The sequence below is a fragment of the Dermochelys coriacea genome, chromosome 1, assembly GCF_009764565.3.
Source record: "Dermochelys coriacea isolate rDerCor1 chromosome 1, rDerCor1.pri.v4, whole genome shotgun sequence".
Classification (NCBI taxonomy): domain Eukaryota; kingdom Metazoa; phylum Chordata; order Testudines; family Dermochelyidae; genus Dermochelys; species Dermochelys coriacea.
In genome coordinates, this window is record NC_050068.2 from 180,621,632 (window position 1) to 180,693,720 (window position 72,089).

The 72,089-nt window shown below is 39.0% G+C and overlaps 1 long non-coding RNA gene across 1 annotated transcript; it reads right to left on the minus strand.

Annotated features, from left to right (window-relative positions):
• Positions 1–22,372: 22,372 nt before the first annotated feature.
• On the minus strand, positions 22,373–36,028 carry LOC119849801. The gene is made up of 3 exons (XR_005290594.2): positions 35,986–36,028; positions 32,869–32,942; positions 22,373–22,422 (listed from the first exon to the last, which is right to left on the minus strand). It is a non-coding gene; the product is annotated as an uncharacterized LOC119849801 (long non-coding RNA).
• Positions 36,029–72,089: the final 36,061 nt, after the last annotated feature.

The following is a 72,089-nucleotide window of genomic DNA, read 5'->3' on the forward strand; positions in this document are numbered from 1 at the left end:
ATGTCATGTTCTGATAATCCAAAAACCTGAAACTGAACTGACATGTCCAAGCCATGTGAGAATACCATTTTTACATGATGTTGATGTACAACTGTATGTTCGCCTAGGTTTGTTTAAGATGGGAAACAGATTCATATTGTCAAATAGGATTTTAACTTTGAGTTAATTGTGAAACCTGAAATTAGATGAGCTTCATGCTCTTGTAAATTCCCTTAAAACCTTTTTACATAACTACAGTTTATTGCTGTGTGGTCATATTACAACTGTTTAAATAATAAGTGTAACCCTTCTGCCAGGTGGAGCCAGCAGCAACCAGGGCTGGGTTCAAAATCTTAGGGTTCCTTTCCATCAATACAACACAGAATCAGCTCGAGCCCTCACCCAGTAACCTGGGAAAATTACATACCACCCGTGGGTGCTTCTGAAAGGTAATACTTCCCCCTCAGAAGCACAGAGTTTGAGTGTAGAAAATGAATTTTTAATAAAAGGAGGAAAGTAACTCAGCATTAATTTAGGAAAACACCACAAACAAACAAAAACCATGAGCAAGACCCACCCCCAAGTAAGTTGGGAAGTGCCCTTTTCCCACCAGGTTCTTAAGTCCAGCAACTCAGAAGTCCCTTTAGCATGCCTATCCCTTTTTTGCACCCCACTCACAGTTGCTGTCCTTGATTATTGCAGCCCCAAAGTTCAAAGGCGCAGCTGCAGAGTTCATCTCCCGCCTTGGGTGGAGGTAAGGAGACCACTCATTTGTCAGCCAACTGTCAATCAGCTTATGCTGCCACATGCCTCTCTCTGCTGTGACCTTTGCACATCAGTCTCTTAGTGATTTTCAGCTCTTTGTAGGCTGGGCAAAAACACTGCCCCATCTCAAGTGTTTTTAGATCTCAGTGATTTTCAGCTCTGGGCAGAAACACAGTCCTGATTTTTAGCTCAAATTGAGCATTTAAAATAACAAAGAGGCTCCTAAGGAAGGCTATTTAGCTCTATTCTTTGAGCAGTGGGGAGGAACAGGTCAAACCAGTCTGGTGACTCCTAGGGAGGATCCACACATCTTCTGGGTGGGACATCTATCCCCATCTCTCTTACTTTCACAGGGCTCTGGCATTCAAGCCCCTGGCTTAACGAGGTCCTTTTCGCTGAAAGTGACCCGTCATTTGGGACAAATTAAGCACAGTTCTGCTTCCCTGTATTCCTACAATAATTACAACATTTTGGTAACAGCATTTCACTAACCCTGCATTCAGTACTAATGTGATTTGTTCCCAACATCAGCCAAAATTGATTACTTTGACATTGCTCTATGTGCTGAATATCTAAGCAGAGCAGGGACAAACTGTATTTACATAAACACACAAAGTCTCTCCCCCTCCCAGCTAGCTGTCAGGGGAGCATTCATTCAGACCCTGCTTACATAAGCACTGATTCACTGTAACTATGACCCTGGGATTGGTTCTTCATTCTGTTACACCAATATTTCTATAGTGAGATTCCACTGATTCCAGGTCCTTAAAGTGAAATCCATGTCAGTGCACTGGGCCTCTACAAGTGTAAGTCACTTAAACCTGAGAAAGTTTAAGTGGGATTTATTTGGTGTGCAGCCTTATGGGTCTTCTGCACAAGGGGTGAATGTCATCCTTAATTTGTTTAATTTCTGTAAGTCTTTAAGGGAAAGAGTTACTGTAACTTTATTAGTTCTACTCTCTAGTGAAATAGTTACAGCAAAGTTTGCCAGGACTCTTCTGCTCTGTAAAACTATGGTGGATTACATTACTAAAAGCCAGTATGTAACTGTAATGTATCTGCATTGCATCACTACTATTCCCTTTGTTTTGTATTTTTGAAACAACTATAAATTAAACATTAACAACTGAAATAATGCTGTATATAATCTTAATCAAATAGATTACAAACTTGAGTATTATGCCATTTGCAGAAATTCATTTTATACCAACATCTGGTAATTTGTGAAGGAAAAATCCTCCAAATAGTCTCAGTAATGATTGATGAGTTAAATTATATTGTATTTTGATACTGTGTTACTAAATCATAATTTATGGGATATAGTAGCTTACCCCAGCAATTTTACTGTCCTTCCAGTGGATGCTCCTTTGACCTTTCCTCAGATTTGCAAAACGTGTACACATTTTCAAACTTTCATTGTATCTCACTGTGCATATTTTATTCTGTTATAAATTGCTTTGCTTACATAAATCATGCTCCTTGAGTTGTATATTAGTCATTTCATACAAGACAAGAGCAATTTGATGGGTAATCTAATCCTATTTTGCAAGGATAAGAAAGGCAGGTATCTCTGAAATCTGCCTGACCTAATTTAATCTGCCTCATCTCAAATTTGACCTAATCAAACCTTCTTTATGCAACTAAGTATCAAATTGCAATGCTTAATCATTGTTCAGATAATGTAAATATTTGAAGCTGTTTTACGGGCTGATCTGGCAAACAGTGTACTTTTTATCCTTAAGATCACCACTCAACAAACCCTACTCACAAACGCGGAATAAGAATGTGGTTATTTCCTGTGCAATCCCTGACATTCTAACAAAGAATATTTTAAAGTTTTGTTTAAACACTTTTATTTAGTATCAGATTGCAACCCCCTTACTCACACTGGGGAGCTTTTACATGAGTAATCACACTGAAGCCAATGGGTCAGCGAGGCTGGTCAAAGTCTGGCCCTTCATAACTCTATATGAATTGGGTTGCCTGTGTAAAGCCATAGAGAAAATTATTTCTACTTATAGATGAGCTTCAACAGTCTAGTTTTCACTATCTTTAAAAATATTGAGCTATTTTTAATAGAAACTCCATCTTTTTCCATTAAAAATGGAAAACCTCCCCAATTTTCTTTATAAGAAAAATAGCATCTACAACAGGAAATACCCAGAAAATTTCAGAGCTGCTTCTGTGAGAATAGAATATTTTTGGAGAATGATGTTAAAAAGCTAATTTAAGTCTTTTTATGTCTTTTTTTTTAAAAATTACTGCTACTGGAGCTCTTCACCATATCAGGAGAGAGCCTGACAGTTTAGTGTTGGTGGGTGAAGGGGGAAAAAAAAAAACTACAAAATACCTATCTGCAGTGAATTATTTCATTTAAGGCTGACAATGATGAAATAGTAGGAGCCAGGCTACAATTTCTGCACCTTCATTTGTCTTTGTTGATAAAATGAGCACTGTCACAGGCTGAGAAGGTTGAACTCACAGCAAATTTAACGTGACTCTGTTTAGCTGCACATTGAACAAGTCTGCACGCAACCAAATGATAAATGCAGAAAGTACAGTGTCTTCTCTTCCTCCTGTTTAATAAAAAGCTTGTTATTTCCTAGCTTTTCTTGAAAAAAAGTCCTATATAAACCTCCTAAGAAAATCTTCCAAAAATACCATCTGTTACCTACGGTCAGATTATGGCATGTCCATACAGGAGTACTAGGTACCTCTTTATATGCCCCTTCACCAGAGCAGTTACTCTGCCTTCTGTACAGTTGGCGAGGAGTGGGCAGAGCAGTGGCTCCAACTCCTCAATGTACCATCCAGTGCAGTTGCACTGGAATGCTGGGGGGCTGTGTCCTGTGTCTGTGTAGAAGGCTGACACATGGTACACGCCATTCCGCGCAGTTGGAAAATGGGGAGATTGTCTCAGAGTCACAGTCTAAGTGGCCAAACCACAATTTAATGATGTGGAGCAGTAAAAGAAAAAAAAGGTAGATGATTTCCTCCAGTCAGTCCCGCCACTTTCCATATCCATAAATACGTAGTTAACACATGAGCAATATACTATTATAATCTATAATCTTATTATATCTTTGGAGTAATTGACCATCCAAATGCTCTAAATATGAAAAATGCTTTACAATCCCCAATTCTAGTCTAGTATAAAGGAAGTACACCTGTTCACACCCAATTTCCCCAGAACTCCAGGAGGCCTCAAAAACATTCAGTGAGTCAGCAGCGAAACCTCATTTTGAAAGTGTAACCAACTTGCCAACCCAACTCGCCCCCTCTCTGGCTAGCTGTGGCATTGCAGCACCCTTGTCTCCATGTCTCCCACTGTCCTTTGGCCTACTCCAGCTACAGGAGAGTCCTGGTCCCTCAGCCAGACCACTTTACAAAGTCCTTCCCCTTTCTGGGGATCCCAGAGTCCTTTATCAAAGTCCAACAGAAATGTGTACACAACCTTCAGCCATCTGGGCTCAGTTGGCAGCCACCTCATCATACATGTGCCTCTGCTGCTCTAAACTGCCTCTCCTGTCTAACCCTTGGCTTCAGTGGTAGGTCATAGGGGCTGGCATACAGTATTACCCTCTCTCCTTTCCTCACTCAGTGGTTCAGGCAGGTTAAAAATCCTCAGGACCCCTATTTCCTATCAAGTTCCATCTCATAGCTAGCTCACCCAGCTATTTATTGTGAAGGTGTATGTGGTGGGGCTTTCCCCCAGCCAGGCTTCATCTCTAATTAGGCCTGGTCCAACCTCCAGGTGCAAGCAGGCAGGTTAATTGGCTTTGCAGGCCTATACAAAACCTTCCATGACATACATGGGGTAAATACCTTATCACAGAAACCCAGACAGAACGCTCTGAAAATTATGGCTTCCTAATTCCCAAGATGACAGTATAGTGAAGAGATATGGGCAGGCTTTGGAAAGGCTGGACATTTTCAAGGAACTTGCAACCCAGATAGTAAAGAGAATGCCAGGCCACACTGCAAGGTGGCTGTCTTTAAAGGGGGCTATGAAAGGAGGGAGGAGGGATAGCTCAGTGGTTTGAGAGTTCCAGCCCAGGGTTGTGAGATCAATCCTTGAGGGGGCCATTTAGGGATCTGGGGCAAAACTTGGAGATTGGTCCTACTTGGAGCGGGGGGTTGGACTAGATGACCTCCTGAGGTCCCTCCCAACCCTGATATTCTATGATTCTATGAATGTGACCCCTGTAAAATAATTCATTCAGTTGATAAATCTGCTTACCATTGTTATCCATGGGTACAATTCAACCTGAGGGGGCATAATCACGTGACTCAAGGAGGCATTTCAGTTTACAAAAATTCTGTCTATAAGGGGATTACCATACTATATTTCAACTGAACCTTAGTATTTAAATGAGAGTCACAGAATGTACTTAACTAGGAGATATTTTTATCATCTGGGAGAGAGAATTAAGTCTTGTGTACATGGATTTTTTTTCAGTATAAGCTAAGGTGTGATTTGAAACCAATATAATTACACTAGTAGAACCCCTGTGTAGACACTTGTCCTGTGATGTGAGTGACTTTAAAAAAAACAAAACAAAAAAACCCAACATTGTTATTTGGGAGGCAGTTTAAAGTAAACCAAAGCAGCCACTTTTACACTGAAATAAGAGTGTCCACATAGGAGGTTATAGCAATATAAGTATATCTATCTATATCTTCCTACTTCGAGTCAGATTATAAATACACACCATAAAACCAGCCTCCCTTGTGGTATTTCAGAGGTTTCAGTTCTAGCCACAAGCAGAACCAGGAATGCTAAGGAGAATTAAAGTAAAAATAATGAGGGGAAAAGTTAGCCAATCCTTTTTTAATTATAGAAATGTATACAATTCTAATTATAGGCAATGTTGTTTAGTCAGTTCTTATTTTATCCAAAAGCAAGTCACATATCTCTAATCCATACAAAAAGCATAGGGATCACAGCCAAAAAGGGAGGTACAGAGAAGGTCTAAAACAGGGAAAGGTTCAACAAGCTATATCCAAACATTCAGATACTACACATGTAAGAATGAAAAGAAAAACAGGACTAACAGAGAACTTAAACTGAGACCACTAAGAAGAGTACAGATGCAAAGCTAGAAATATGGTACTTTTCAGATTCCTACATGGTTCCCCAAACTATAACATATATTATATATATAAAATCCATCTAATGTGAAGGAGACCAAAGTTTCTCCCCTTAAGAAATAATGAGAGATCCTTAATTTACCTTACAGTATCACTTGGTCTTTTCCTAATATCCCAGATAGCTCTCCTAGATGGGACTTCTGTTCCCTCACCTTTTGTTGCTTGAACTCTCCCTATTGTCCAACTTGCAGTCCTCGTAGCATAATCCACAGAAATCCAAAATTAGTATTTCATTCATGCTATGTTATTTCTGCCAGAGAGAAAGAGTTGATGATATACTTCCTCTGTGTTATAATTTGTCATTGCAGACTATAAAGCAAATACCCAAATTAATTAGTGCTGTTACAAAGTGTTCTACTTACATATTCAACTTCATATCACTGTTGACTCTAGTCTCCAGAATGTATCATCATATTTTTCTAGTGCATATGCACTCTATCCAGTAAATCTTTCCCACACTCTCCCAGGCAGTGGCTTCCAGGAGACAGAGCATGTATTAATTCAAGCATGCCAGGGTACGCTGTAGCAGCCACTGCATGGCTTATGGAAGTTACTTCAGCCATTAGGTAGGAACAGGCTCTGGGAACAACTATGGTTCCAATGCATTTCTCCACATCACTCATGCTTGGGTCTAGCTATTTGACACAGATGCAGGGGCAGAGGAACCATAGTGAACACATTTGCACAGAAAAATGTCACTATAAAAGAAGGGTCTCTGTCATCAGAATTGTATTATATACTGCATTGCAATATATAAAATAAACAAACAATGTCTCAGCTTCTGAGTTTCATTCTATTTAAGTTTATCATAGGTGGATTCCATTATGGATACATAAAGGTACAAGCAAGGAGATAAAATTAAAAAGGATGAGATGTACTGCCTTTTCCCCCTTTTATGCGTGTGTTTGGACTTCCCTTTCCTTGCCACATTCTTTTGTTAGACTGTGTGGTCTTTATCTTCAGAAGTCTCAGTGTCTCTCACACATAATCAAATCAGCATTGACATTTCATAAAATACAGGAGAGGGAGAGGAATTATTTAAGCTCAGCACCAATGTGGACACAAGAACAAATGGGTATAAACTGGCTACCAGGAAGTTTAGACTTGAAATTAGACAAAGATTTCTGACCATCAGAGGAGTGAAGTTTTGGAATAGCCTTCCAAGGGAAGCAGTGGGGGCAAAAGATCTGGCTTTAAGATTCTACTCGATAAGTTTATGGAGGAGATGGTATGATGGGATAATGTGATTTTGGTAATTAATTGATCTTTAAATATTCAGGGTAAATAGGCCTAATCCCCTGAGATGGGATATTAGATGGATGGGATCTGAGTTACCCAGGAAAGAATTTTCTGTAGTATCTGGCTGGTGAATCTTGCCCATATGCTCAGGGTTTAGCTGATCGCCATATTTGGGGTTGGGAAGGAATTTTCCTCCAGGGCAGATTGGAAGAGGCACTGGAGGTTTTTCACCTTCCTCTGTAGCATGGGGCATGGGTCACTTGAGGGAGGATTCTCTGCTCCTTGAAGTCTTTAAACCACGATTTGAGAACTTCAATAGCTCAGACATAGGTGAGGTTTTTCGTAGGAGTGGGTGGGTGAGGTTCTGTGGCCTGCATTGTGCAGGAGGTCGGACTAAATGATCAGAATGGTCCCTTCTGACCTTAGTATCTATGAATCTATATGACAAATACCTTTCAGATATCATCCACTGTTTATGTCCCTGTGTGGATAAGGGAAAACATCCTCTTTCAGTATATTGTTAAGGCTGGAGCAGTTTAAACAAGGCAAGATACCTGTATTATGGCATCATAGAAAGTATGGCATCCTCTCAATCCTTATGTCAGAATGCCAGTTATTGGAAATTGCCCCCGTTTGTTTTGTTAAAAGGGTTAATGTTGCTACAGTCGGAAAAGGGAATTCCCTCTCTCTTCTATGGATTCTTTAGGCTACTGTTTCTCAGGCTATATTTTCTAGTTTCACTACTGCTCTAACAATCTTCTTTATGTATAACCCCTCAGGATAAAAAGTATCTGTCATTGTCTTTAATTTTAATGGGCATTCTTGGTGATTCTTAATAACCCTCTTGACCCTGAAAAACCTGCTATATGGCAGACCATTAATTAGTAGGTTGGAGTGAAAGGAAGTAGCATTTAGAATATTGTTCCTGATTTTTTAAGGAACATTCTCACACTTACTTACTTTGTCCATTTACATGTCTTGGTATTAAATCCAGACAATTTGCTTCAGTGGGATTCAATGAGATAGCAAATGTGATTGATGTATATAATTTAAATAACCTATGAACTATTCAGTTTGGACTATCTTGGCTTCTCTTTGAGAAAAAATAATATTGTTTGTACCTTTGATCCAAACCAAATTAGAGTAGAAATGATTCCATGTTCACAGAAATAAGTGCTTTCCCTTTGTTCCACGTATAAATTCACATAAAGCTGGGCTAAATCATAAACTATCCTTGGTGCCAATTTTCTGGAAGTAAAATTTTCTGCATAACACAGGCTATGTAGTTCTCTTATACTGGACTAACAGTATCATTCAACTAATACATTTTACAAGGAAACCCACAAATTCTGGATCCAAGCAATAAGGTCAAATTCACTGTTGGCATAAGTGAGTGCAACTACACTTACCTCAGTAGAGTTTCACTTATTTATGCTAGGTGAAATTCTTCTGGTGCTCGGACAGGACAAGGTGTATGTACCATTTTAAGTTCTAGTTAAATCCTCAAAACATGTGGTATGTGGGGGAAAAAAAAGATACATAGGCCTGGTGTTGTCCTGCATAGGAGTATATTTTATCCAGGATTAATTTACCCCACATTTTTCTACTGTCTTCTCATCCATCAATTGCTTCATTATTTCACTACAATAACCTGAGATCTGGTGCTTCACGGTGCTCATGCAGCTTCCCTTTTAAAAACTAATTAAAAATACAATAGTAATATCTTACATTTATGCAGCAGCACCTTTCAACAGGAAAAATATCAGAGTGCTACCCAAACTGAACTGACAGATAAATAAAAGGATCCCTTGATCCACTAAATACAATTGCCTCTTGGATGAAACATGGAAGTCCTTCAACAGTGCACAGCAACACTACACAAATGTTTATGGAAGAAAGTGAAGAATGACTTAACCAAATGAAATTAAACTGACAATTGTAGGTAAGCAAAATATAATTAACCAAGTAGGAATTACCATTATAAAAAGTGCCCTGGGGTCTTCAGGGATCAGAAGTAGTCAAGTCCTTAGTTTTATATCTCATTTTGCAAAAAAAAAAAAAAAACCAACCCACATGGTATCCTTGACTAGATAACCACACCATACCAAGGCATTGACTCAAAAGAACAGTACCACCTACTGAAACATAATCAACACATACTTTAGTAATAACATTTTTCCTCTGAGGTCTCCCATCCAAATACTACCACAATTTGACTCTGCTTAGCTTGTAAGATCTGACAAGATCACAGCCAAAGCTGGTGTAGCTGCAAACCATTGTTTTATAATACCTCACTCATTAGATAATTTCCTTGCCTTTAAAAATATTAATCCCCAAATTCCTTTATTTAGAGACCTCATCAATCTCTTTTCTAACCATCAGAGTAATACACGTCTCCACTGGTGACTCAACCTAAGGGAGTAAATGTACTTTTTCATTTTAAAAAAGTGTTATCTGTATGCACAGATGGCTCATTATCTATCTCATTCCACTTTGTCCTTCAGATGACTTGAATGGAATATCTTTAATTTGGCAGTCAAAGGACTGAAAGTTTGTTATTATTTATTAAAAAACCCATACTTCCAGCACTATACATTGATTCGGTGCTTTACAAAACTTATTACATAGCATGACATAGTTTCTCAAAGACTTTGCAATTTAAAAGCCAGCTGAGTCCTACCTGGGGCTGCATAAGGGAGTTGGGGGAGTATGTCATTTCTGCAACATTGTTCCGCCCACTCCCCTTAGATTGCACAGAAGTATTCTCATGTCAACAGGAAGGATGTGGCTGGGAAGCTGGATACACTGCATTATCTCCTGACAATTCTAAGAGGATTCCACCCAGTGGTTGGTATTGTGTTCCAAGATTAGAGAGGAACAACCAACCTCTGTACAGCCACAGGGAAAAGCTGGAAGGGAATGCAGAGGCAAATTATCACCGCTTTGTTCCCATAAGACTGTGGGGTTTTGGAAGCAAAACACCCCACTTTCTTCTGAAGATAACCTCCATCCTTTGAGGGGATAATCCAGAAGAAACTCCATAAATTCCACTAGCTGTGCTGGTCTTTCCAATGGAGGAGACAGGCTGATTATCTACACAGTACACAGTTCTACAGAAAAACGACCCAGAATCAAAGACAGAAAAATACACTATAAGCCAATTTATTAAGTCACATTGATCAACACCCTAATAATGCAGGGTTTTTCCCTTTCAGTATATTTAACTTTAAACAGGAGAGTGTTTTCTCCTGTTAAAAGTTTCAAATGACTCAGTCTATAGAAATTCTACTACTTCCTTTGAGTGACTACTTCATAGCCTTCAATGAGAACACCTCATTGTTAGCAGGAAAATGTCATATGTAGTCAGCCTCAAGCAGCTTAATCCCTTCTGGCAATCCCCAGTGTGGAGTAGAAATCTATAGACAACTCTATTCCCCAGGCCTGGCCAGTTTGTGGAGTTACTTTTTGCTGCACTGACTTGATCATGGATAGTTATTCAGGTATCTGCTGGGAATTCAGGGGAAAATGCCACAGACAGCAGCCGTTCCTCTCCCTCCCTCCATCACCTCTAAAACCCTCTGAAGACCTAATCATGCATAATTCTACTAAAGGTACTTCTTTAGAATGCTTGGGGGAAGGATACAGTGGAGCTGGCACTCCATTTTTTATGTGCCTCTCAGCTAGGATCCAGCCAATCACTGTTTCTTCCTCAAACAGAAACAGGAGTGAGTATTGTGCTCATAAGCAATGAACACCAATAACCTAAAAACAGAGCAAACATCCAAAGTTATGTGCAATGGGGGCATCTGAGTGCAGTGGTGTTAGCTGTGAATGTTTAGAGCTGCCATAAAGGGCTATAGGGTGAGGATGTAAGAGTTTGAGGGCTTGTCTACACTTAAAATGATACAGCAGCACAACTGCTCCACTGTAGTGATTCAGTGTAGACACTACCTACGTAGATGGGAGGTGTTCTCCCAGCAGCATAGGTAATCAACTCTCTGAGAGATGGTAGCCAGGTTGACAAAAGAATTCTTGCATCAACCTAGTACTGTTTACGTGGGGATTTAGGTCAGCTTAACAACCCTGCTCAGAGGGGTGGATTTTTCCACACACCTTAGTGACATAATTATGCCAACCTAATTTTCTAGTGTAGATAGGAAATAAAACCAGCCTTACATTAACCCCAACCAAGGTGTGCTGGGTCTCATCTCTATATGGTATCAGAGTGGAATTGAATAAAGATATAACCAATCATAGGACACCCATGAAAAAAGAGAAAATGGGGGGGGGGAGAAAAACAGAAAAGCAAGCCTCCAGCCCAGCCAGAACAGCCAAAAAGCTGCACAGAGCAAGCAGCAGAAAAGGCAGAGAAAAGGCCTGAAAACACAGAAATCTCAGAAAGAACTGCCATGGTGAATCCAGGCTTAACATGCAGTGAGGGTAGGAAAGTAAGGATCATGGAAGCTAAAGCTAAGCCCACAGCAGCACCAGTTTGATTCCCTAAAGACAAGGGCCACATCACATCATTACTCCAGACAGAAACAACAAAGGGGAGGATCTACAGTCTGGTAAAACAGAAGAGACCCAGGCTTTTGGCTAATGACACCCTTAGCAGAATTTGATTTCCAGCCCTCTGCAGGTTGGCCACTGTAGGTAAACAGATTCCATAGCTTCCATCAGGCTTCTGGTTCAGATCAGCAATCAGAGGAGAAATAAGTTAATACCTTGCTCTTTCCAACAGAGGCCATTATCCTTTCCAGAAGCCTCAGCTGCTCAGATGAGACAGTTCAATACTGTTGAAGATGAACTGGATAAGAATATCATGCCAAAGTGATTTTTGAGCACATGCGATTTCACTTAACAATCAAGAGAAGGGTAAGTCAGCAAATTATTTCATAATAACTCTGTACAACCTAATCCAACACTGTGTCTCTGGGGAGAGGAGTAAAGAATTTAGCAGAGACAGGCTTGTTTTAGGGGCAGCCAACTATCAGAAAGTCTCCAAAATGATCCTCAACTCACACAAGACAGCCAAGAACATAAAACTCCAAAGTCATTATGTAAAGAAGCAACAGATCCTTTTCAGGAATAACTCTGAGGAGGAACTCTGTAGAAACCATAGACATAGGAAGGAAAGTACCTCATGATGCCAAAAAATGTTATCCACCCAGACCAGTACAAAGAGATCCAACAGGGCTACACTAAAATGAAGTACAACAGGAGTATGAAAGAATACCCATGATGTGGCAAACTACCCCTCACAGCAAATGGCTTTGTCCAGCAATGGACATTACATGAAGAAAATGTCTAAAAATTGGACAATGCAGCAATCTCCTAGTCTAAGTGTATCATAATACATGTCTTTCAAGAAGAGGACCTAAAAGACACTGAGTTTGCACACCTGGGAGCCACAGGAGATGACCAAAAGGACCACCATGTGTCACCACAATGACCTTGGGAAAATATAAAATAGACTTCAAAACAAATACAGGCACTGATGTAACAGTGATTTCAGAATCACTTTATAGAATGATGAAAGTACCAACACTTCAAGAGCTGAAAAGGATATTTAGAGGCAAGGACAGTTTCCATGAAGTCTAAGGAAAATCTTTGCCCATTCTGAAACTCGGAGAAGATGACCAAATACCAAGAGATCTATGTTGTACATGGCTTACAAAGTGCTTTACTTGCCCACCCACCAATCACAGCCCTAGGCTTGATTATAATAGTAGAACCAGTCATCATAGACATAGAACCTGAGATCAGGAGGCTCTTGAAAATTATTTCAAGGAATGGGGAAATTAGAGGGAGAATACAACATTCAACCTATATCAAATGCAAAGCCATTTGATCTATAACCTCCCAGGGTGAAGGCAGAGCTCAGCCTCATGGGGCAAGAATCTCATTTCCAGAATAGACACTGCAGCTGAATGGTGTGCAGGAATGGTAGTTTTTCCAAAATTAAATGACAAAGTTCAGATCTGCATAGACTCTACCAAGCTCAGAGAGAATGTCTGTAAACTATGACAAGTACTCCATCAGCCCCCCTTGGACAATTTAGCAAAGCACAAGTCTTCTCAAAATTGGATGCCCTCTGGGTTTTGACAGATACCACTTGCTGCAGAATCTCCTCTATTAATGACCTTCATCACAGAATTTGTAAGGTTTAGTTTCAATATTCTAGTATTAGCTATATCATCTGCTCCTGAACAATTCCAGAGGAAAATGTGACAGAAGGCCTGGAAGGGGTTCTCCTTATCTACAGATCAACTCAAACCCAACATCTCTGAGCAGTCCTGGAAAGGCTGGAGAAAGCAGGCCTAGCAATTAACAACAGTGTGAATTTTCAAAGATAGAATCAAGTTGCTAGGCCAGATCATTGATGGAGCAGGGGCCAGACCAGACCCAGAGACAGTCTAAGTGATTACCTAGATGGATGAGCCTCAGATTGTCAGTGAAGTATGTTGATTCATGGTCATAGTGACACATCTGGGAAAATTCCTACGTCACTTGGCAGAGAAGTCAAAACCACTACAAGATCTCCTGAGTCCACTAAATCCCGAGTATAGGGGAACTAAATAGTCAGGCACTCAGAGAAATAAAGTAAGACTTGAGCTCTCTCCACCAGTTTTGGTCCTTTATAAATCAAATAAAACCACCACAGTTCCAGCTGATGACTCATTCATAGGATAGCAGCAGTCCTTCAGGAACAATCAACATCACTGTGGCACCCAGTAAACTCAAGAGCATTCACCAATGCAGAACAGTGCTACTCACAAATGGAAAAAGAAGCCCTATCCACTACATGGGCTTGTGAACATTTCAGAGACTTTCTAGTGGGCATAAAATTTCATGTGGAAACTGACCACAAATTGTTAGTTGCTCCTTTAGGATCGAAACATCTAGTTACTTCCTAGGATACAACATTTTAAAATGAGACTCATAAGGTTTCAGTGCTCGATTGCTTATGTATGTTGGAAGAATCGTGACACAGCTGATACACCCTCCAGGGCCCCAATCCCAGACACACCACAGGAAGAGTGTAAAGCAGAAAAGCTGTTTAGAAGTATTCATAGATTCAATACTTAGTACTTTGCCAATCACAGAAAAATGCCTGAAAGAATTGGAAAAGAAGCAAGAGGAAGATTAATTACTCAGCCAAGCTATGATTCACTGCAAAAAAGGCTGGACAAAACAGACCAAGTCAAAACCTATATATTGGGAAATTTCCAGGGAGCTTATCATAAACAAAAGTCTGCTATTGAAGGGGTTCAGTCTGGTTACCCCTACATCAATGCTTCGGGACATCCTTGACAGACTGCATGAAGGTCACCAAGAAATTACAAAATTCAGGGAGAGCTCCAAATTGTCTGCTTGGGGCCTCGGCAGAGTTGAGAAATGTGAGATTTTGTGCTCACATTTATGATTGTGTATTTATTTAATAATTGTCAAGGAGCACCTAAAAGAGTACCTAAAAGAAGGGTTAGGCATTCCATTTCAATGAATGTGTGTGCAAGTCTAAAGAAAATAAATAAAAATTATTTATACCCTAGAACAGACAAAACATCCACATTAAAAACTATAAAAATAAAAAAATATTCTGCATTTCGCACCATGATTTTTTTAAAGAAACTGCACTGCAAATATTTATACATAGATGCAATATATGTAAGGATAATTATAATTTATTTATTAAATTTCAACTCTGCATCTACCACATTTCATTTTAATCAGAACTAGAGGAAATATTTTCAGCTTGAGTTGTCTCAGGTTTTGATACTGATGATGACTTTTAACTATGAGAATAGTATGATGTTTGAATATGAAAAACAAACAAACTATACTCTCTGTTAAACAATATCCATTAAAGCAAATACAAGCCAACCAGAACAAATAGCTCCAGCCAAACTAGCAGAGTAAACAACATAAAGCAAAGAAAACTAGAAGAGACCAGGGATAGGCTGTGTTCATTTTTTAGAAGAAGAGATTTTAGAGCATTTCAGTGACTGCCAGCTCCATCTATTTGTAGGAAATCATCTCTTACCAATGGCATAAGAAATTTTAAAATTCTACTTAGTGTTTGGTATTGGGAGAGATGAGGACTGCAGTGCCTTATAACTTCCTAATTATTTTTTCCTGCTGACAAACAGCATCAAAATATTTTGGCACAATAAATAATCTCCCATGTTTTATCCGTCAGCATTTAGGGCCTGAGACTACAATCCAATCTCCAGACACCAGAATCACGTGAATCAGACTTCAGGATCAATAGATCAAACAGTATACAAACTAATTCAACTCCTTTCACAGATTGCTAATTTGTGTCTTCTGTTCATGTTTGCCTCATCAACTAGTCTATCTGTTATTTAGGCTTTGTCCTAAGACACCTACTTATTGATTACTATTATCTTTTTTATCCAGGTAGAAACACATTGAGATTACAATCTTTTTCAATAGTGACCAGCTGTTCTTTGCAAACTGTCTGCAAAACACACACAGTTAAAATACAATTAAAAAAACCCAAACTTATTTTCTGGATTTATTTTTAAATACAGGAAGAAACATTATCTTTGTTTCTGTTCAGTTTTGTGGTTGAACCTACTAGCGTAAGAAACAATTTACAATATTGTAGGTATGGAAACAAGATGTACCAATGATAACTTTATTTTAAACTGGCATTATGCTATAGGTACACACACGTACAATGGTCACATTTACAAATGTAACAATATGGTCTCAGATGCACTGATAATGTTGCCTCAAAAGTTGTAGTATTTCCTGCACTTCCCAAACCCAGGGGCTACTACAAGCACTGAGGTAATCTTCTTTGGCAATTAGCACATTTTTAAAAGGAGCACATATATAGCCACGCCTAAGGGATCATTATCTTTTAACTGGAGCACTTTACTTTCAATCTTATTAATTTGCAAGAGTCTGATAAACTGGAATAAAATAGAAATCATTACAACTGAGGATAAGGCATCACATTTACTAGAATCTGTACCTATGTAAACTCCAGTGAACATTTGATGATCAAGATTCATAAAAATGACAAATGTTTTTATTTAAATTTTAAAACATGATTGTTAGACTTTCAGAGGATTTAGCCATATTGAGGTCATAATCAATTTACCGACTATACTTTGGAGGAATGGGGCAGAGAAAAGTAATTGTATCCTTGGCACTGGACCATCCCCTTCCACAATGAAAAGCCTAAATTCACAAAAAACCTTTAAAAGGGCGACAGCAGGGTTTGGGGAACAATGTAGTGGAGGTAGCACTGCCCATTTCTTCACTCCCTGGTTCAGTTCTACTATGGGTTAGCCTTTTCACCAACAGAGGAAAATTATTAGCCTCCTACTCAGTGAAGTCTTGATTCAAAAATATTTTTGGCAGGATGTGGTAAACATTGTGCAATTAGTGACTCATATTATGCCTGATCATGCAGTCTTTACTCAGGCAAAACTCTGATTACCTTCAAGGGGAGTTTGTAACAAAATAATCCAGGGGTCAGGAAACAGTCTGGTCTGTACTGTTAATGAAAAAAATGGAAATTGGGCACTAGCAATAGTGCCAATGAATACAAAATATCACAAATGTCCAATAAGCTGAGATGCCAGGATGCTGTCTACCAAACTGAGACAAGATGTACTGTACTGTCAGTGCAGGCCCAGATGGCAGAGATTTGAGAGAGAGAGAGAAAAATGAAGCTGCAAAGCCGTCTGAACTTTGCAGACATTGTGATATCATTGTCCAGAATACTGCAGTTTCTCCTTCACCATAACATTACAATTACTATTATTGATATTATTAACAAGTATTTACCTTTGTGCAAGATACAAAAAATTAGATGTAAAAACCAGTCCTGCAATCCATTCTCAGGCAAGACACTTGATAAACTGGAATTTGGTTTTTTACATTCTGATTCTTGAAATGCTTCAGAATGTGGCATATTGAATATCACCCAGTAAAGAAGTGATTTTATAAACAAAAACTAAGATAAGTGATAATGTTAGAACTACATGTAAAGTATTATTGATGTTACGATATATTACCCTGTCCACCATCTCTCTACCCTCTCCTTCAGATTCATCCTTAGAATATCTTTCTTCCAATAGGTCTATAAATCTCAGTGATCCCCACATGTAAAAATTAATGAGACGTCTGAAATTATTTAAATAATAATTATATCATGGAACTGAGATGACATGTTAAACGTTACTGTTCAACTACAGCCTGATCAGAAATTAATTGAAGTCAATGGAAAGACCCTCATTGACGTAGGTCTGCCTGAGTCTGCCCATTGCAATCACAGGCAAGTGATCATGGGAGATATGCCCATCTGATCCCAACTCAGTGCTCCAAAGGAAGCCAAAAAAACCAAAGGTTCCTGCTAATATGCCAAAGGCAATAATTCTTTCTAGACCCCATAGATAGAGATCTTGTTTAACCATTTATACGTGAGCAAGAATTGCCACTATTAATCACATGATCTTATTTATAACTTGGGGGCGGGGGAAAGAGGGAAATTGTTGAAGGCAGTAATTATCAGTTTCTTTCTTTTATACTAAGGAGGTGGGTTTTACAATCAAGCTGTGGTATTTAAACAAATTCTGTATTATTAGGACAGTGCCTAGGAATTTCAACCAAGGATCAGGACCCAGTTGTACTACATGCACAGATAAATGGGGTTTGAGTTAAGTGGAAGGATAAGTTAACAAAATAAACAAAGTTTAGAAGGAAAAAAATGAAGTCAAAAAAATGCAACTTATTCAACCAATACCAGTCAGTCAGTCATTTGTGGGCCTCATACTGAAATACTTTTTAAGGTGGGCTTGAAAGGAGGATAAGGTGGGAGCTTTCAGCTCAAGGAAAAGAGCCTAATCTGTGAAATCAACCTATTTAAAAAAAACAAAAAAACAAAAAAAACAAAACAAAAAACCTCCTCACCCCTGTCCCCAACCCAGGATTTTCAACCTGTCATACTTTATCTGCTTAGTTTAAACGAACAGACATTTACCCACACCTTTGTGATTCCCCCTTTGGTTTCTTATCCACTGTCGAAAGATTCTTCTCTAGCATTCTTTCAAGTAACAACTGTTGGAGCTGTTGCAACCCCCCCCCCCCACACACACTATAAATTAATAAAATAATTATGAAAGGAATACACTCAATCTTTACTATGGGTGGATCATATACAAAACAATAATATTTCCAATTTCTGAATTTCCCTGTGCATACACTTTATTACCCTCAGTGCTTTGGAAACGAACTCAGCAACAGGTCCTCACTGGTCTTCATAAAGTGAGGTAATATATATGGACCAAGGGTATAGCAGGAGCATGGCCAGCGAGTCCATGCACTGAAGAGATCTACTTGGTCAAAATCGTGTAGGTATGTGTGGACCAGAAGACTGTGTCCATTTCTTCTTCTTACAATTTATACTAGTGCCTGCAACCCTACTGCACAATGTTGTTGTCCTTTGTCCCTGTGGTGTGTTAGCACTGAGCAAAACCCTTCTATGTTAGCATTAGTCTTTCCTCAGGATTTGGCACTTATTCTTTATTGCTAATGAACTACAAGTTACCATGATAGTTCTCAGAGTTATCTCATCATTTCTCAGTTGGAAGCAATCTCACAAGCTCTAGTGGTGATAAATCAAATTATTTTGAAGATACATTGTTCTAGCAGAATTTTATTCTAAGAAACTCTACATGCTCAGATATCAGTTTCTGAAGAATTCTCATATATCTTCCAAAGAATAGGTTAGAAAAACATCTGTCAGAGGTGGTCTTGGCATAATTAATTCTGTCTTAGTGCAGGGGGAGGGAGTAGATGAACTCTTGAGGTTCCTCCCAGTCCTACATTTCTATGATTCTTTTTCATATTGTTTTTAAAATGTGTTATTCTTTGTAAATAGATCAGTTGTAAATTTATCGAGATGAAATGTCCTCCACTTCCTATTATAAAAAAAAAAAGTTTCTGACTTTCTAACATGGGCCCCAGTTTAGGAGAACTCTTAATCATGTGTTTAAATCCATCCCGTTTTAAGAAAGCTTCAATAGGACTTACACACACATACATACTTAACTTTCAGCATAACTGCTTTAATGAATCGGTGGCTTACACACTAATTACTCCTTGTTAGGAGCCAAATGCTTTGTTAACAGATTCACCTTTACTTACAAAAGCCTATAATGAGTTAAAAGGGCATAGAGAGTCATTTAACAATGGTGTCATATCTTCCTCTACGGTAATCTTAGGCCCTGATTTATAAATACGTATGCAAATAAATAGTTGAACATAACAAAAAATTAGGTTAATGAATTCAATGGGATTACCTATGTTCAACCAGTTACTCATATGGGTAAGTATTTCTAGACTCAGGGCATTCAGTATACTGCAATTTACTCTTCATGAGCCTACCCCTATGTCCACACAGAGCCCCACTGAAGTTAATGGGGCTCCACCTGTTCTACTGGTTCACTCCTGCTAGGCAAAATCGGGGCCTTAGTTTGTTCAATAAAGTTGTCACCAGATGGAAGATTTTTTTTTTCAATATTTTTGCTTGTTTGTTTTTGGGAATACATTTCTACCCAGTCTCTCCAGCAATGGTGTAGAAAGCATCTTTGTATTCTAGCACTCAGAAAAAATAAAGAGCCTTATTATCAAAGAAGGATTTTTGCAGAGGAAACTCAGATCACAACCATATATTATTGTTTACGTAGCACACAAAGTTTTAGATGTTTTGCAGACAAATGAAGTGACAAGGTCCCTGATCTGAGGAATTTACAATTCAACTAAATAAGGAACCATGGGGGATAAAATGCAATTCAAAAAGCAAAGAAAGGTCCTGATCCAAAATCTCATCTTAATGTTTCTGTGAATGTTTGTAATTATTTAATAAGAGATTTTGATTTTTTGTTGATTGATTACTGCTTTTCACATTAGAGAAGATCCATACATATCAGCAGTACAATAAAGACTGTGTTTACTTTCACAGTAAATCTCCCTATGCCAAAATGACAAAAACCTGAAATGAAAAACAGAAAACCACAAAAAACCAATGAGGAGTCCGGTGGCACCTTAAAGACTAAGATTTATTTGGACATAAGCTTTTGTGGGTAAAAAAAACACACTTCTTCAGATGCATGAATGCACTTCCTTAGATGCATGCAAGTCTCCATGCATCTGAAGAAGTGTGGTTTTTTTACCCACAAAAGCTTATGCCCAAATAAATCTTAGTCTTTAACGTGCACCAGACTCCTCATTTTTGTGGATACAGATTAACATGGCTACCCCTCTGATACTTATTCATTTTTTCCACATACTTTAACAATTTTTGAAGACCAGATTTTGAAGGCTAGCGTTAGGCACATTTGTCTTAAAAAATTGTAGTTAACACTTTATATTTTGCCAGTAAATAGGAAAAAATGAATTTGATATATGTGATCAGCTTTGGGAATCACTATTTATTAATACTGAAATAGCAGGTGAATTGCAACATAGAGCTGAGGGAACTGGTTCAAATAGAACTTTCCCTGAAACTTCAGCCAGAACTCCAACCAAACCTGAAACAACCTATTTTTGAAATTCAAAGTCACATTAAGTTAAATAAATGTCTATTTAATTTCAGTTTAATTCTGTTCAGTTTAATTCCGCAGCCATCTCCATTCTTCAGAATTCAGACAGAAGTGAAGTTGGAATGCTGAAATATCCCCTTGAAAGGATTTTCTCATGCAATTTCTGATTCAGGTAGATGTAGGAAGCACTGGAAATCTCACAACAAAGCCTCTTATTGTAAAATGATCAGTCCCAAGAGGTTTAGAGAATTTGAATAAGCTTAAGATAAACTTTTGAACCAAACTTGAAATTGAGGTTTACCCATCACTATTATTTATGATTTCAATGAATTATTATTAATGCATTTTATGATATTCATTTAAGTCTTCTGGGATTTAATAGAATAGAAGATGTGCAATAAATTGGTTTACCTTGTTGGGAATACTGCTGATATTATGTATATTATTATGTATGTGTATATGTCCAGAGAAAGAGGGCAGTCAGCATTTGCTATCAGTTTTCATACAGTGGTATCTCAGATGTAGTACTACATTTTACTTGGAATAGGAAATGTCTATGGTATTTACAGTAAAAGCTAACATTTTAATGGTCACCGTTATGTGTGTTTTAAAGATCTATCTGTGCACACACAATTTTCTACACACCAATATATTCAGTGTGAGTCTGGATAAGCCAATGTGATTGTTTCATTGTAATTGCTGTATATTTGCTCTGCTGTTTTTGTAACAGGGAAATAGTACTTCTGAACTAAGTTTGTTAATATATCCTATCGGTTCTGATTTATGAACAAAATGAAATCACAAGCTTTTGACCAGGAAGACCACTCCAGAGGTGTGCACCCTTAACATTTCAAGCTGCATTAATTTGCCACAATACTGAGACACTGAGGAAATGAATTAGTGTCAAAGGGGAATAAGACCAGAGCAGAACCATTATAGGGAGTAGCATGGGTCAGAGACACAAGATGATATAGTCATAATGCCAGTGGTAGCACTCCATATATAGAGCCCTATGTAATAAGTCTTGACAACAATATTATGATTATATTAAACAGAACTAAACATTGCTGTGTTTGCACATTTCCCACTTACAAGCCTAGGTAACTGTGTCAACAGTTCATTGTATTTCCAAGTTAAGTAACTTCCTATCTAGATGAGGAGTAAGATTTAGCCTGGGTTACTCTGGCCTCTGCTGAGACCTGGCATCAGAATGTCAGACAGGAGAGGGAGGTTGCAGAGGTGCAAGACACCCAGAGTTCAGCACTGCTCTTAAAGGGGCTGCATTGGCTTGGGGCAGTGCGTCCCCTCAGGCAATCTCTGACAGTGAGACCCTGACAGCGACTTAAAGCTGCCGTCCCACAGTAGGGGTGCCCATAATTTGTATCTTAAGGTCAAACCCTCTTGGGGCACACTGCCTTCCTTGGCAAGGTGTATCGAGCAGGCCTGAATTTTGTCCAAAGCTTTGATAGCCAAAATCCCTGAGAAGACTACAACAGTTACTCCAGGACTATTAAATATGGTGTTTGAAATGTTAAGCCCGAACAAAGAATTAAACCAGAGTGCTATTGTATTGTAAAAGAACTAGAGGGTAGCATTGTATAGTATAGTCGAAGCAATCATAACCAGGATACTTCTCAACCTCTGTTTACATACCTGCCAAGCTTCAGAAAGAAAATCATTATGAATCACTGATTTCCATGACAACCTAATGAAAAACAAACAAGAGATACAATAACGAAGTAAGTTTGAAAGTATCTAATGTGTAGTGCCAATTATAGAACCAAGGCATTCTTGGCTTGAATGAAAGCTACTATCCTGTTATCGCTCCTGAGTTTATATTGAGGAATGCTGAGGGGAAATATATCTACAGCTTTGACAAAAGAATTATCTCTGACAAGTGACTTGAGTGAGGCTTGCTGTGGTTTGAAATGCTAAACTATTTCTTTTTGGGAGTCTTCCAGGCTCCCAAATGTATTTAACTCCCGATGCACCATTCAGGGGGTGATCCTAGCACAATTCATTTTATTTCTACCATCTGCTTTCCCTTCATCCCTAGAAGAGTAGCTGCTCTCACTGGAATGGAAGGTGGACTTTCAATAGTGTCCAGTGCATTCTGGGACAGACACCCCATCTTGTTTATCTTTTTAAAGTAGCAAAGCACCGAAATGTTGCAGGGGGCTAGAGACTCCCACACTTCCTTAGAGCAGGTGTATCGATACCCTGACTGACCCATAAGATGACAACATCTGAGTAGACTGGGTGGAGAGAAGATTGGGACATGTCAATTTAATGCATGGTGTGATAAAACAAAACACAAGAATTTAACTGCAGAATTTAGTTTCAATGTGCTGCCTACTTATAGACAGTATAAAGCTTTATGGGACCAGACTGTTAGAAGGTTCTGTTAAGGATGGAGTTTCATAAGGCAAAACTTATTTTGGGATGGAGACATTACAAGCCAGAATATTCAGATGGAGATACCTACAATCCTATATCTTGGGAGTGTTCAGATCCACAGTTCTGATTTATACCATTATGAATATAAGGTCCATGTGTAAACTCTGAATCTGGATCTGAGTTCAGATTTCTGAACTCAAGCTTTCCCCCCAAAGATGTTTAGATCTTAAGTTTTGGTTTGAGTCCATATCCAGTGTGGAAACTTGCCACAGACAGTCTGGGTCTCAAATGGATAACAATAAAAGCTTCATAATCTACTCTTCTAATATATTGTGGTTGACAGCAGAAGCAAACAAACTGGTTAAAAATCACAATGTCATATCAATAACCTATAGCAGAACTAAAATATAGCTCCAAATATTAAACCATTATTAATTAATCTTTCTTTTCCCCTTAGAAATGAAGGCATTCAAAGTGAAGATTAAGCAACAAATGAACCTTGTTCAACCCACCACATTTTCCCCCCAACTGAATTGTCCCACATCATTATGCCAGGTTTAGAAGTGTTATTTATTCCAGTAGCTAACATGCAATGTGAGTCCATGATAAATTTAGGGGAACCCATACATTGCTACTTTGTATGTACTTGCCATATGCCCAGCTCTGATACAAAAGGTTAAAATAAAGAACTGCTCACTGCTCTTCTAAAGTTCTCCTGCAAAGCATACACAGGAAATAAGATCTGTGATTCAGGAAGCAAGACATATGTTAATTCTCATACAATGGAGAAATCAATATTAAAATCCAGACTGCACTGCTTCTGAAGCTCTGTTCTAGAGATGGCAAAATATTGACTTACCAATCTCAGCCTGGAGCACAAACCTCAAAGACCATTTGAACTTTAATACACATATAATGCAGTTGCAGCTGACTAGCTCAGAATTTATAAAAGCTTTGCCATACAATGACTTTGATTTGAACTTTGGGAGAATATTCAATTAAGTTGGAAGCTCCTTGGGGCCAGACCTTGTCTTATCTTCTGTCTGTGAAGCGTCATGATCACTTATGGCACTTTATAAGTAACAATAATATCAGAAGTAGAGACGAGCTCAACTGCAAGATGTTAGTGCCACAAAAAACAAAGAAACTGTTAAGAGGTGTCAGCAGATCAGATAGTTTGAACAACTCACCTTCTAACTCCTGTTGTGTTCCTATCTACTCTCCTTCCTCTGGAAACTACAGTCCCCACTATCCCAAAAGCACACTTCCTTTTTACCACCCTCCCCCCACCACCCACATATTTTACCTAAAAGTGACATGACTGAATTGACTGATTTTGTTGTGCACATTTCTGGAAATTCTACTGTTTAGAACTAATGCTTACAGTGAGAGATGCAACAACATGACAGGTTTCATAGTAGCAGCCATGTTAGTCTGTATTCGCAAAAAGAAAAGGAGTGGCACCTTAGAGACTAACAAATTTATTAGAGCATAAGCTTTCGTGAGCTACAGCTCACTTCATCAGATGCCTTAAATGTCATCATCATCATAGTCCCATTATGCCTCTGACATTTAGGGCAGTAATGAAGCTCCTCCCCTCCTGTCTGTTTTTTTTCAGTGGTTCCCCAACTGTGCCCCAGGTTTTTCAGCTCGGCTTCCACAGCTCTTTTCCATGTTGTTTTCGGACAGCCTCATTTTTGCCTGCCTTCAGGTGTCCATCTTATTACTACTCTGGTGATGGAATCAGTTTTCACCCAAAGCACATGGCCAATCCATCTCCAATGCCTCCTGACAATGATGGTGCTTGTATCTTTTTGGCTGCACTGTGTCAATAGATCATGGTTTGAGATTGTTCTGAGCCAAAAGATACGGAGGAGTTTTCTGAGGCAAGTTGTATGGAATGAAGACAGTTTGGACATGTCACACTTTCTCATTCCCCAGCATTCTGCACCATAAAGTACTGTTGAAAGTACGCAGTTCTGATAAATCTTGAGTTTTGTTTTGTATGTTGATGATTTTCATAGCATATTTAAGATCCTGAAGGTGTTCCTGGCTTTATTGATTTTGTTACAGATGTCCTGGCTTGTTCCACCATCCTAGATGATGGTGTTGCCCAAGTATGTGAATGTTTCTATATTGGTGAGAACATAATCCTCTACCTGTACTGCTGATGGTGAGGCAATAATACAGGTCAGAATATCTGTCTTATTGTGGTTGATTTTCAGTCCAATTTGCCGGCTGAATGCATTGCGTCAAGTTGTTTTTTTCTTGTATTTAGTGTTGGGTATGTGATAGGAGAGCGACATCATCTGCAAAGTCCAGGTCTTCAAGGGATGAGAAGAATGTCAATTTAATGCCTCTTGGCGTGTCTTCTGTTGTACACAGTCAATGGCAATGTTGAAGAGGATTGCAGACATGACACACCCCTGATGTACTCTTTGACTTCAAAATGGAGCTTATGGTGATCAACACTGCATATAAAGTTGAAATACAAGCTTTTGGATTGATGTAAATAGAGGGGCCAGGATAGATGCTGCTAATTTAGGATTTACCTTGAACAATTCTGCGTTCAAGTTATCCTTGCCAAGAGTTTTCCCATTTTTTAAGGATCTAATGGCTTAAATGATTTCTTCCTTAGTTGGGGTATCTGTGTTCATATCAAGATCTTCTTCTGCCTCTTGGGTGTCTGCTTCCTCTTTAGGTGGATCCCTGTTCAGCAATTCTTTGAAATGCTCTTTCCAGCGCATTTCTTTTTCTTTTTCAGTTGTTAGTTGGTGGTCTTGTTTGTCTCTGATGAGAGAGTGTTTGTTGGTGTCTGCGGTTTACCACTGACAAGCCGTATCATTTTGTAGATGGTTCCTTGTTCATCACAAGCAGTTACATCCTCTGTGTTGCCAGATTATCAATATAATGTTGTTTGTTTGCTCACAAGGCATTTGACCTCCCGGTATGCCTTGCTATATTGCTTTCACAAGGTATTTGTCCTTTAGCTTCTGGGATTTTGTCTCTAAAACTTTTTCTTCAGGGATTGTCTGGTTTCTATGGCCTTCACATGCTGGGTGTAATCCACTCCTTCCTTCTCTTTTGCCTGTAGCCTAGACAGGCTTCACTGCTGTTATAAATTGCTGTTACTTTGTCCCACTTCTTGTTGATCTCCTCATCTGCATTCCCCTCCTCTTCATCAAGGTCTGCAAGTGCTTGAAACCTGTTCTTTAATTGCAGAATATAGGCTCTCTATTTTAGGGGACTTTAACTTGTCAATGTCATAATGTGTATGTGCCTTGTTTGGTGGACCCACACTTCTCAGTTTTAGCTTGATGATGGCTGTCACAAGGTGGTGATTGCTGCTAACATCTGCACCCCTTCTCACTTTCACATCTGTCAGTGAGCGTCGCCACTTGCCATTGATCATGATATGGTCAATCTGGTTCTTATCCCTACCATCTGGAGAACACCATGTAGCTTGTGAATTTCACAATGTTGAAGTTGCACTGAATCAAAGTGATGATATTATGTTTCCCTTTCAGTCTGGCTCTCCTGAGTCTGCTGCTGATGGACTTCCATTCAAGCAGAGAATGCTTCACTCCCTTCTTCAAAAGGATAGCAACACCCTTATGGTGTAGGCCATCATCCCATCCAGAAAACAGCAAAGTTTCTCCCAAGGCTGTTTATCTTCCATCTGCTCTCTCTGACACCCAGGATGTGTAAGCTGTAGCATTTCATCTCTGCTGTAACCTGAGCTAGCTTCCCTATTTTGTACATTGTCCGTACATTTGAAAAACCAAGTTTGGTTTTTGTCTTGGTGTTGAGCATTTCAGTCTTCATGCCAGTGGCTTCTTTTTGGCTTTCACCACTGGCAGTCATATCGGTCATTGACTCCTGTAGGCCATCACATGCAGTATTGGTCAATTTCTCCATTGCTGTTTCCGTAACATAGTTTGGTTTTTAAAGGACAGGGTTATTAGCCCTGTGCATAACCCCCAACCTGGAGGACCAGGGTGTCTGTTTTGTCTGGCCTCTCCCCCACAGACCAATCCAGCATAGCTGAACCTACGAGGAGCAAAAAAAGCCTGCCAACACAGTCTCTGAGGATCATCAGAGCATGCAAGCTGTCCCGCCATGACAAGACATGGACACCAGAGGACAGGTTCTTAAATGTGTCCAAGAATAAATCAATCTTGAAGGGTCACTTCAGGCAGCTGTGAAGGTTGGATTATAAAATGGATCTGGGGAATAATTTGTAGCTAATAATACAGTCAAAAATTTCATTTTGTCCCACTTTTCCCAGTGGCGGAATGGCTGCAAGCAAATCATGACTTCAGCAAATTCATTTGTTATTTAATTTTAGTCAAATAATTTTAGCAGGTTTTAATACTCCATAGTTTGATCATAAACAGCTCACTCTACTTGCAATTTAAAATATTAAATGTATCAGTTAAGGGTCATTGGTCATATAAATCCCAAAGTATTATTTCTCTTCTCTGATTGGATGAGAATAATTCAGGAAGAGGTAGCAGGTAAAGGAAAAGATTTAAAACTCCCTGGTTTATGAACCACACAAAATCAGACTATAGATTACATTGGCTGGGTGTGGAGCTTAAAATCAATATTCTTTTGTCAGCTATTGTACAGAAAGAAACTATACTGATATAATTATCTATATCGTGGTATAACTACATGTACTCTTTGGTGTGTGTGTGTGGGGGGGGTTGTACTACTTCAACTATATCTGTTTCTAAACCCATATATTTAAAGCAACAACAAGTGCCTGTAGGCAGGTCTACAGACACAAAAGGCTAAATTCATTCTGGTATAACCCTAATGACATCATTGAGATTACCCCACAGATGAATTTGTCCCAAAGAATTTGCACATGCACAATAGTGGTTGGGATGGCCCAGTCTGACCCTGCCTGGCTCATTTCCTCTAACGAGACATCTTGAGAACTTTTCCCCTTGTTTTGTGAAGCAGTCTCCTATCCCAACTAGTATATGCGATTTGCAGAGTGAATACTCAGATGTGTACCCATAATAATCTGTTTCTGACTTTGAATTTTTTACAAATCCAATAACTCAAATATTAGCAGAAAACAAACACAAAAAGAGCACAAGCAAGGGAAAGCTCATGGAATTTTCTGAAGATTTACCCAACTCTAGTTATTTGGTTCCTTTATGATCACTCATCTCTAACTGTAGATGCTGGACATGAATGCAAACAAAACAGATTTTACCAATAGCAATAAAATGCTTCTGTATTGGAGACTTTTATGCCTCACTCCCAAAGTTCTCTCCCCCATAGATACTCCACTTGTTATGCCTACACAGCATTAAAACTTCAACTTCCCTCCACAGAAATTTTCCTCACTCTCCCATGCACAATATCTGCCTCTGAACCTGCCCCTAGACCCTCCCACTGCTGTCACATTAAGGTGGCTCCTGCTTCTCTCTGCTCCAACCCCCCAGTTCCATTACTGATCCCTTCCCTGAACATCTCACTGCCCTGACCCTCTCAATTCCTGCTTCTCAACCATGCAATCCTGGCAGCCCCCAATCTGAGAGCTCCATGTCTGGAACAGGTGGAGTTCAGTAGAGTTCTCACTGTTTGTATCCTGACTGGTTTCTTGATTCCTTACAGTTCTGCCTATACTGTACATTGGAACGGTTCTCAAAGACAGAGAGACATTCATTGTGTACACATCCTCACAAGAGCTGGAAATGCATTGACGCTGATCACAACAGATCTGATAGTCATTAAAGAGATGATGCGACAAACTATGTCAACACCACTCCAAACTGCAAACTCATGCACCTCATACATGTCAGCTACTGCTACCTGGTAGAATAGGGATTACTTGGCTAAATGATGACTAAGGATATAAACACCCAGGAGAAAGTGAATGATTTAGCCTGAAAGATTAGGGTATAACTAGGAGTACTGGGATTAAATCAAGAGATGGCAAATTTAGGTTTAATATTAATGAATAAAAATTTTAGGGAGCAGTTGCCTTTTCCCTAACTTGGGACTTTTTAAACTAATCCAGATAAAAATCACCAGAAAATGTATTGTAAAGAACAATCCTGGATAGGCGGAGGAAAAGTTCTGCAGGCACCTGTTGTTCATGAAAAGGCCCTTATAGTGGGTAGAGTGAGGAAAAAATCCAGGTACCCCATTCCAGTCCTACTGGCTCACTTCAAGCCCTGGCTGAAAGACCAAGGTCCTGATTAAATAATGAACTACAACGTGTTCATTTGAACCCACATAATGTGGGTGCAAAGCAAGCACAATGTGCTACCATATTTTACACTCACTTTGCACTAGTATAAATGGGTATATAAGGTGCAGAATAACCAATTTAGATACCAGATTCCCAGAGACTAATCTAAAATATACAACTCATGATTCTGGACAATATTTTCAAAAAAACTTTACATATTACAAATACATGAATTATGTTGACTCAGTGTCCAGCAGAAGTGTTACATCAGTGAATCTTTTCACAAAATATAGCAATAAAAAAATTGAGCATTTGGAAGTAGAATGCATAATGTTCACAAACAATTGGAAGAAAGCTGTACCTTTGTTTCTTAGAGCTGAAATTTGAATTTTCAAAAGATGATGCCAAATTATTCTTCAGATATTTTCAAATTTATTCCTTGGACCTGATTTTCCTGTCATTTATACTAGCATAAATTAGTCGAGTTACTTACTCCACAGTCAAACTGGTGTAAGTGAAAGGAAAATCAGGTTCTTTGTTAGCAGATACAAAGGATATATAAAAGCTCATGTTGCTATTCAGCTACTGCTTCAGAGAAGGCTGCACATTGAAGGTCAGAAATAGTTCTCTTCTGAAATGGATTTCAGAAATGAAATTTCACATGGTAAAAAATGAAAGAAAGATGCATTATGGTAAGCATACCACTTGTGGCCAAACCAAGCCCCCATTTGGAGCTTGACCATCTGTGGTAAGATTGTAGATTTGAAGCAAAGCACATTTTGGAACATGGAAAAAAGCCCATAAAACATCAATTAGACATTTTGGCCCACAATATATTTCCTTTAAATTAATTTTCAGAGAGTGGCATGTGTGGTTTTGACAGTAGGATTTTGCCCATATGGTTTAACATTTGGGTATCTCAAAGAGCTTTGAAAATTTAAACTATTTGTTAATTCTTCAGCAACCTTCTCTCTCCTTCTGACTTGACCTTTATATTTGAGGATTGAGATATCTGAATTTCTAGTAGCTTGAAAAGATTCAAGACACCCTGAGCAAGCAATCCACATCTCTCTGCAGATACCGTGTATATATTAACCTTATGTTTACATTATAACTGTGTGATATCACAGGTCTTTTTACACACAAACTTTAGATAAACCATCTCTCTTTTTCTGTGTTTAGAACAGAGAGGAAACCCAAACTGGAACATCCATTGTGACCTTAACTCCTACATAGCACCCACCCCCAATTTTGGTTTTCAGATGTGAAATGACTGACAATATTTTGCTAAACCAAAGTCTAGCCTGCTAAGCCCATATTTACTTTGTAATACTATATCCTATAGTATTATTACATCAGCACACAATTTTAGCTGCAATAATATTTTTTGAAAAAAGTGACATACTGGAGGCTAAGACTCTAGCTTTTAAAACTAACTCATTTCTCATTAAGCAGGAAATATTAAGTTTAAACAAGACCTTATTCTTAAACTTTGGGAAAAATATTGCATTTCCTGGGTGCACATTTGGCTGTTAATCAAAGGATAAATGTTTGCTACTAGAAGTAAAATCTGAACCAGCTGTAGCAGAAATAGGTAACAGTCCTAAGGAAAATAATTAGTTTACTCATAAGCAACTCAAATTATAAACAAATATCCATCCATATGTTATGAAAATCAAAAAACCTGGCAAGGAATGAGAAGTTAGATTCAATCTTATAACATATTATAATAAATGGAAAAGTATATTTTAAAAATGATCACCACTACTGTGCCATGCAGCCCCCCTTAAACAGACCTGTGTTCAGAGGTACTGAAATTACCAGGAATTAGTTCACTGCAACTCTACTAAAGTGACAGAAAGTGCACCGTTTCTTCTTTTTTTCTGACGCTCTCTTTCCTTGGTAAGAGCAAAACCTTAGCAGGCAGAGCAAGAACAGTAAAAAAAGATGCGTTTGAAGGCTCCACAGAAGGATTATAATATTGCTTTCTTGTTGCTATGTTGCAGTTAATAAGTGGCACAAACTTGAGACAGGTGAACTAATTAAATTCTCAGTGATAAAATCCAAATTCAGCCTTACTGTGGGAATAGGCCAAGGTGTAATTGCTGTAATCTTTAAATGGCCTGTGAAAAGTGTGTTAAACCTATCCATTTTTATTTTATGTTTTTAGAAGTCAGAATCCTAAAGATTTAAACACATAATATTCAATATTCAATTAAGAAACAGTTCTCTTTGATGGGTTGCATACTCTGCAAAGCAAACTGCTTACATTTATAACTCTAGATGGCTTACTTTCAATAAAGACATATCAGTCCCCAAGAAGTTCACATTGCTGAACACTTTTTACTTGTTAACATTTAAAGGCTGCCAAGAACAAAAAACAACAACAACGAGGTGGACAGAAAATATTAAAATGTAACATTTAAAATAACAAGGTGGCCAGAAATAATGTATTAACTCAGTAAGGTATAATAATAGTGGGGAAGGAGTATTTCCCAGCTAGGCAAATCTGAACTGCACTTGATACACTGTACTTCTGGGAAACATTATGCAGACATACTATTAAGATGTCTCCTGTCACAGCACAGGATGATTGATAAAAATGATTCAGGGTCCAGACAGCCAGAGTACAGTGCACAAAAAGGGGGAGGGCAGGAACCCGTTTAGACTGACCTTTAACTGATAAATTGATGATGTCCTCATTAGCAGCCACCCTGCTGCTTGCCCTCAATAAAAGATAATATCCTGCTGTTAACACTATTCCCATTTCTTTGATTTAACGCTACTATTACAGTGCAGATACTATTTAAATGGATTAAGGTTTAAATTAAGATAACATATTGTTGTGGTCTGCAATGTTTATCCCCAAACCAAACAACATCCTTTCATTGCATGTGGTTGGTAAGAGGCAAGCTACTGTGGCATCCATCAGGTGAAATTAATGGTAACGTTTCTACAGTGTGGTGTTTACCCAATTCCTGCACTATTTACCATTTTTCAATAACATTTCATAAGAGGTGAATTTTGGGTGAATTTTTTAAATGTATCTTTAAAATGTTTTCTGCCTAAGGAAAATATATTTTCTGGTAGACAGTGTTATTGCTGGAATGCCACACTTACAATGCTCATAGTACCTTGTATAGTACTCATACTAGGGAGACTAACCTAATGAATCAGATTAACTTGCACATGTAACTAGAGAGTTACTTGATCTCATATTCCATACCACTATTAATATAAAACCTAACATTAGCAGCAACAGTTCTTTCTTTCTGCAATTTCAGTCTATGAACTGCTTCATCTGTGTTTTTGTTTGTTTATGAAGAATGATTTTTAACAAGGAAGTCTGAAAATTCAAGGTCTATCCTGAGATGTGCTTAACATTCAAAACTACTTCCTATGAGTCAATTTTTTTACTTCCAGATAAAGGCATTTTCTCCTGTAGAACAATGATATTTAGGGACCTAGCCCATTAATCATACTTATGTAGTTCTTTTAATTTACTTACGGCATGAACAATATCTCGATTTCCAGACCTACCTTTCTTTTGTTAAAATGTGGAAGTCTAAATGAACTGCTGTGATTGGCATGACCCTCATTTAATTCTCTGAATCCTGAGGAAGTGTAGAGAATAAGACAAAATAATCACAGAAAGAAAAGGAAAACTTGCGTGGCAAAAGAATGATGTGATAGCCTTATATTCCTCCAATGTTGTATATTCTTTTCACATGTAAAAAACAAAACTCGTGCACAAACTGCTATGCCTGGAGATATTTGAATAGGAATTTAAATCACATGCAAACACACATATATGCATGTTTCTGAAAACTACTCTACTTTGCTCAAAAGACTGGTTGCAGCTACTAATATAGTCACAAGAACTGTGACCAGTATGGTCTAAAACGCAGTCATCCCCAGAATGAATTTCCAGTCTGGAGAGAGAGAACCAGGAGTCAGTCCAGTTCAGATTCCTTTGCAAGATTATTTTCAGGTCAGTGAAATACTTCAGGAACATCAGTCGCAGAATGTGTGTGTTCAACAGAATGGGAAACTTGGGTGCTTTCCTAACCTAGTAAGACCTACTGTTATGGAACCTCTGTGCATCATTACCTGGACTGCTGGGAGCAAGAAAGGAGAGATTTACTTGCATTGTCCCAAGACAGTCACAGGGTGAAAGAGTGTCTTCGGTACTCTCTCCCTGCCTACTCTAGCTGGAAGATAATTTACCAGGGCCCTGCAACCACAGGATAGGGAGAGGAAATCCTCAGGTGGGAGGGAGAATAAGTTGTCAGCAGGTAAGGAGAGAGAAAGAGAAAGACTAAAAATAATTTCCCCCTCCTTCTTCTCATCTCCTCTGTGTTCTACTCCTGTCCTTTCTCCTTCACCACCAGTCTCATCCCAAGCACGCTAACCAGGATTTTATTCCAGTGATTCACTGTTTCATCCTAGATTTTTTCAGAAAATATATATTCTTTATTTTTAGTTTAAATTAATATCTATTATTATTCTTCTAGGGAGATGGGCAAACAGTGTAAGAAATGGCCTGAACAATCACCCTAAACTTTAATCTAAACCAAAATGAACCTCTTCAGTTTGAAAATTTTATGTTTTCTTCCCTATTATAATTCAGTAGAGCTATGTGAACAAACAACTTTTTGGTTTGCTGGTCAAACCAGGAGGGGAAATGGTTTGGGATCAACTGGAAACAGAAATTCTTCTGTTTTCTTGGCAAAAAAAACAACAACTAATTTTGTCAAGATTTCAGGCATGTTCAACTGATTTTTAAAATTAAAAACGAAGGAAATTTGGAAATGTCATTCACAAAACAGGGGCTGGTAGTATCTCTCTTATATGCTGGAGGCCTGTGGTTTGAGCACTCACCTAGGATGAAGGCAACCTGGGTTCAAACACCCACTCAGCCTGAGGCAGAGCAAGAATTTGAACTTGGTTCACTCACATTGCAGGTGAGTGAACTCGCTACTGCGCCATGGGGCACTCAGAGGTGGGTTTCTCCTGTTAAAGCATTGCCCTCTCCTCAAGTGTTTTTTGTTTGTTTGTTTTTTGTTTGGGTTTTTTTTTTTGAATGGCACTTAAGTCCCCTTACAAATCTAGCTTGAAAGATAATTTTTGGCCAAACTATTTGGTGAATTCATGTCTAATTTGCCAATCATTTTGTTCAACTTGAAACTGTACTCCCCCCCCCCAAGTAAATTGTTTGTCTGAAACATTTTGCTTATTTCAAAAATGTATTCTTAAGTGAGTCTTAACTTTCTGGTTCCAGAGAGGCAAATACCACCATACCACAAGAATAGCTGATGTCTCTCAGCACCTTCAACCCAGCCAGAGGTCAGCTCACTTGATATTCCATGACAAAGTTTCATATGAGTAGCAACCCCAAATCAAAAGCGTGGTTTCCCTTTTCCTCTAGTGTCTGATCCACACAGAGATAACAGCCTTCTGCTGCTGCCAGGCGTGGAGTCATTTCTTTAGCTGAATTGTTAACAGTTTGTGTTTTGGTGCTCAAAGTCTCACATTTAAACTTTGCTATCAATCTGAAGTGATACACATGAATATTTCAGTTAGGCTTTGGAGACATTTGGTTGTTTAGCTAAACTTCACTCAATGAAGTATTCTTTACTTGGGTACAGAATTTTGTGACCTAATTCTCATCTTTCACATAGTTTTATATATTAAGAGATCTTGATTTCCATGACTAGAAACCAATCTCCACTGGATCAAGACTGAATTTTTACACCTGTACTTTCTTTGTCATGCCATAGATAGATTCATAATTGCAAAGACAAGTATTCGTACATTGTATTGAAGTTTCACAAAAAGAAATAATTTCCTTCTGTGTCACTTTAAAAAAAATCTATAATTATTTAACAAAGCCATATAGTGTATTAAAATAAAAATACTCACTCATTGCTGGTTCTATAATCTATTACTTGATAAAATAATTTTATGAGCTAAAATGTATATTTAATTATTCAGTGTGCATTCATGATTTTTCATACCATATTTAACAGTAGGAGGTTATTTTGGAATTTTATGAGTTTAGCAAGAGCAAGAAAACATTTTCTCCTTAGATTAATAATGTAATTACTACCTCTGTCATACCTTGCTGTCGTTACCCATGTTATTTTTTCTGTTAATCAAAAAAGCACAAGTGTTTTAAAGTTATACATCTGTGGGAGTAACTCAAAGTTATGAAAAGAAGAATTATTTTTCAATATAAATGTCAAGCAATTTTGAATCCCAGGAAATTAAGACCTTAAGTAAATTACAGATTTGCAGTGTTAAACTAGTGCTCTGGGGTACATTAATAATAAATTCCCAAGTTAAGCTTTAACAAAATTGTGCACATAAATCCTTATGTACAGCTTTGAAAAATAACCACTCTGAATTAAACAGTTAATGTATTATTGTCACTATTTATAATAAATATTAAATCTCAATATTGTATTACTTTGCTTGATGAATTAAAGGTGAGCAGCAATGTTTTAAAAACAAACTATTTCAGATTTTAAATTACAGAAATATATGAAAGATGGAATCCTGACTATTGAAATCTATGACAAAAGTCTCATTGACTTCAATAGAAACAGGATATCACCCATAGAACAAAAAGCAACAGATTCTGCCAGCTGTACTCACACTGTGTAGTACTTTATTCCTCCAGCAGTCCTGTTGTTGTAAGGCTACCATCTAAAGGGAAAAAACCCATAAATCCTTTAAAAACAGATTAAGGTGTAATTTTTTTAATTTATCCTTGATATTTTAATTTTATTGAGATGGCTCTTGATAACCTCTGGGCTGAGGACCAGACCAAAGCTTATGTGTCACATAAGTCCTTAAGCTTTCAAATAGGGCTTGAAGGGAATTTCCCCATAGGTATTGAGAGTTTTTGCTCCATTTCTTTCCAGTTGCCACTTATACATTAAAAGAGGAAGGCTCTTCCCCAGTCCCCAAAGAAATGTCTTTAATTCCTTCTAAGTTACCCCAGCTGGCACTAGTCTGCTAGTGCAGGTAAGCACTTGAGTCTCCGTCCTGTTGAGTCCTTCAAAGAAGGTGCTATATGCAGTAGAGCAAGGGAGCTCTGCATAATATAACAGTACATCAGGAAGGCAGCGATGAAAACCTGGGGTCAAATGTTCACCTTGGAGACTCAGAGCCCTTCACAATGGGAACTCGACCTGGAAATCAATCTGGATAATAGGAGAACTGACCCAAAGAGTTGGCCACAACTAGAACCAAATCTTAAACAAGGCCCAGATTTTCAGCTTGAGAGTACCAGTGTGCTACAAGTGTGGAAGTTTAGGGTGCACAGAAGCGTATGCATACTTCAGACCAAATGGGTCTTACTCTTCATGGAGGTTTAAAGAAGTTTGGTTCAATTTGCTTTTTCTTTAATTTTATGGCTACAATTCTGACACAGAGTGAAGTATCTCAAAGTTCACAGAAAAGAAGCTCTTTTTGCTGGCAATGTCAGCCAAAATGTCACCCACGATTCACATATGCTTGTGAATGCTCGTGGAATACCCCACATCTCATATGCAAACACCTCATGAGGAAATATCAGTCATTTCACGCAGCTCTAATGATGGTTTGTCAATGTTAAATTAATGGCATCCTGGGGGGAAAAGGTAATAACATTTTCTCTGATTAACCTAACTGGCTTCAGGACTCTGCTGCAGTTCTGCTCAAATTCATCAGCAAAACCATTTTTTGTATAGTGCCTTGAGTTGGAAATCTTGAGTCTCTAACAGCCAAGGGGAGAAATGTCAATTCTCAGTGTTCTGTTGGTTTCTGTAATTAACTATGATTACAAAATACATTTATAGTCATAAGATTTAGCTGTGATGTAAGATCCAATGATATACCAAAGATCCTCAAAATAATTTTTCACATCAACAAGTCATCCATTTGCCCTTCTTTGAGAAAATCAGTTGTACATCTCCAATACTAGAGATGCTGTAGAAAAATAATAATAATTAGAATTAAGATCTTAAACTCTGAAATGTGACATAAGTATACATACCTCAAGTCAATGCAGCTGTCAGTGGAGAGAGATCTAGCCTTTTTAAAGAAAACATGTAGTTTATCTGTTGGCAGATTGCATAACTTTACTTCATGTCAGAAGATACCTAGAGTCCTCTTAAAGTAACTGAACAAAAAAGAAAATTACAATGAACATTTATTTTAGAAAAATTATCTTCATTACACAGTATTGCACCATTTATTGTGTGCACTCTTTTAGAAAAAAAAAAGAGTAGGAATAATATTCCTAGGGATTTCTGTTCAATATGAAAATGGAATTTAATGGAAATGAAAATAAAGAAAAATACTGTACAAAAAAAGAAAAGGCCAATACAATAAGAAAAGTGATGGACACATCACTGATTCAAGTTGCTTCTCAAACATACTGATAGATTACTTTTCATTGTGAATTGATTTAATTTATTATTAATACTAATATTTCAAAAATATTTTATGAACAAAAATTGCTTCATACATCTCTGAAATGCAGTCACCTCTGGGATGAAATGCAGTAGAATGCTACTTAGCAACACTACCTGACAGATTAAGACAAGATATTAAGATGAATACGATATCAAGCACCAAATCCTGCTCACTGTCCCATTGAGCAATTCCTGAAGTTTTACTCAACTTTTTTGGGGAGTTTACCAGAATAAGGACTGAGTGAAAATGGAACAGAAGCTCCAGGATTTGGCCGTTTGCTTCAATGATAGTAATTGCTTAAATAAGGTGAGCAGTATTTAGTCCCAGATTGAAAATACTACAAAAATTTATGTAGAGAAACCACACAGAAATTACTCCAATTGGAATCTAACAAAGGCAGTGGCACTAACTCCCATTTAACTACCTCGTATAGAAATAGAAATTGGGGCAATCATAAATGACACTGAAATGCTGTATAAGACTGCTGTGATACAGGGCACTTGGAAGTTTAAATAGCCATATTGAACACCTGCCACTGAAGTGGGGTTTTTAAAAAGCTTATGCTCAAATAAATCTGTTAGTCTTAAAGTGCCACTGGATTCCTTGTTGTTTCTGCCACAAAGTGTTTTTCTTTAATTGCTAATACCTGTCAGCTCACATCCCGACAACTAAAGAGGGCAGTATTTAATATTCACAAAATTATTATATCTAATGCTTTGATTAATTAATAACTGGTCTTGTCTCCATGGTTTCTAGGCAACAACAGATCAAAAACTCTGAAAGCTAATCCCAATTCTTCATGGGGAATTTTTTAATTGCTTCCTTTTTTGGCAGCTGTGGAAGGCCAGGTCAGCCTGTTTGTGCAACTGGCTCTTGACAGTAATGTCAGGGGACCCATTAAGCATATTCAAGGAGAACTCAGATGTCCTGACATGGACCTTTTCCTGATGCCAACCTCTCTTCTCTAGTGTAGGAGGGGAGGTAAAAGGAAAGGCCTGTTACACACAACTGCTCCTGCTGAAAGTTAGAAACAGGGGACCACTCACTCAAGGCAGAACAAAAGGGGGCCACAGCCAAAAGACTAAAAACCAAACAAAATCCTGCCTATTGATGAGCATGAAATCCTCCAGTAGATCCTCCATTACAACTATTTTTTATCTTCTATCAATTTTGTGTGAATAAATAACAAAGGATTAATAGAATGGAGTGTTGTTGTAGCTGGGTAGGTCCCAGGATATTAGAGAAAAAAGGTGTGTGAAGTAATATCTTTTACTAGACCAAATTCTGTTGGTGAGAGAGGCAAGCTTCTGAGCTTACATATACCTGAAGAACAACTCTGTGTAAGCTCGAAAGCTTGCCTTTCTCACCAACAGAATTTGGTCCAGTAAAAGATATTACCTCACCCACCTTGTCTTTCAGAAGATTAATAGCATTATCTAGAGCAAACACAGAACCTAACTCTGCAAACACTTCCTCCGAGGCATGGCTCCAATGGGACTACCCACATGCCTCAAGTTTAACACATGTTTAAGGGCACAAAGTTGCTTGATCCAGGTTGATGTTCCCAGCACCTTCCAGGATTAAGTGTGCAGTGCTTAATAGCGTGTAGTCCAGCTGGTGATTTGAACAAGTTGTTCTCCATTGTTCAGACTAGGATAGACATGATTAGTTAGCATTTTGTGAGATAGCTGGTATGACTCCTATCTGTGCTATGGACACAAGCCTGCAAACACTTCTTATATGGATTATGTTCCAATTCAGGAGTGCATCACTGTTCAGGACACCACTCAAGCACATGCTTAACTTTAAGCATGTGCTTAAATTCCATTGGCTCTGAAGTCAGATTTATGACATGTTTAAAATTCGTAGGTTAGTCCCCTACCCCACCCCAAAGCTGGGCTTTGTGACATCAGTGGGACTACTCATGATAGTAAGCACTAAATCCAACAGAAGTGATTGCAGAATTACACCTATAGCACAGATAGGAGCCATACCAGCTTCCTTACAAAGTGCTGCCCAGACATCTGAACCTCAGAGTGAAAAAATGGAAGTCTAGACTGGGACCATTAAACTCATGTTCATTTTGAGCTGATCTAATATTTTAAATTAGGTTGTTAACTTTTTGGGACAGGGACCATTTTTTGTTCTGGGTTTGTAAAGCACCTAACACAATGGGCTCCTGGTCCATGACTAGGACTCCTAGAAGCTACCTCAATACAAATAAATAATAAATAATGAACCCAAATTTGTAAACGTGTGAGGAGATTCCACAATCCTACTGCTTCATCCAACCACTGTTTTGAAACAAAAATAGGGGATTATTTTTATTGTACAAACTGGTAAGACAAATTGTCCTCTTTTTTTGCAGTAATGTAGATGACTGTACAGCCTCATGTTTCAGTAATTCTTAGATCTTTAAAATTAACTGAACAGCCAAAGTTGGGAGGTTTGCAATTTTCACCAGTTCAGCATTGTGGGCTGTGGTGTAGAGAAGCTCATTTACACAAGTTCTCCACCTTGCTGTTGGATTTGCGTCTTTTAGACAAATACAGACTCCTTTTCTTTTCCTTTTTTGCTCTCTTTCTAACAACCTTCTGTCTCAGGCTGTCCTACTAAACAGGTTAGTTTTCCCCAGGGCCGGGATTTGTTACATTCTGTGGAAAGATTGGTGCTGTCCACATACTCCATATAAAACTATTATATGGCAAATACATTTAAATAACCTGGAAACACCATGATAAGGATTCAACCTAATTCTACATATTTTATGTAAATCTCTTGTGATGATTCTGTCTCCTATATTAATACAAAGGTGAGTTAAGAAATAGGAATTTACTGTATTTCAGAGATGATTTGTTTAGAAATAAGGTAATCTCACAACCAGAGAATATTCATTAAGCTGAAAATTCATGCTGAGCTATTCAGTACATTACAGATTCCTTGATGAATTATCCCCAAATAGTTATTAAACCCAGGTCTTCCAGTCTGACAAAATATTCAATAAACTCCACACTCACAAGAATTTATATTTTCCACCAGCTCTTTCATAGTCAGAAGTTTTATACAAATACAATTTTTAACAGAGTTTCACACAAAAGGAATCAGATATCATGATCTTTTTAAAATGGACATCAACACCTACTCAATAAAAGCTCCCATGAAGAGGTAATGGACTATATAAACATGCCCAGCTTTTAAAAAAAAATTTTCTTTGTAAATCAATCCAGTCTTTGTTCTGTGTTTGAGATAAATCAGGAACTACATTAATCCTTTTACCTTTTTAGTAGACAATCTTGTGTGTCTGATTCTGAGCTAATATTGTACAATTTCTTTCTGTTCAACAGAAGAAGAAAACACAATAATTATCAGTGCTGTTCAAAGAGTACAGTTCTTTTTAGCAGCAGTATAATTTATTGATCTTCCAATTATTTTAGAAGTACACCTAAGGAGGATTGATTTAAGTAAAGAAATTGTAAACACCTTTTTTGAGTGAGAAAAGAAAATGAAAGCATCAAACTTTATATCCAGACTGCCACAGGTTGTAGAGGATGATCATATTCTCCTAACTTATGTTCCAACACATCACAGCCAAATAAACCCATTTGGGTTTTTGGACCTGATCCACATCCTGAATCAATCAATCAATCAAAAAAATCAATCTGAATCTTCTTATTGATTTCAGTGTGCATTAAGCCATGTCCTGTAGTTTTAATTTTTCTGTACTGTGTGTATTATTTTACCTAATCACTAGAAAAATCTGTAGATAACTTCTTATGAAGAGATGGAAATCCCTCATTATGCAAGGTTGTGACTAACTGTATATTAAAAGCCTGATTTTCACTCTGAGTCTAACTTTTTCCCTACAATCAACTAATCTCCCTGATATTTCTTTTGTGAGACCCAGATACTCGTGCTTCTCTACACATGGATTTCAAACACAGTTCCACTACAAGTTTACACAAACTGTAAAGGATCCGAGTAAGGAGAAACCAGAAAGCAAAATAAGTATGTCCCCTTTAGTAAGGTCTCAGGGAAGGAGCAGTTGTAAGAGCTAACCATAAAGCCTTCACCTCAAGACCTGGTTCAGAGCTCCCCACATCCGACATCCACAAAGTCTCTGGACCCTATCAGACAGATGTCCTGGGGCATGAGAGAGACAACCACCCATTGCATAGCCCAGCTCCAGAGTGGAGCAGGTAGACTCCTTGGTTACATCCAGGCTGTTTTGCTTGTGACCTCCTGCCTGTCCCTTAATGGGATAGTCCACTCCTTCCCACAAACACTTTGTATATGTTTAGCAGAAACAAAACCATCTTCCTAATGATCCTAAAAACCAAGTTCTCTAAAACTATAGCTATGTGGGGGGAAAAAGATCTCATGAGGTTGAAAGGAAATCTGGCAAGTTAACTAGTAACTTTATGATGCTTAATTGACTTATTTCATTCTCAAAGTTCTAACTTTGCACATGAACTAACATGACATTTCCCCCTTATTAATATGAGAACTTTGCTCCGGTAGTGTGGAGAAATGAACCATAAAGCTTCACTGAACAGCTTTCCCAATACATCTCATTCCTAATATTCTATTGGGCCTTTCCCAAAGCAGCAACTGTAAATTATATCTAAGCCATGCTTGCACCATTTACATCTCTAAAACAAAGGCAATTTAAAGTTAAATAATTTACTTTATTAAGAAGCTTCATTTAAAATTAAATTAAAATGCTGCTCTTACACCACTGGCCCGCTCAGCCCACTGCCAGCCTGGGGTTCCGTTCACCTAGGCCGGCAGCAGACTGAGCAGGGCCTGTGGCCGGGACAGTTTCTGCTGCAAGAGGAAGTAATATCAAGGCTGTTGCCCAAGTCCTGATACATCTTCCTAATACAAATCATATCACACATTATTTTCTATTCTGATGGCTAAAACACTTGCCCCGTGGCCAGGATGTAGCATTAGTCCACCTTCAGAAGGTGCATAGGAGGAAGAGGAGCGTTTGTGACACCTATTAGACATTAATGAAAGTACAGGATGGCTCTAAGAGATGCCCCCTGATGACTTCTGTATCAATATAGATGGAACATAAGTGGGAGTTTTCCCAGGTTGCTCAAAGCTGGCTTGGTATAGCAAAATGAGTCATGTTCCCTCCCACTCAGGCTTATAACCAGCTCCCATCACCTCTCATCCTCCTCAGTACCCCTCTGGTCTGCTACCAGAAAAGAATCCACCCTAGGGGAGTGCAACACAGGACTAGTAGCTCTGAAGGAGGAAGGACAAAAGTAGTGTGCTGGATCTGCTGAGAAGTAGTAATTGAAGATTGTATCATAATGCATGCTTACGGTGACTGAATTAAACTTGTACTGGAATTGCAACCTTAATTCTGACATTTCTTAAATTTGCAAACTGAATAATATACTTTAAACTTAAGTTTCCTATGCTTTTAAAACAACCAATTGAAAACAAAAACAAAAACAGAAATTCTATTATATAGCATCATATTGACACCCACTTATGTCATCAGTAAGTTTGGAATCTTTAGATTCACTGTGCAAAGCTCTGCCACTTGAGCTAATGGATTAACTGATAGCAGTAGCAGGTTGTCATCCCTTTATGTAGATACATTTTTTCTTTTCCCTTCACTGCTCAATCCCATCCCATTCTCCTTACCTATCTACCCCCAGTCTCCACTCTTCAGGCTTCTAATCCTTGTTCCAGTCTTCTTGATCAGCCAGTCAGAGTCTCCATCACTCTATAATAATTATAATTAACTTATTTCTTAAACAGTTACTCATCATTGCACTCACTCTCTCAGAAGCATTCTTGTCAGAACTTTTTGGTTAAGACTGACCTGAGTTTTGCTGTCAATGCAGAGTTTAAACTCTCAGTGTTACTTAGGAATAATAGAGTGTATATTTTCATTATTACAGTACTTATTCTTTGAGTATGAAATGAATTTTCAGAGACTTTACAAGTAAATCCATTAGTTAAGTTATGAATTAACATGAATTAAGAATTGTGGGTTTGGATGTAATTTTTTTTTGTTCTGAATGGTATTAGTAATGAAATAATCTGGACATTTCCTACTTCCAACAGAATTACATTATTAGCAATTGTATTTAATTGTTATGATCACACAGATTATAGGCAGGGCTAGGTCAACAGTTCAGGTTTTTACTGGATGCATTGTGATATCAGAGAGAATTTGACAAATCATGAGCCTCCCTCAAGAGCTAACTCACCGGATAGAATAGGAGCAGTCTGAATAGGCCACTAGCGTATCAAGAATTCTCACTAGTAGATGTGGCCCAACTGTCATTGCCCTTTAAAAGTTCCATTGGAGAGCCGTTAAAGCCCAGAGACATGGGGACTAAAGAAGAGAGGATGACAGGTATAAAAGATTAAGAAATGCAACAAAGCAAAAGATGCATTTTCTGCAAGAGAGTTTGTTTCTAAAAATGATGGGGATTGTACTATCAAAGACATGTAAATATTAGCGCAACAATTTACAATATTCAGTTTGAGCTTAATTTCAAAACAGTGGCACCTTTGTAACACTAGAAATAAATAGTATTATGTTGCTATAGCAACAGGCATGGCAAGACTTCAGGAGTGAAATTGAGTGACATCAGAATAGATTCTGCTGCAAGCTCGGTTTTCAAGCAGGAAGGTGAGTTCTCATGAGTGAGGTTGTTGTTATCGGAGGCCACAAAATGCAGAGGTCACATCCTCAACAACCTAAGTCCATTTGTCACAAGAGTTGTTTCCTAGATGCCATGTGCTTGCCTGGAAATATCTGTATGACTGCAGCACACAGTACCCCTTATCTTTCTCCATCCTCTGTATTCCATTCCTGAATGTCACCTGCATGGGTAGTTCAGATTCCAAATTTCCTGTCCCAAGGCAATCCAAATCAAAATCAAATTGTGAAATAGTAGAAAGTTGAGGGTCTAGTCAAAAACCTGGGAAGAACTGGGATAATTAAATATTCCACCCCTCAGGGAAGTTAACACAAGACACCCACAAAATCCTACATAGATCAGAGTGATGAGGCCTACCTCCTGAACAGAAGTCCTCTTTAATTTCAAAAACTGATTGTGTAGGTCTCCAGGTGGAATGTTGGCCTGGGGAGATGTATTTGACAGCAAGAAACTAGAGTTCACAACCACTAAGAACTGAAGAAAATAAATTAAGGACAAAACAAACAAGAAAACCCATTTCTATCTAACAAACAAAAGTGCAGTCAAAAAAGGAATGTAAGAGACCGCTATCACTGCAAAGGCACTATGGTCCATTGAATGGGGGTGAGGAATCTTCTCCCCACTCACGGGCAGGAGTATTGTCAATTTATTAGTTAACTGGAGAAAGCAACATCCCAGGCTTTCTACTCTCCAATTCATCCAATTTTGCCCCTACTTTCCTGTCCCACTTCCACCCACAATGGCTACTTGCTAATGTTCTTCACAGGGAAGGCCACTGGATCCTGTTTTCCCCCAGCTCATAGAAGAAACAGATCAGGGGAGGGGGAAATCTTAAAACCTCAGCATCAAAAGACAAGGGGGATCTTCACATCACTACTTCAATACACTGATTCAGTGGATGGAAATTGGAAGAGGGAGAATAATTGTTTAGACAAGAAAATGTAGAGGATTAAGTGAGAAGGGAATCACTCCCTTTTATAAGGTTGCAGGGGGAAGTGGACCAGATACTGAATCTTCACTCCTCCCTCCTATCCATAAGAAAGAGGGAGGAGAGGCTAAGGAGAGAGGTGGAATTTCACTAAGGTTGGTACTGGGAATCTTTACTGCCCACCTGCAGAAAATGAGAGCAACATGCAGGCAAACATCACTCTTCTCCAAATAGTGAGGAAACGGAAGAAGAAGTGGTAAGAACCAGGACAGGGAAGAAGCAGGGCATCTTGGTGAGGATCTCTATGCATTTCCCCATGAAATAATAAGGGAAGCTGGGGGAAGCAAAAGGTAATATGTTTGCCTCGAAGCAGTGAGGGGATGAGAGAGCAGAAGGAAATCACTAATCTTGTTCCCTAGACTGCGGGGAAGTGGAAGGAGGGGACTCGAAAGAGTGAGACAGGGAAACCATCACTCTCTTCCCACCAGCTGGGGAAGGGGCGAGAAGGAGGAAGAGGGTGGTGAGGAACCTTCATTGCCCACCCCTCAGGAAATGGAAAGAGGCATGGAGTGATGATGGTCACTTCTCTCCTGCAGGCACTAATCGGTGAGGAGCTGGGAGGTGCTATTGTGTATCTGGGAGAGGGCGTGTAAGTGGTTGAACTCACCACCAAAGCAAGCCCTGGAGTCAGACCATGATGTTGCAAGGATCTGTCTCTAGCACCCACCTCTTTCCACTTCTTTAGCTCTGCAAATTCCCTTCTCTTTCTGCATCTTCCATGGCCTGGCCCTTCAGCCAGATCACCCCAAGTTCAGACTTCTTCTGGGGTAACAAAAATTCAGTTGTAAATCCAAATAAATATCCAGACCAATAATTCTACTGCCCCTCTTGGGCTATACTGATGTTCCCTGCTCTGTCTCTTTACTCTTGGGTCCTGCAGAATTCCTCTATGCTGCTTCTTTCCAGCACTTTTCTTCTCTGCCTTCCCTCTGCATAGACTTTGGCAGTTGGCCACAGGGATCTCCCTGCTTCTGACAGACCCTCTTTCAGACCTCCCATAAGAGCCTACTGTGGTCCCTGTGGTTCTCTCGAGCTACCTTCACCAGATCCTTTTCAAAGAGCGCAGGGACTTAGCTTGTTCCTCTCTCCTAGGTCTCTTCCCTCACGGAGTTCTCTTCCTTCTCTGTCTACTTCACCCGAACCCTTCTCCAGCTGTCCTCACAAACAGTAATTGAGTCCAGATCATGATCAGCTGGGGGATATCTTCTATGTTACCGCAAGTTTGACCCCAACTTAACTCCTTAACCCCTTAACTTTGACCCGTTAAAAGGGCTACCAGCCTGTGACAGGGAATAATCATACCCTTTCTCCCTCAGGGAAGGAGGTGGGGTGTAGATGTCAGGGAGGGCAACACTAGTCTCCTCTGTCAGGCAGCAGGAGTGCCAGAGGGAGGGGAATGGGGGTGAATAAAATCGTGTGTCTCATTTTTGTTACCACACAATTCCTCCTCCTTTTTGTTACAAGGGAACCCGCTCATCTCTCTCCTCCAGGCAGCTAGGAGAGAAACAGATTCTTCATTTCCTTCCCTCAGAACAAAGAGGAGGAGGAGGAATTGTGGGGTAACAAAAATGAGACACATGATTTTATTTCGTCCCTCAGTATGTATATGCAGGAGCAGAGGGGGAGGTGCCAAGCCAGGGTTCAGTGCTCCTTTGCTGTGTGCACAAAGCATAGTGGTTGCCGGCAGCTGACTGAGGGAGCCCTGCGTAAGTGTGGGAGAAAGAGTGAGAGGAGGAATGGGGAGTGGGAACCTACCCTCAAAGCAAGCAGGCGAGGGGACTCAGTGCAGCTTGTTCGGGATGATAGAGGAGCCAGTTGATCTTGCAGGGGTGAGTGCCCCATTTTCTAGGCCCACTCACAAAATACCCTGATAACTATGGAAGTAAGGGAGTCAAAGGAGAGAGGGTAGGAAGGGAGAGTCAGAGTGTGATTGAAGCACCTGAGTGCTGCAGCCAGTCACATTAGAAAATTAAAAGCAAAAGGCATGCGAATGTAGAGAGCAAGAAGTACCTCTCTGTCCCACAAGAAAAGGCAGAGCAAATGTAATCCCGACAAACCCTGGTTGTTGTCAGTTGGGATCAAACCTGGGACTTCTGTAGGTTAATGCATGAGCCTCTACTCTTTTAACCAAGGCTGTAGCAGGCTCATCAATCTCTAGCTGGTCTCGATGTCAGTAGAGGGGGACTGAGTGCCAAACCGAGCAGGCATGAGTTACACAAAGAGATAACAAAAGGCAGCAAATGAAAAAGGAAAAAAAAAACTCAAAGGGGAAACAGGAAACAAAGTGCATCAAAAACGAGTCGGAGAACACTTCAATCTCTCTGGTCACTCGATTACAGACCTAAGAGTGGCTATTCTTCAACAAAAAAACTTCAAAAACAGTCCAACGAGAGACTGCTGAATTGGAATTAATTTGCAAACTGGATACAATTAATTTAGGCTTGAATAGAGACTGGGAGTGGATGGGTCATTACACAAAGTAAAACTATTTCCCCATGTTATTTCCCCCCTCCCCACCCTACCCCCCACTGTTCCTCAGACGTTCTTGTCAACTGCTAGAAGTGGCCCACCTTGATTATCACTACAAAAAGTTTTTCTTCCTCCCCGCCCCGCTCCCCTGCTGGTAATAGCTCATTTTAAGTGATCACTCTCCTTACAGTGTGTATGGTAACACCCATTGTTTCATGTTCTCTGTGTGTGTATATAAATCTCCCCACTGTATTTTCCACTGAATGCATCCGATGAAGTGAGCTGTAGCTCACGAAAGCTTATGCTCAAATAAATTTGTTAGTCTCTAAGGTGCCACTAGTCCTCCTTTTCTTTTTGCGAATACAGACTAACACGGCTGCTACTCTGAAAAGTGCATCTGCAGTCTGAGATTACTGAGAGCATCTCCAGAGCAGTCAGAAAAGAGAAGAAACATTCCAAGAGCTGACCTGTGACGATACTTCTACTACAACAACAAAAATTAGAAAGGACCCAGAGAATGGGGGGGGGGAATATCTATGGCAAAGGTATCCCTGCTAATAGCCTCATAGAAATTAAATTGTACAAACACAGAAAGCTGCATTGGTTGGACTGGAAGATTTCAAAACTTACAGAAAGTTTCAGGTTTCCATAAGACTACAGAAAAGGTCAGATTCCTAAAGGTGCAGCAGGGGAGTCCCCTGCCATGAGCAATCCCCGAGTAAGGCAGAGCCCTCATAGGAGCAAAAATTAAATTATCACTGAGAATGGTACTACACTTCCTGTAGTCAAGATAGGCGTGTTGAGAGATTTCAGGAGTACAGAGAATTGTAGGAACGATCCTGTACATGAAAAATTCATAATTCAATTTGGCTCATATTATACAACCATTCACAGAGCTCCTTCATGGACATTGTATGAACAGGGGATTACATCCAGAGGTCATGGGATTACTGAGATAAAAGAGCTCCTGATGTTTCCATGTATTTGGTACAATATCGTAACAAAGCAGAGACAATGGTAGTAGGTGAGGACCGGACCTGATCTTTGGTAACATCAACAGCAGTGAACAGTTAAATTGCTTTAATCTCCAAAGACCTAATAGAAATAGAGCAACAATGCACTCAAGATGGAATGAATAAATACATCAGTTGCAGCAACTTGGGTGTGCAGAGGACTTTACATGTAATTAATGGATGTGGAGTTCATTAGATCACAGGCCTTTCTTCACCCTTCTTGGATTTTCAAAAAAAAAAAAAAAGTCACTGGAAGAAAGCTTCAGAATCCAATGATTTCACCTTAGATGCGCACTTTACATACAAAATGGTAGGCACCACACACACAAAAAGTTATAACAGGAAGTACACATTATAGAACTCTATTTCAAAGGGGGGGAAAGGTTGACAGGAAACACAACCTCTCTCTGAGGACCAATGACTCTTTAATTACTTATACAGGGTAGAATAACTTAAACAGGAGAGACTAAGAAAGCCCAACCTCAGACTACTCTGTATCCAAGGGGTAAGGGAACTATTCTGACATGTGGGAAACCCAAGTTAAAATCATTTCTCTCCATCGAGGGGGGCAGGGGGAGAAGAGAGGGAAAGGGGATTTGAACTCATGTCTTGTATATCCCTGGTGTGTCTCCTAATCATGGGGGCTAAAGCTTATAAAGGGAGCTATCACCACCACCTTGTTCTTCCTACTTCTTGTTTTGTGAATCTATGCCTTTAAAAACAACTGGAAACAAATTGTTTCAGGTGAAACAAAATGTTTCTTTCAATCTGAAACTGACTTTTTCAATTTACCAGTTTTTTTCATAATTTTCAAATTTGGTTTGACCTGAATGAATTTCCCAACTTCCCCCCACCCCTCAAAATGTCCAGTGGAAACCACCCCTACCCCCCAATAATGTATTCACCTGGATCTACTGTTGGGTACGTTGGGTAAATATGATAACAAAAAAGCCATACAAAGTACATAAAATATGTTTCTTAAGTATATATAATGCGTATGAAAAATTGTGCATATTTTGATTATATCCCTCTCCTCTAATTTGATATGTTGCTTCTCTTGAAAAGAATAAGGAGGGAAAGACTGAATTAACAAGATGTGCACCTCCTATCATCCTGATCCCTTTCTCATATACTGTATTCTGCTTCAATTATTTTATCTGTTGTCAGTTTAGAACTTAACTCTTTAGGGAAAGCACCCTTTTACTGTAACAGCACAGAGGGGTCCTGATCTTGACTGGGACTCCTGGAGTTATTACAGTATAAATATATGTTTTTGTATTGAATAAAGCCTGATCTAAGCAAAATAAAACTGTCCACAGGCTTTCAAGCAAATGAAGACAATTCAGGAATAATGAAAAAACTCTGGATGATAATCAAGTGTGAGAAAATTCAGAACTATTCTTGTAAAAGATACACAGCCAAAAAACTCATGGCTCCACCATTCTGACATAAGGTGCAGAAGATGATAGTGGAAAGTGCCTCAGGCAGCCTGTGAAAACATCAACAAAAAAAGAGAAGCAACCAGTTGCCTTAATTTCCTAACTCCTAATAGAAGAAGAACCATTTTGAGTTCTACATCAGAGAAAGAATTCTCTCATTGGCACATGTGTTCAGTTTACTGGATGGGTATGGAGTTTATTATCAAAGCTAGAACACAGGTCTTCTTGGATTCAAATACTTGGACAAACTTCCACCTAAAGTACCAAGAATGATGTTAACCGCCTTTTCAGAAGAAGAACAGGATTTTTAAAAGCACTTTTGAGTGCATGTTGACTCTAATGCAGACTCTCCCCAAATCCATCACGCATTTACACCTTGTGACTCATCATATCTTACAAAAGAGGCTGGGGACATAGGACAGAAAGTCTGAAAATTTGATTCCCCATAGGAAGGAATATAATCTGAAAAATGGTCTGCAGCTGATGCAACAACACTGAGGATTATCAGTCTTCTCTAGCAAAGTTCATACTGAAAATGAGTAATGGAGTTTAGTGCATAAACAAGAATGATAGATGGACTCTTCATTTCACCCTGAATGAAAAAAGTGAGTTCCGAAAAGAGAAATCAAATGAGGAAGATATGGTCTGTAATAATCATCAGCTTGGATTTCATAAGCACAAGAAAAGCTGGTCACAGACTTTCCAGCAAACAATAAGTAATGTGGCAACGCACCTCCTTCATTTCACCAGACCAAGCACTTCCCCCTCTGGCAATGACAGTCCTGGGGCAAATCAGCCCCACCCCACTCTGAACTGCATTCGTCCTCTGCACTTCTGTGTTCCTTTGGCCGTATTTCCTGGGTAGGCCTCAGGGTAGGCCTACGGGGTGATCTTCCACCAAACAAAAGGGGAATAGTCCCATAAACACAAAGACAAAGGGTGATACCTTCCCCTGCCTCCTCTCTGAGGCTGGGTGTCACCCTGTAGCCTGCCCTGTCAGTCCTTCCCCTAGCAGGCACTCAGGCTTGTCTGCTTCCCCTATGTGGAGACGTGCAGCTTCCTCTCCTGGAGAAGATTATTTCCCTGATGTCACTAGCCTGGTAGCGGCTTGTCTCTCTCTCCCTCCTGGCTTTAAAAGGTCTCAGCATCCCTTAACTGGATCCAGGTGTTCCTAATTGACCTGAGGTAACCCCTTCTCAGCTTTAGGGAAAAGGGCCTTTAACATTCTACAGCAAACATATCTGCCTTCCCACGCCTTCTTGCAGCCATCTGGCCTGACTTTGTCACAGTAAGCAGAAATAAGTGGACTCCAGAAGATAAGCATATTTCTGAGAAAATTCATATGCATCCAAGTTACACAGTCACTCAGAGATAACGACTCTTCTTCTGGCATGATAAGATAGCAAGGCCAAGAATATACAGTGCCTGCTATATTGTCATACGGCTTGGGACAGTCCTTAATCAACTTCACCAAGAGTAGTAATCAGTTGTGCCATCCTTTCCTGACACCAGTCAGAAGCAGGGTGACGTGCACCTTCCGGGGAAAAAGTATGCCCATACATTTAGCCAAATGGGTATGGAGCATACAAGCCTTGGCTAGCCCTGCTTCCATGAAAATGGTTGGAGGCATTTCTGTCTAGAATACAAAGATGTCATCTTAGACAACTGCACTTTAACTACAAAATGAGACTGTAACTATAAAGATGCTAACAGTATTACCTGCCCTTTCTGAGGAAGAACAGTATTTAAGAAGCGAGTCCCTGGATATGTTGCCTCTTTGACAGAGAATATCTTCAAATCCACCATCCAATCAGAACAGAGTGTGGCAGTTGAAAAGAGAGATAACCTAACTTATGAATCACCTGGTCTTGCAAAAGAGGTCGGAATAGTCTGTGGATTTGATTCCTCAATACAAGCAATGTAGATATGATAGAAGGTGTGCTTTTGATACAAAAATACAGAGCAATATTATAGTCTGTTCTAGAAAAGTTGCTCCTGACAACTGACAAGTGACTCCTGTGCATGAAGTAGTCTGATAGAGGAACTCTTCTCACCCTGAAAATAGAGTTCAGAAAAAAAATCTGATATGAAGAAAACACAGTGAATACTAGGAATTGGCTTGAATCTGATCTAGCCATTAAAAAAAACAACAACAACAGACAAGACATCTAGTTACAGACTTTTCAGCAAATAAAGATACTTCAGGAGTAATACCAAAAATCAGATGATGAATATATATTTGAAAAAGTTAATGCCCATGGTTATATAAGTTACACAGCCACTCAAACGGTTAGTGACTCCATCTGTTCTGACCCAAGGGAGGCTAAGGCACAGAAGATGGTAGGTGTGTGCCCAATCATATGAACTCCAGACAGTCCTTAAAAATTCCAGAGGAAAAAGAGAGTGGCATCAAGTTGCCTGCATTTCCTGAGGCTTCACAAATGAAGAGCAGTAGCGGATACATATTGGGAAAGTTGGGGCCAGATGGGGGTGGGGAAAACCATTCATGTTAATACCAACAAATTGGTATGGAGACTTACTGGATAAACATGAAGCAGTCATCAAAACAGAACACAAGCCTTCTTTGGCCAATTATAGATCTAAATGGTTGGCTGAATTTTTTGAGAATCCAAAGATTTTATCTGTTCTTCATGTAGTCCCTCTAGGAATCCTGGCTTTTTCCAAACTGCTCCCCTTCAGATTGTCTGCAATTAGATCAGTCCATAAACTCTTATCTTAAATTACATCTAACAGCCTTTAAACTCCAGGGTTTATAGTTTCCGAGAGGTAGCCTGGTATGGGACTATTACTCTTCTGTTGTTTTCTACCTCCCATTCCCTTTACAGTTGGGCTTGTTTCCTTGATTGGTCACAGCTGTGGGTGCCTGTCTCCATGACTGGCAGTTTTGGAAGCTGGGATGGGGGAGGGGTGTATGTATGATCAGCCTGGTTGCCTATAAGTAGGGAAGACTCTCCTCTCCCTTCACTTAGTATGGGGTTTGTAAACCCCATTATAGACGCCTACAACTGTACCTACAAAAATACAAGTGCCAAGAAATATGCTAATAATAGTAACTGCCCTTTCAGGACTTTGAAAAGCGAGTCCAAAAGCATATAGGTGCTGGAACTGTGGGTGTTGCTACACCCCCTGGCTTGAAGTGGCTTCCATCATATACAAGGTTTATAGTTTGGCTCAATGCTTCTCAACACCCACACAATATAGTTTGTTCCAGCGCCCCTGCAAGTGCACATTTTACTACATCATAGACTGTCCCCCAAACCACCACCCAACCACACTGGACAGCAGAAGTGCAATATAGACATCATCATGTCTCACTGGCCCTTGCAAAAGTGGCTGGAGACATAGGACAGAACTATTTGTGCAGTTTATTTTTATTGGAAGGAATGTAGCAATGGCAGAAGGTCTGCTGCTGATGCAACAACACAGAGGAATACCATAGTTTTTCCTATCAAAGCTGCTGTTGGAAAGTGACAAGGGACTCCAACATAGAGAAATGTGGTATACAAGCTCTTCATCTCACTATTTTCACAAAAGGGGAAAAAAACAGATTCAGTAAGGGACTGGAATTTGATATAGACAAGAATAAAAATAAAACAAAACCTGGTCAGAGTTCTTCCAGGAAACAAGGTATTTTAGAAGAAATAAGACAACTCCACAGAATAAGCAAATCGCTTTGAAAATGTAAACTCATCCTTATACCACTACATAATCACTCAGAAAATTAATGACTACCTGTTCCTCCATGATACTCAAGGCTCAGAAAATGGTCAGGGTGTACAGTGGTCCCTCACTATCCAGTGGTCCAGCACCAAATGAGCTCCAGGGTTCTCCTCTTATACTTCCTGTCCTGTCCCTGTACATCTGGCAAGGGAGGCGGGAGGGTGTGGGTTTGGCTCCACCCACCAGAGAAGGGGAGTAGTCCTTTTCTGGAAGGAGGCCACTCCGCCTCATTGTATGCTAGGGCACTTTTTAATCAATTTCAACAAAAGAGAGGTAGAGTTTCCTTCCTGTCATCAGGCCTAACAGAAGCAAAGCAGTGGTATATGCATATTAGCGTTTAATCTGTGATGGACATAGGGTTTTTCATTAGACTGTTTTAATCAAAATGCCTGGATGATACCATGCCTAGTATCCAAAAATTACACCATTTATCTACAACAACGCATTCCAAGAGAGAAACTAGCAATAGAATATCCCTTTTTAGATCCACTTATGCAGTCTTTGTCAATGGAGCGGCAGGGATTTGAGAAGTGATTCACTGTGCTTGTTCACTTGTTTCAGTGAATATTCCAATATCCAACAAATAACAGCATTGCCAAAGCCTTTGTCAGCAGCAGCAGTGTTGGAAATTAACTAAGGTCACCAGTGTATAAGCAGATATCAAATAAACAGCCCTTCAGTTAGTGTGGCAGTTCAATGTGTATATAAAAATAGTAGGAAAATGGAGTATACTGTGACCTTAACTGCCAGAAGCATTGATGTCAACATCTTCTATAGAGGTTTTACAGCCTGTCACATTCTTCTAGAGCAAAAACATTGTAACAAAGTTTTTCTCTGCATATAATGAAATGGCCAAATTGGAGGAAACAGTTCCCTCTACAATACATCATTCATATAAAGCCCATCATCATTTCAGTTGTCTGCTGCAACTTTTGCTGATTTTCCAAAGGCCTGACCAGCTTTTCTCAGAGTGAGAGGAAAGAACAATGAGAATTTTAAACCACTTTTTTAAAGTGCCAAGGAAACCCAAACAGCAGAGTTATTATATCATTTGCATCATTGGCTTCAGGAATTTTTGTAGCATAACCTTTAACTTTAGTTTAAGTGGCCAAAATTTGCATCCTTCATAAAGAAAAATGAAGAAACATAACAACAGCCAAAACAACAACAACAACAACAAAAAACAAATAAAAAACAGCACAACTATACTGTGATCCATAAAGCTAACTAGTTATCTGAAATAGGACATTTAATACCTTATTTTAAATAACATGGCAAATTTATTAGTCAAGCAAGCTAAAGTTTCAATATTTAATATTCACTTCATTGATTATTTGTATTGCAGAAGAGCCTAGAGTGCTCCAGCTCCATTGTGCTAGGCCATCAGTTCCCAAATTGTGGGTTGAGATCCAAAGCAGAGTTGCTCCATCAGCATTACAAAATAGCATCCTCCATACAACGTGACCTCATACGCACTATACTTGTGAGGTCATGCTGAACGGAGGACACTATTTTGCTCTATTGTGTAATGATCCATTAAACCAGTGTCTATTGAATCTCTGTTTGTTGGTGTACAGAACAGTCATGAATTTAAGTTCTCAGGTTTGCCGTTTGAAGGTGTTTTGTAGGTTTCCTTAGAGGACAGGGACTGATATTGAGTGATCACTTTGTGAACAGTGTTTACTTGCATGCGATAGGGTGGTTTTGTCTTTTTTTATTTGTTTTTTCTCTGTTAGTTAATTCAAGAGCATAGTGATTGTCTTGTTTTACTCACATTGTACTTGTTGGGGCATTTGATGCACTGGATGAGGAATACTACATGTTTGTGCATCTGTGGTAGTTGCTGGATCTGTGGAGGTAGGTGTGGGGATCCACATGTTTTTATATATAGTCATTTGTAGGGTTCAATTGCTGCAGTTGACTGAAGTGTCCAGGAAGCTGATGCCAGTGTGGCAGTGTTTTAGAGAGACTTTGATATATGGGTGATGGTTGTTGAAATATGTGGGGGAAATCTATGAGAGACTTTAGGGTAGTCTGTACAGAGAATTAAAATATCACTGATGTACCTCAGGAATATTGTTGGTTTTGTGTTACATATCCTGGGACCAACACAGCTACAACAACACTGTAAAACAGGATCTTTTATGTCCATCATCATTTTTAAGGTCACATCGAAAAGATTAGTGGTTACCAAAGTAATAGGAAATTTGAGTTCCAATAAGGGGATTCTAGGGATAGGATTCTGGGAGTGAACTGGTATGCTTTTCAAAATGAAGGTGCAAAATATGCCAACTGTTCTGGCTTCAAAAAGAATTTAGTTATCCATCTTAGTGGGTGTTTCCATAGAGTACTATTCAGTAGACCACTATGTATATGGGCTTCAGAGAACTAGTTTGACATAAAAGTTGGGGTAGACTTAAGACAATGTTTCAGATTGGGGTCCTACAAACTTTGTGCTGGAGTTTGGAGATGATCTATTCTGTAAAGAGAGGAGAATACTCAGACTGTGATATTGCCAACCCCATCTATTAAAAAAAACATTAATCAATCCCCCCAAATTATGAGATTTTTAAGCCAATTATGTGCTTTTAAAATGAAATATGGATATGTTTTGGTCTTCCCTCCGATTTTTTTATGTTCCTCGGGGAAGCCATCCACCTCCAATTTGTATGCAATCTTTTCAGGTTCAATGCTGAACATTAAATCCATGAACAAAAGAAAGGAAATACTTGCTTATGGTTGCTTGGAGGGCAATTTTATTTACCATCTCCTAACCCTTGAGTGCCATTCTATCCCTCTCCATCCTCTTCCCTTATCACTAGTCTGACACTTCCTTTGCAACTCATCTCCAGCCTCACTAATTTTCCCTCCACATTGCCACGGTCTTTTAAACTTCACATGACCCCTACATTAATTTGCTCCATTATTTCCCTTCCTTTCATAGTATCTGACTCCTCATATTCTCCCTGTCTGCCATCCATTATTCCCCCACATGCCTTAGTCTCCCCATTACCCTAGTCTTCACTCAGGACTTGTACACACCAGCGCTTACTTTGATATAAGTTCAGTTGCTCAGAGCTGTGAGAAAGCCTCCCCTGAGCAACGTAAGTTATACTAACCTATGCGTCAATGTGGACAATGCTATGTTGGCAGGAGAAGCTCTCCCTCCAGTATTGCTACTGCCACTTGGGAAAATAGAGTAATTATGCTGATGGGAGAACTCTCTCTCATCAGCACAGAGCAGCTACACTAGCAGTACTACAGCAGCAAAGCTACATAAGTACAGCTGTGCCGCTGTAGCGATTCTAGTGTAGACTAGCCCTCACTCCCCTCTTACTCCTCACATTACCCTGTTTCTATAGTATCCCTTCTGATCCCCAACATTGCCCTCCCCCTGCTCAGTCTTTTCCTGCCACCTACATTTCCTTGCCCCCATCTTTTCCTTGGACACCTCATATTCCAAAAGACAGTAGATTATTCAAAAGAAAAATATTATTTTTCACTATTATTCTCCCATATTCGCCTAAATGAGGATCACATTCCACACACTTACTCTCTCCCATCCCCTCCTGCATTAGTACCACAACTAGCAGGAACACATGTAGCCTAGTAACACTAGCCTCCACGTAGTTGGTGCTGCTTTTGCTGGCCAAGCCCCATACCTGACAGACTGGTGCTGCCACAGCTCTCTGTTGGCTTGAATGGCACTGGTGATGCTTTTGGTTGCTGGCTGGGACCTACTCCTGCCACACAGGTGATGCTGTACTCCCAGGTCTTTGTGGTAGTGTTGAGCTGGTTGCCATCACCCTGATAACCTTTGCTTGAAAGCACTGTGATGTCTGTGACTGGAGAGAACAGCTTTCTAGGGTGTGCATCAGTGACCTCTTCTAGACAGAAGGAGTGGGGGAAGCTGATGACCATAGAAGGTGACACTTGGGAATCATAGAATGTCAGGTTTGGAAAGGACCTTAGGAGGTTATCTAGTCCAACCCCCTACTCAAAGCAGGACCAATCCCCAATTTTTTCCCCAGATCCCTAAATGGCCCTCTCTGGGATTGAACTCACAACTCTGGGTTTAGCAGGCTGATGCTCAAACCACCGAGCTATCCCATCCCCCAGTTTTAAGGCTCTGGAATAGACCAGAAAAAATAGGTACAAGTCTTATTTTCTATGTCTTCTCACAGCTATCAGTCCAACTTCTTAACTTTCAAGCCCAGGAGATGGCCATCTTTCCAGAGGGCAACGTGGCTTCAGTCCTAATGGAGACAGCTGAAGAAGGTGGCCACATTTACCAGGGTCATTCTCAATTCCACACATAAAAGGCAATAAGGAAATGCTGGTCATCTTGACTGAGAGTAGTCTGTGTCTTCAGTCCTATTGTAAGTCATCAGAAACAGTGAGCATTTTGAATAAGGGCAAAAGTTTGCAAGTTTCAGGCCAGAAACAAAGCCTAATATCACTAGATACTGTACACACATTTAGAATTTCAATACAGTTAATTCAGAAATAGCCAAATATAAAGCTATAAAGAGAGTCTGGAATATCATGAATCCTTTCAGCTTTCTATTTGGCTATTTCTGGCTCTTATTCTTGGAACCTCATAATGGGGAATTTCAACATTAATATAGAAAAAGAGAAATGTGTTCTGGCATCATATTCCAGCTTTCATCATTAATTTCAACCCTTTTTAAATTGGACATGAAGCTCCAACAAAATCAAATAGCTTTTGAAAATCAAACTCTTGTACATAATGTGAGCAGAGATATTTTAAACCTTGGGCAGCTCAGAGATAAATATTGCAATACATTGGTGACACAAGTTAATTGCAATGTGATAAGATTAATGTAAGTTGCCATACTATTTCCTTTGCTTTCAACCAGACTTACTGAGCCATTACTGACAGGTTTCAGAGTAGCAGCCGTATTAGTCTGTATTCGCAAAAAGAAAAGGAGTACTTGTGGCACCTTAGAGACTAACAAATTTATTAGAGCATAAGCTTTCATGAGCTACGAAGTGAGCTGTAGCTCATGAAAGCTTATGCTCTAATAAATTTGTTAGTCTCTAAGGTGCCACAAATACTCCTTTTCTTTGAGCCATTACTGCTTCTTAGCAGTCTTAAGCTGGGTACCCCCAAAATTGAGACTCCCAATTATTGGCCACTTTTAAACTTTTGACCATGTACATCATACCGTTTCATTTATAAGCACCTGGGAGGAGATGAATGATCACCACAGAAAGCAGCCCCAGTCGAGTGGTCTCACAGGGAACTCCGAATGTGCCTGATTTGGCCCTAGCAGCAAGTTCAGATGCACTGGATGAGATTCTCACCTACAATGTGGCTCAGTATACAGGGTAACTAAAAGCATCTTAGCTAGCCAAGGTAGAATTTCCCTTGTGTATGCACTGTGACATACCTATGCAGGTCCCTTCATCAGCCACGGTACAGGTGGATGCCAAGGAGCTGGAGGGAGCATACGCATGAAGGTAGTCCACAGCCAATTCAAGGGCATTATTGCTGCCCAAAGGCAGCCTGGTATTGGTTGCTGCAACTTGGAGCAGCACCCCAGCTCAAGATGTTATACAGGGTGTGGTTTGGGGCCCCACAGTAAGCTGGAATTGGGAAGGTGCAAAGGTAGCTTCAGCAACCTTCACCCTCTCCTCTCCTCCAGGGCTGGAAGAATCTCACGCACTGCATTCTGACTCGGTCTATTCAACACACACACACACACACACACACACACACACACACACACACACAGAGAGTCCCTTCTGACTCTGGTCTGTTGCATTTCTACATGAGAATAGTAATCTTCTTTCTCCTGTATGTAGCCAAAGAAATGCTCCAAGAAGAAAAAAAAAGGGTGGGTGGGGGTGGTAATATTTTAATTAGCTACAGCTTTAGTTCAGAACAGAAATACAGTTCAAACACTGATGATTTTTCATCAAAAACTCAAGGACATTGCCTTGCTCCCCTCAGCAGAAATGCTGAGCTGATGGTGCTGAAAAATAATTCCCTGAAATATATCTTCCTTGGTGGGAGACTTTTAAAATATCAAACTTCAAATCAGCACAGTTTGCTATGTAAAATGCAAGCTCAAGAGTCAAGAAGTAAGATTTATTATTACTCATCTCTTTTATATTGCTAATAAGAATATTCCTCTTGCATGACACTAGTTCAGTAATTAGCAGAAGTCGAGCAAATAAATGTACTGGTAAGGTGCAAAGTGGCATATAATTCTCAGGAAGCCTATCAAACATAACTAGATTAATTATTTCGCAGTCCTCATTGCAAATGAAGCCCCTTTTGAATTGTTCACAAACCAGTCCTGATTTTGGTCTAATGTATTTATCTGTAAATATTTGTTGACTATTTTGGGTAAATAGTTTTCAGACGATAGGTTGTTCAAATTGTTTTCTCTAATAATTCATGTTCTAGGGCTGCTCCCCTGAGGTATGTACTATTCATTCTGTTCCATGACTGGGATGCCTGTTTAATATTTTTACCAGGAAAATAACAAACGATAAACAGCAAATAATGCCCTTCCAGTATATTTTAGATAAATATTTATTTGTGCTTTAAATAGTGGAATATCCAGGATTTGCCAACATTTTCAAAGATACCCAGTAGTTGTACAAATGCTTATAAATAATGAATCATATGACCCCACAAATAGCAGAACTTAGCACATGTATCTATAAAAATATTTATGACTGAGTGTGGTAGGGTGGTTGCCCCACACAGGCAGAAGAAGGGTTAAAGCAGCTTTGGGGAGGCTGCACAGAACCCAGCCAATTAGAAGATGGCTTACTGAGCCAGCCACCACGGAGAAGGCTTAATGGAGCAGCCAATCAGGACCAGGCTGGCCCATATAAGAAGGGCTGCTCAGCCAAACAAAGGCAGTCTCTCCCTGGAGGCCCAGGCAGGGTAGGAGGGACGTCACGTCACGTCACGTCACGTCACGTCACGTCACGTCACGTCACGTCACGTCACGTCACGTCACGTCACGTCACGTCACGTCACGTCGTTCCAGTCTGATTGTTGCCAGACTGAGTCCCTGATACAAGGGTGGAGAAGATGCTAGGGCAGTGGGGAAGTGGCACAGGGAAACAGATGGGGGAATAGGAGGAGGGGCAGTACATGGCTGCCGGCTATACGGTCCCTGGGTCAGAACCCAGAGTAGCAAGTGGGCCCCGGTCCTCTGCCCTTTGTTTTTCCCCCCTGCCACTTGCCACCGAGGGAAGTGGTCAGTGAATGGACTGCAGTTTGCCACTGAGGCAAGTGGCTGGACTGAGGACTGTCAGGTCTCCTGGAAGGGAGGAGAGTAAGGAGTGGGGCACAGCCAGAAGGTTGTGTCCAGAAGAGGATGCTGCGGTCAGTGGAGAGATCTGGGTCCGAGAGGTGGAGGTGAGAGTGCTCATGGATGAGATACCACTAGATGAGGGTGCTCTAGCAAAGTGAGAGCTAATTTCTTGGATGTCCAGCAGGAGGCGCTGTGGTGGTAAGTCCCACCCCATTACACTGAGGTTTGGGGTTTGTTTTGTCTTTTTTTGAAGCAGGATTGTGGGTGGGGGACTTATTTTGTTTTTATTACTATATGACAAGCTCTACCAACAGATTTGGGCTCAGTTCCAGGCTCTGCTGCATACTGTGTGACCTGGAGCAAGTAATTTAATTTCTTGCTGCCTCTATTCCTCATCTGTAAAATGGGGATGATGATACTTCCTTTCTCCTACCATTTATGAATTCATTAGGGCAGGGACTGTATGTGTACAGAGCGGAAGGGAGAGAGCTAATGAAGGAAGGCTCCAAACTTTCTCCCAGGCATGAAAGAACATATCACCAATTTTAGAATGTTCAGTGATGCAATGAGCATGCGTCATCTTTAACAACCTGTCTTATTTGGCATGTCCCCCTATCCAAAGCTAAAAATGTATTTTCAGTTTAAAATCATTATTTTAAAGAAAGAAAAAAGGAAAGACTCCATTAAAGAGCACGTGCAGGTGTTGCTGTAGCAAACTCTGAGAACAAAAAGCCTGTTGAATCACATGCACATGGACTCTCTTTAAAGAAAGAAAAGGTGAGGTACACAGAATACACCCTGCATCCTCACCCCCCCCCCAAAAAAACAGCATCACAATCTCTTAGATACCTGTACCATAATTCCTTTGTGCCTGAGTGGTGTATGGAGCAGTTGGGATGGACCAAATCTTCTACAGCCATATGTAGTGTTAGTTTTGTTGTTAAATGCATTGGCTACAACTCCCTTGAAATAGGACATACACTCCACAGCTGAGACCTATAGAGGTTCTCTAGGCCAGCATACATGGAGGTTAATTTGGTCTAGAGAGTCTCCAAATTGTAATGCTGATTCCATGATGCCGTAGTAATTGTGGATTAAAAGTCCTCAATCATTCACCTATCTTTTCAAGGAAACACCACCACTATATGAATAATAGGCAAAAGTTATTTAGGAAAACTATGTCTCTTTTATGGTGTATTGTGCTAAGAATTAAAATATCATAATAAAATTGAGGAAAAATAGTGGGTGAGCCCTGCACCAATAAGCCATAACAAATGTTAAGCCTTTACTCATTTCATAATAAATAATCTAATGATAATATAGAGTGCAATATTATGTATTATGGAATATATTAAATGAATTAAAACAAATTATTACAAGGTGTAGCCAAATTATAGCTAGGGAATAATTAGCATTTAATCTGTTAAACCTAAAAAAATATGTAATTATGTTAAGATTTTGTGGCTGCTGTAGCAAACATCAAAAGTAGGTCTAGGTTTATTAGTAGCCTATAAAAATCAAATGAGTCTAACCTCCATCTGAAAAAATCTGTCTTCATTATGAGGTTTTTATTTTCTCCAATTATGAATTATTGTTAAAACATATTGTACTTACAATGTCAAGGCACACATTTTTCAGCACTGTGCTTGTTTTATGCTATTTTTTGTATTCTCTTTTCTTATTTGCAAGAAAAGGAGACAAATGGCACTATTTTAAATATACATTTCCTCACATATTCTGACTATATTTTTTTATGCTTCAAGAGAAAAATGCACTGTACATATTAATCCCAAGAAAGATTTTAGTTTCATATATACTTAACTCAATTCATTTTAAATGAAAGGAGCAATGAAAATTATTTAATGCTAAAGGAAAAAAAGCCTTAAAGATGGACAGCTGCTCTTGGTAGAAGAGTGATTATAAATTATTACTGTCAATCAAATGTCTGATTTCCATCACAAGATTAAATCTATACAAAAGATCTTGAAACAGTTCAGCTGCCACCAAATGATAAATCAATCAAAAGATAATACAAATGGGAAATCAAGCTGCAGGCAAAAGACAATGGAATGTGGGTGGCATTTTGTCTTATTCAAAGACTGATAGTTAAATTATTTTTTAAAAAAATGAAACTGACCATTAATTCCACCTACTCTTATTGTAATTACAGAGGCTTGAATGTTAGCAGGCTTTGTCAAATAAAAGCCTTGATATAAGAAGCAAGGCTTCAGTACACTCAATACATTTTCTTCAGAGAAAATGCTATAATGTGAGCTGGGTTAGTGGAGGGGGGGATATGCTTAATCAAATCAACGTGTACTGCTGACTGTCCATGTATACATTCTAACAATCCAGGGGACTACATCCAAATCTTTTAAAGAATAATTCTATTTTGCTTTAAAAGATAGGGAGAGGGTGTGTGGTGACTTTCCCCTCACACTGGTATAAATCAGAAATAATGCCATTGAGGGACCAGGAACAAGAAAAATCAGGAGCAAGGCATTTAAAAGTATGTTTGGTTAAAAATTAAAATGATTATCTTTTCATATACTCTTGGATACTGGATATTGTTGTTTGGAGTGTCAATCTGGTTCTGATTACTGTTATGATGTGGCAAGTCATTATGCAACATTCTGAAAGGAATATGAATGATCTTGGGAACACGCTGTGTTAAGCAAGCCACTCAGGTGAAATCATGGTCCTACTGAAAGCCAGAGGGAGTTTTATAAGTCAATAAACAGTTCCTGGCTTTCTTTTCTCAAATTTTGAAAAGAAATCTTTCAGACATTTTAAAATCCTTAAAATTCTCAATGACTAAGTTCACTAATCGGAAGTGAAACTGGGAAATATTAAAACAACCAATTGTTTCCTTTGGAAAATAAAATTGAAAGGGTGCAAGATATTTTTTAATAAAAATTATAACAGATTATTAACCAGTTCTGCCACTAACTTGCTGCTTCACATAAGCTAAAACACATAAGCCAAAATGGTCACTAAACTAGAGTTTCCCAGTGTTTGGCAGGCCCAAAATGAGTTCCTTTGGGACTGATTTTCACAAGTGCTGAAAACCCACATCTCCACAAGAGATAAATGGCATTTTTTGGTGCTCTGTCTCTGAAATCATAGTATTGAAAGGGACCTCAAGAGGTCATCTAGTCCAGTCCCCTGCACTCATGGCAGGACTAAATATTATCTAGACCATTCCTGACAGGTTTGTCGAACCTGCTCTTAAAAATCTTCAAGGATAGAGATTCCACAACCTCCCTGAGCAATTTATTCCAGTGCTTAACCACCCTGAAAGTTAGGAATTTTTTCCTAATGTCCAATGTAAACCACCCTTGCTGCAATTTAAGCCCATTGCTTTTTGTCCTATCCTCAAGGGTTAAGAAGAACAATTTGTCTCCCTCCTCCTTGTAGCGACTTTTTTATGTACTTGAAAATTATCATGTCCTTCTCTTTTCTTTTCCAGACTAAATAAAACCTTTTTTTTTTTTCAATCTTCCCTCACATATCATGTTTTCTAGATCTTTAATCATTTTTGTTGATCTTCACATCCAAAGTGTCTCGAAGTTGGGCACCCAAAAATTGATGCAAGCTATATCAGTGGCAATTTTTAAAAATTTTGTCTGAAACATCTGTGCACTTAGTTTACTAGCTTAAAATTCATAGAATACCTACCTCAAGGGACATTATGAAGCTTAGTGGATACATATAAAATGTTTTAAAATGTACCGTTGAATGGTGACATTTAAATGCAAAGTATAATTATTGTGACCTATCAGCAGCAAATAATTATCCATTGCTAGAAGGTATTCCATAGCTTACTTATTTCTAAGACTAAGTGGAAGGAATTAATATGGCTTCTTTACAGATCTGGCTTGTCACTTATTAGTAATTGGCCTCAATTCTTCAAGTTGCTCCATGCAGGCAGAACATTATTTTATGTGGATAGCTTGTGACTAAATGTAAAACCTATTATTGTTACATATGTCTGCAACAACACAAGAAATTGCATCACAACGGTTACAAAATAACAAGAAGCATTTTTATAAAATAAAAATACAGAAAAAAGTTGCCAGTCAATAAAATTCCCATCCTTTATAAAAATGAAGTTCTGCAACAAGCATTTGAAAAATGGCTGCTAAATCAATAGAAAAATAACTTCTCAGTCTCCAAGGGCTTAGAAATTATGAGGCTCACTTTAATTAAAAAAAAATCTTCATTTTCAAAGAAATAAAAACCAGGATTTTCCCAATGCCGCGAGATCTGTGTGATGGGTTGGATCACAGAAATCCCCTGGGAATGCCACCTGATGTGCCAAGACTACTTCTGCTCCTGCTTTCCTGCCCCGGCATCTTAGGACTTCAGTGCCTTGCCTGGTTTGAGCTAGATCCACTAGCCTGCTGCAAACCCAGACCCAGGTCTGAACCACGTCCCCTAACAGCTGTAGGCTTAACTGAAAGCAGCTTACAGAAGGATCCCTGTCTTTAACACTTAGATGCCCAACTCCCAGTGGGAGTCCCAATGGGGTCCAAACCCTAAATAAATCAGTTTTTACCCTGTATAAAGCTTATACAGGGTAAACTCATACATTGTTTGCCCTCTATAACTGATAGAGAGATCTGCCCAGCTTTTTGCTCCCACCCCCACCCCGGTATTAATACATATGCTGGGGTAATAAGTAAAAAGTGATTTTATTAAATACAGAAAGTAGGATTTAAGTGGTTCCAGGTAATAAGACAGAACAAAGTGAATTACCAAGCAAAATAAAATAAAATAGGCAAGTCTATGTCTAGTACAGTAATAAAAATTGAATACAGATAAAATCCCCCACCCTTAGAGATGTTTCAATAAGTTTCTTTCACAGACTGGACGCCTTCCTAGTCTGGGCACAATCCTTTCCCCTGGTACAGCCCTTGTTCCAGCTCAGGTGGTAGCTCGGGGATTTCTCATGATGGCTCTCCCTCTTTGTTCTGTTCCACCCACTTATATATCTTTTGCATAAGGCAGGAATCTTTTGTCCCTTTCTGGGTTCCCACCTCCTTCTTCTCAATGGACAGCACCAGGTTAAAGATGGATTTTAGTTCAGGTGACACGATCACATGTTACTGTAAGACTTCATTACCCACTTGCCAGCACACAGGTATACAGGAAAATTTACAAGTGAAACAGAGCCAGCTACAGACAATTGTCCTGGTTACTAGGAGCCATCAAGATTCCAAACCACCAGTAATAGCCCACACTTTGAGTAATAGGCCTTCAGAGTTGTATTTTATATTTCTAGTTTCAGATACAAGAGTGATACATTTATACAAATAGTATGACCACACTCAGTAGATTATAAACTTTGTAATGATACCTTACAAGAGACCTTTTGCATGAAGCATATTCCAGTTACATTATATTCACACTCATTAGCATATTTTATAATGTGCATAGAGTGCATCACAATCTGATTAACACATCTCTTTTGAAGCTATAAAAAGCAAGGACTTATATTGTGTATACAATGTCTACACAAATCTCATTTACAACATTGTGATAAAGGAAATTAATGATTGGTAGCTTTTATTAATGATACACACTACTTATCCCAAGAAACAGAAGGATCAGTCATCTGATTAGTTTTATAACGTTTGGTGCTCTCTCTCTCTCTCTCTCTCTCAGACCATGTAAATTTTTTTAAGATTTCTATTAGAAAAAATAGTGCATATAATGTGTTTGCTCAAATAGCAGCAGCCAAAGAGATAAAGATCATGAAGATTACAACAATTTCCGTTGCTCCCAAAACTGCAGAGATTAAATACAAGGTTCACAAGTTACACACCATGTTTTATGGCTTTTAATCCCCTTCCCCAGTGTTCCAAGCAGGAAGGAAAGAGATGGTATAATGATTAAGCTAAGGACTAGCTTGTTGCTCTATGTACACTTGAAAGTCAATGATTTAATTCATAGTGTCACAGATTGGGTCAATGGTAATTAGCAGCATTTTTACAGATCTCAGTACAGAAGATGAAGAAGTAGTCCTTGAAGCAGCTCCCTTATAGGGGAATAAAGGGCATATCCTCTGGTTATGCTTCCAGTGACATGTCACTTGCATTACAGGCAGCAGAGGATATTTTTTTGTTTTAGGGGAAATGAGACAATTGTAATGGTCGAGGGATTTTATTAACTAGTGTAATAGGAAGACAGCAGTTTTTCTCTCCTTCTAGCTATATAAAATGACTGGTACAGTAACAAGACAGGATGGGATAGTGGATAATGTGCTCTACTGAAAAACTTCTGAACTGTCCCAGAGACGCAACCTATGAAAATGTATGAAATTAGTTGCACATGAACTATGAAACAGGAAAACCTAAATGATGCCTGCAAACTTGCAAAAGACATCCCACAAAAATAAACTGAAAAAATCAAGGCCTAGAAAACTAATTTAAACACAGTATGTTCATATGTATAGGAGATTGAATGAAGTTTCACTTGACATGTGTGGTTGTTTCGTGTGTGGTGAGGTTTTTTTTAAAAGCTATTTCCTGTGTAATGAAAGCCTAAATTTCATTCTTAGGCTAACAAAAAACCTTACAAGGGGTGTGGATCAGCCAACATGTTTAACACGTAGTGACTTGAAGCTTAAATGTATAGTATTTAGCTTTGTTTATCTACTATATTTTGAGGACTGCCCTACATCATTCAAGGTGAACAAGAATTCATATATACTTATGAAGCTGGTATGAATTAGCAGAGCTCCAATTATTTCAGTGGCATGATTCTCACCAGCAAAGGATTTGGCACATACTATTTCTATAATTAAGCACAATTTCAGGATTGTATAATAAATGTGCTAATTCTTTTTTCTAAGGAAAGACTTAGGGAACACGGACAGAAGACCAAAAATAAGGTGACTATAAAAACAGAATGAATACCTCACAAAGGTTTCCACAAATGTCCACTTGAATAAAGTCCATTGTGTATGTCTCTTTTGTGTTTACTTTACATGTTATAGCAAATTGATTCAGAATCTTCAAGGAAATGATATTTCAAGAAATATTAGACAATCTTTACAGACTGTACATTTCAAACTTCTAACCAAGAGAATTTTCACTGGAAATCTAAGATGTATGTGGCATATAGTCAGGTAACAAGAAAAGGAGTAATTGTGGCACCTTAAACTGCATACAACTAACTGAGGCTTGAATAGAGACTGGGAGTGGATGGGTCATTACACAAAGTAAAACTATTTCCCCCCCTCCCATACCCCCCACTGTTCCTCAGACATTCTTGTCAACTGCTGAAAATGGCCCACCTTGATTATCACTGCAAAAGGTTTTCTTCCTTCTCCCCGCCTGCCTCCTGCTGGTAATAGCTCATCTTAAGTGAGCACTCTCCTTACAGTATCTATGGTAACATCCATTGTTTCATGTTCTCTGTGTACATAAATCTCCCCACTGTATTTTCCACTGAATGCATCCGATGAAGTGAGCTGTAGCTCACGAAAGCTTATGCTCAAATAAATTTGTTAGTCTGTAAGGTGCCACAAGTACTCTTCTTCTTGCGAATACAGACTAACATGGCTACTACTCTGAAACCTGTCATTATGTCAGGAAACAGAAACCAGGCTCGGAGTACTGGTATAATAGGCTTGCAGTGAGTCATTCTGCTTGACAAGTGGCCTATTGTATTCTACACCATCTTAAATTTCTGAATGGATTTAAGATGTAGTACTTAATAGAGCACATTGTAATAATCTAGGCTTGAGGAGACAAAGGCATGAATCATAGTAGTGAACTCTATGTCAAAGAGAAAAGATTGCAACCAGCCAGACACAAATGAAAAAAGGCCATTCTGAATAACCTGACTGGCAAACAATTAAGATTCAACCAGACTCCAAGTTGTGAACAATAGAAATAGATGACAAACACCTTTAAATGCAAGGGGCAAGAAATCTGGTGAATAATTCTGAATAGCAAATACACAAGAAAATGAACTGCTCAGGGAAAATTTAGTCATTAAATGGTTAAAATTAAATGGTTTGCCGACAGTTTATTCATTCATCTCTAGTAATGACACAAGACTTAGTGTGACCCTCTTCCAACCTAGCCCATAGATGACTGATGCCTCAGCAGTCTGATCAACTGAAAGTAATATTAGGTCACCAAAAGCATTAGAAGCTTAAAGAAGATAGGAGATAAAACAATGTACCAACTAGACAGAACCAACACTGGTGCCATTCTAAACAAGTCTTCACTACTGGGTGATTTAAAATAGGAATTTCACCAGATTGGCAGCCTTGAAAGATTTCAGCCCAATTTACTGGGGGATGAGCATCCATATGACAAAGATATTTTCATAATTTGGATTAATAGTCAGATTACTTGGTACTTTGCATTCAACAAAGATGCCAAACATTGAGTATGTGTCTGGATTAAACTACTTTCTCAAATTTGAGAGCTATCCCTCTAGAACAGAGTTGAGGAACAGTATTAGGGTAGAAGAGGGAAGTTTGTATCTCCATGTCCTAGGTTGTACCATTTTATGGAGAGAAGGCTTCATTCTCCAGAGCTTTTATTCTGCACCTTTCATAGTACCATGCTCACTCTAAAAATCAAAGTAGTGCTTTAAAAAAATATATATATAGACAACTCTAGCTACAAAAAGAGCACAGAAAATTTCACAATGTTTACATTAAATATTGATGATGACTGAAATAAGCAAGGGAAGACTAATTTCATTTACACTTGCAAAAATTATAAAACAAACAAACAAAAAAAGATTTCCCCAAAGCCAACAAGCATATAAACTGCTGTTTGAACTTATTTTCAAGGATTAATGAACAATGACAGCCTAAGAAAGCAAAACAGCTTACATTAGCAAAAATCAGATTAGTCAATGGACTTTTTGTCATCTTCAACTACTTATAACGGATGTCATGGGTGCTGAAGGTCACTCTAGTCTTATGTAAAAATGTGTAACTTAATTTTAAGATTGCAACATGTTCTCTGTAGCCTTTTTTATAAATGGGCTTTCCAGAATTTTATAGTTCTGGAAACAAGGCAAGAAAGTGGTGGCCGTCACAAAAGATAAACCATTGATAGGAAAGTCACTCTGTGTGTGTGCGTGTATGTCTCTGTCTGTCTGTCTCTCTCTAGCCTTTCCTATCAATGGTTAATCACTTTGTTACTGGCATAGGGAGGAGGGCAACTATCCAATGCAGTAAAACTTTATATTGTTTTAAAAAGAAACAGTATATAACCTGATAACCAATATATACTGTATAACTCATTGGACATCACATAGTATTGCTTAGACTGAATTCATGGTTCTAACTGCATGCTTTAATATAGTGTTAGCATTTTAGAAATAACATTAGTGGAAGTCTTTTCCATAAAACAAGAGCCAAAGTGAAAAATCTAGAAATTGCATTTTGGTTTGAACCAATATTAAATTTTGTTTTTGTGTGATTTTTTTTTCCTCCTCACAGAAATGAAGAAAATCATTTCAAGTAAAACTAATGTTTTGTTTGATCCAAAATGAATTTTTTCAGCATTTTTCAGGTCTTTTAATGGAATTTTTCCACTCTCTTCTCCTTCCCCCCTAATTAGCTAAATTTCAAAATGGACAAAATGAAGCTCTTTGACTTTTTCAAATGTATGTATTTCTTTGCTAAAACTATTTGCTAAATTTGACCTAAATTTGAGAATAGTTTCAGTATCCTGAAAAAAAATGCCTTTTTCAGTGAATTTATTACTTGCCAAAAAATTTGCAAAGCTCTACTTAGGAATACTTTGTGATCTCACCAACAACCTCTGCTCCTGCCTCTTCAGGACCATATCTTCCTGTGCCTCCAAGCTTTCTTTAAGCTTGCACCTATGGTTATGATAGGAATGTGACACTAGTTCTTAGTGATAGCTTCATGGTTTATCACATATGTTCCATAGCCTGTGGTATTATCCCCTATCCTTATCAACTACAGTAACAGAACAGACACTAAAAGCTTCCTTGTGGCATGGCTCTTGTGCTGACTCCATACCTGCTGGTGACATTCAATCATCCTCTCGCAGCAGCTCTTGCCCAAAGAGCCAAAGACACTCTGCCGCCACCTTTTTGGTACATTGAGAAGTTTCTCCTAGTCACCAATACAGACTTCCTCTTAAGAGTGATGCCAGCCACGGAAATTTTCCCCAGAAACCAACAACAATGGATGAGCTAAACCACATTTGTTTTAAGCCAGTAAGGGTCAAAACTCCAACTTGATAGCATATGCACAATTCTCACTAATTCTTTTTGCCTGGGTTGTGCAAAGCTGCTATCTGATGTCACCCATTTGATGCAAAATTGCCTGGATTCCTCATGTGAGCATGATAAGTGCACCCACATATACAGACGGTCAATTGCACATGCAATTTTGTGAGCAGACCTTGTGGCACCTTTTTCAAAATCTGGCTTTCAGTGTCTGGTCCTCCAATTGAGCCTACAGGGAGGCAGAATGGAAGGGGTATGCTTTTTTTGTTTTTGTTTTTTATTTTATATATATATATATATATATATATATATATATATATATATATATATATATATATATGTGTGTGTGTGTATGTATGTATGTATGTATGTATGTGTGTGTGTGTGTATATATACACACACACACACACACATATACA